The sequence below is a fragment of the Pinus tabuliformis genome, chromosome 2_2, assembly GCF_031772625.1.
Source record: "Pinus tabuliformis cultivar Carrire ecotype Pingquan chromosome 2_2, CPIR1, whole genome shotgun sequence".
In the NCBI taxonomy this organism is placed as follows: Eukaryota; Viridiplantae; Streptophyta; class Pinopsida; order Pinales; family Pinaceae; genus Pinus; species Pinus tabuliformis.
The window spans coordinates 1,123,757,873-1,123,829,961 of NC_142300.1; the positions used below are offsets into that span (position 1 = coordinate 1,123,757,873).

At 36.4% G+C, this 72,089-nt stretch overlaps 1 protein-coding gene across 1 annotated transcript; it reads left to right on the plus strand.

The window, feature by feature from the left end:
- Positions 1-34,694: 34,694 nt before the first annotated feature.
- LOC149197346 (calmodulin-like protein 4) lies at positions 34,695-35,505 on the plus strand. The gene has a single exon (XM_089403893.1). It carries the CDS (start codon positions 34,957-34,959, stop codon positions 35,365-35,367), a length of 411 nt encoding a protein of 136 aa, XP_089260019.1. The 5' UTR covers positions 34,695-34,956; the 3' UTR covers positions 35,368-35,505.
- Positions 35,506-72,089: the final 36,584 nt, after the last annotated feature.

Consider the following 72,089-nt stretch of genomic DNA (forward strand, 5'->3'; position numbering starts at 1 on the left):
AATCTAAGGTGGTCTTCTAAAATCTTTTCAGCTTCTTGCCATGCATCCCTAGAATTGATGACAAAAGGGCCTAACTGGTTCTTGATTCTTAGCTGAGCCTTTTTCTTTGTGCTACAAAAATGGACTAAGTCTGCATTTATGATCTGTCTGAAATATTCTAGTGCAAATAATCTCATGGGCACATATTTAGGTAACTTGAAAGGGCAAAGTTCACACCCATACATTCTGATTTCTGTGTGATTTTGGTACAGGTACCAGTCACCTATCCTGTATTGTTTAGAGAGCTGCAGAATCTTCTTCATGTCACCAGTGATCCTAGGAGGGGAAAATCCTATCAATAAAGTGGTTGCTGGATGTACAAACCAGTCAATGAACTCATTATAGTTGTAAGGGGACTCATGGGTATCATGAAAGATTGAACTCCAAAAAATCACAGACCTTCGATTTCCTTTTGAGTCCAATTTCCTGATGGGGAAAGGAAAGTTGTCTGGCTGATGATACAACAAAAGATGGTATATAAAAGATGTATATTTGAAGACTCCTTCCCTATCCAAATTCATGAATTGATCATGGATTTTGTTGGCAATGAAAGTGGCATAGTCATATCTGACAGCAGGGGGCTGTCCTGGAGTAAAAATTGATAGTAAAACTAAGGTGATCTCATCAACATATTCACTGGAGTTAAATCCCATGATCAGGGATATCATGTCAACAATGAGTCTGCCAGTGTTAGTGAAAAAGGTTAGTAGATAAGGAGGTGGGCCTTTAGGCTGGTATTCTGGTAGCATGAAGGTCTGAGCAATATGACTTATCTCTGATGTGGACAATTGAGATGCTTTTTCAAGTAGATACCCCATGGAAAGAGGAGCAAGGGGTTGAGTGGAGTGGAACTGTATCATTTCATTAATGGACTTAGCAGTTATGGGAAAAAGAACAGTTTGGGATGGGGACATAACTGCTCTATGGACAGGGTCATAGTTGGCACAACACTGATGAATGATGTTTGGGAAAACATGGACTGAGGGGAGGAAATACATGGGAAGGTTAGATTCCCACAGTCCAAAAATGTCAGACTTGTTTAGATAGCTATCCCTGATTTGGCAGAAGGCCTGAAGATGGTTCCTATCACCAGATAAATCCTTTATTTGAAAATCTTTGTCAGCCAGAGGTAGATAATCTAAGTCTTTATGAGGTGCGTTCATGGGCGTGACATTCAGGGCTATATGAGTTTCCATATTTGGTTCTTGTGTATTCAAACTGGAATTTGAGCTTTTTGTCGAAAAATGGATTTAGCAGCAGGTTTAGGGTCTTTTTATGGTGGCTACAGACTGTTTTTACCTTGAATTTGGATTTATCTGGTAGAATTCTCAGTGGAAAACTGAAATTGCAAAGTCGCAGGGCGAATTGAATAAATACCTGTGTTAAAGAGGAAAATTGTACAATGGAAAGTTGGTTGACAGGCTGCAAAGCTCGTGCTGTAGTTTCTTGGCCGGGTGGTGGGTTGAATGCTCGAACAATTGACTGGATATTATTTTGCATGAGATCACGGTTTGTAGAGAATAATAGTGAAAATGACGTTTAGTTAGTTTTATTTAACAAAACTAAGGTTGGTGGATCTTTTTGGCTTTATTGGGTGGATGACGTAAGCTGGATGTGACGTCTTGTCATTACTCGAAGGGTGGTAAGTGGTTTGCATCGCGCCACTTTTGAGGCTGGGCAGTTTTGGGCCGGGGGCGAGTGAACATATGGAGCGGGCGACGCGTGGCGGAGGTACGGCGGAAAACCGCCTGGTGATCGCGAGTTAAAGCGCGGTCACCAAGGGGGTCGCAATATCGCCGTCAACCATTGGATGAAAAGGTGATGATCGGACGACTAACAGGCGTGGGACATGGTGGGGATTTAACGCAGCGGGCCCGACATAATTAACTATATCGGGGCGAAAGTGATTGGTTGATGGGTAGGTTATTAATTAACTAAGAGAGTTAACTAATCCCTTTGTGCAGCAGGGAGTTAGAGTTCTTAATGAATTACGGGTTAATTCATTAATCCCCTTTTAAACATTGGTTATGGTTGTATTCAACCGAGGTGGGATATATTAAAAATTTGGGGTTTTATGTATAATTAAATAATACGGGAAGGGTTTTATGGTGTGGGAGTTATATAATACTAGTTAGGAATTAATATGAAAAATGTAATGGAAAGCGCTAAGCAAAACATTGAAGTATATATTCAAACTTAGGCTAAAGTGGAAAAAGGGGTCTTTTTAGTGATATTGTGCATTATTTCTAAGTAAAATAGGATTTTACTTAGAAAAACTTTATGAAATGAAATGAATAGTTTATGGATGATATTAAGTACTTAGGCTTTTAAATCATTGGGCCAAGGGTCCGGTCCCTCCAAAAGTCAGAGAAATGCTTTGAGCCCCTTTGATTTTCAAAGTCCTTAATACTTTAGGGGGAATTAGTGAAATCTTTAGGGAAAAATGTGAATGGAAATTAGTTATTTGACCTTGTCTTGCTTGAAATGCATCAATTGCACTGGTGATAAAAGTAAAGATCAACACATTTAGAAGCATTTTTCATCACAAGTATCATTCTGCAACGTCATCTACCTACCCTACCTACTTGTATCAATCTGCAACGTCATCTACCTACCCTACCTACTTTAGCTTGACATTTTTCTTCTTTATTAGGGTGCACTTAGACTGGCAAACCCTCATCAATCTTCTTTTTCTTTTACATGGCAAGCCTACCTAAGTCTACACGTATTACATCCAAGGGCTTAGATTACACTGTTGAACTCCTTTTGATTTACTCTACCTATCTACTTATCTGCCAAGATTACACTGTTTGGCCAGATATTATTCTCTATCTCTACAACATGAAATTGAAAAATGAATGAGCCAAGTTTAAATAGTTTGACTCTTCATGAATTGTGGCATAAATGACAAGCTGCACACAATTGTTTGTTATAGAAAATGAAAAAGTAGTGGCATTTAGACTTGACACTTTCTTGGTCTATTTTTGTTTGGGGTTCATTTCTTCTCATTTTTTGACCATTTTATTCTTTTCACCCTTTGATTTTTCTTTTAGGGTATACCCTCTTTACATTTTTTAAATTTTTTATTTTTTTGAAATTATGGAAAACCTTTGCAACAAGAAAAGGTATGAAAATATTACAGAGTTTATCAAGTCAATCATGAAATATGACACCTATTAGTATAGAATCATAACAGGAACGAAACAGACACCAACAAGAAGTGCCCCTAGCATAATTAAACTACAATCAACTCTATCAACAACAAAGAAAGGCCATGTCCTTCAGATATCACCAAGAGTGATGACATTTCCAACAGAAGTGATGTAGAAGCAAGAGCAAGAGCTAAGTCATCTAGAATTGATTCAGTGACAGCTGACACATGACAACCTACATCAGATATAAATAGTATTGTCCAAAACATAAAGCTCCATGTCATGATGACAATTATGGAACTGACACAGTTGAACACCGTGCACGACATGCTAAAGGTAGAAAAAATGTAGCTAATGGTTGATACGGAGCAAGTGGAACAGAGAGAACAAACACTCAGGAAATCAATAGAGGAGATCTACGATGAGATCCAGCAGGAACCCATGGAGATAGATACATCGATAGAAGGGAAACTCACAAATATTTGAAATAACATAAAATACTAAAGGAAAATATTGTAGTGATGGAGTCACAAACAAAACCCACCACCACACCAGATGAGCATGAGTGCTGAGAAAAGGAGCAAATGGTCACAACACTTGCTGAGCAATTGAAAAAATTTAATGAAAAATGTTGCGAGTTGACTGTGAAGGGACAATAAATATGGATAACATCATTGAAAACTATAGAAATTAACGACATAGAACAAAAAACACAAATTGCACAAGAAATTTTCCAGAAGCTCCAAAATACGATAACCACTTTGCAATCTGATGAACATTGGGATGCCATGAAGGAAAACATACAACTAGTAAAACACATGAATCATATAAGGATCGAACAACAACAATTATCACAACAGTTTATAGGAAGATGCATTCACACTCACCGAGGAAATTGGTAGAAGCCATCAAACAATTAAGCAAGCAATCTAGGGCAATGAAGAAAAGTTGAGGACCCCCATGACAACAGAATTAGTAGACAAGATCTGTCAAAAAACAAAGGACATCCAAAGAAATGAAACTACAAAAACCCAATGATTGGAGGCACTCATTTCCAAGGCAAAGAAAGCAGTGCCCTCAATAACTCGACAAGTAGATTGAGTGGCTCAGGACGAACCACGAGTGACTTTTGGGGGCCTATTGGAGAAAGGTTTTGAGGATGATTTTTGGGATCTATACAAAGGAGCATTGCATAGAAGGATTACAGACAATTTTTGGCTAAAGTTCAATGCACAAAATGCAGGAAAGGATTTAGATATTTTTTGGGTTTTTACCCATAGTAATAGGAATTTCCCATGGTAAAAGTAGGTTGTTTATCAACGGTGCCATAATGTAAAAATATAAATAAATAAAGTCGTGATGTAATAAGGGGTCATGTTTTATGCATATATGAAGGTAGACTTAGAGATCGAATGTATGTACCACATTGTAACTTGATGGATTAGGTTAATGATCCATGACAGTTGCAATGTAATGAGGGATTTTATTAAGAAATACAAATCTTTGTTTGGTTCATTGGTTATTGTTGCACATTATGTTGTGAATGATTCGATCTATTTGTTGTCTCTATGTTGTTCTTTGTTAATGATTAACTCACTGAATGAAGTAGGGGTAATTTTTTTTTCTATATTGAGAATGATAGTGATAGTACAGGCTCCATGTCTCCTCCATTGTTGCAGAACTGTCTAGGCCCATGCAGTTCCTGATAATATGCATCGGGTGAGACTTCACTTGCTCTTGGGTGATGCCGAAAGGATTGGTGTTGGAGGGGTTTTATCGGTTGTTTCACTTTAAACTTGGGTCTTCCCTCTATGCACCAACACAACTCATATAGAAATGGTTTTGGTTTCTAGTACTTTGATTTAGCTTTACAATAGATCAATTGAAGTTGATTTATCTTTGTTTTGCAATATGTTTTTTCAACCTTACATCACAATAGCTTAATTAGACTTACTTTGGATTTGCATGACTTTATTTTATCTCTAGTTCATGAAAAGCTAATTAGGATTAGTCTCTTAATTATTAGGTGTTTTCAGTGCTATTTCATAGTCCTTCACTTTAACCATTCTATAGCATGTCAGCTTAACTTTCATTTGATTCTTATTCTTTACATTTTAACGTTTGTATTAATTAATTATCCATTACATTCATAAAGTTAAACCTGTATCATAAATCTTTATTTAATTTGTAAACATAATGATAATATCTCATAAAAACCCAACCTTATTACATTTGAGAAGCCCAACATTCTTGTTAATTCTTTGGTTCACCACTACCAAAAACACTTCCATAATAACATACAAATATGAAAATAGCGACAATCCATACCTAACACTTCTTGATTTCAAGAACAATTGGATGGGACACCTATTAAAAAATGCAAGCATCACTTTTGGTTAAAGAAAATCCAATTTTTTTTATGATAATTTAGATAAGAAAAAATAAACAAAATTATTATGTTAAATTTGAAATCTTATTTTTGTCCTATTCATTTGAGTTAAAGAAAATCCATTTTTTTGTGTGATAACTTAGATAAGAAAAAGTAAATAAAATTATTATATACACATGTGAGGTCAAATTTGAAATCTTATCTTTGCCCTATTCATTTGAGTCAAAGAAAATCCGATTTTTTTTTATGATAACTTAGGTAAAAGATAAAATAAATAAAAGTATTATATATACGCGTGATGCCGAATTTGAAATCTTATCTTTCCTTCATGTCATTTTACTAGAATGCATTATTTTGTGGATCAATATTATATTCTTAAGGATTGATACGTTAAACATCAAATCACATTGTTACTTTTTAAAGTAAGATTATATTCTTAAAACATTTATATTTCAAACATGAAATCGCTTTCTTTTTTCAGCTACCAATGTGTATTAATTTGGTTAAACCTTATTGTGATTAATTTGGAGTAGATTTTAGAGATTAGGTTTAGGTCGAATATGATCAAGTTCCTTAGATTTTTGGCTTTTGGAATAAGGAAGAGAGGTGGAGTTTTTTCCTCCACCCATTTTATGTGTATCTCAACTTGTCAATGTATTTCAATAAATATTCTAATTTTATAATATTCCATGCTATTTGGAAAAACTTAACATTAAAATCATCCTTTCCTAATACTTTATTAAAACTATTAGAAAAAAAAAAAATGTTTTTAAATTATTCCCTCGGAGTAACTTTAATGGTTCCTTAGCAACAAGTTTAATGACACTAGCATTGACCACTAGGTGTATGTGATTTAACATTTTGTCTCGAAGATTTGTGTTCCATTTGCATTCGATTTAAAAAGTAGTCCTTTAAAATGTTCACACGTTGCTATGTTTACTTCTAGAAAAATCTATGATTTGTTATCATTTGGAAATGTTTTTTTTTCTTGTGTTCCTCGCAATTGTTCTCGTGGTTGGGATGAGGTGCTATCATACTTATGAACCACGCCCAATCTTTGATGGGCGTAAAGTTAGGAATAAAATTTGGGTGGGTTTGACATGATTGATATGTAATTTTAATTTAACGAAAAACTATTAGTTTTATAGTATTGTTATTGAAAATGAAGTATTTTGTATTTTTTTATTTTAATATTAATTTTTGGATTTTTTATTTTTATTTTTTTAAGATGATATTTTGTTAAAGTCTTGCTTTAATTCTCTAAATAAATAGATATGTTTTTATGTATGGAAGTTATATTTGGTAAATAAAGTTTATATGTAGTAGAAGGCTTTTTTTTTGTTCGTTTGTGATATATGATTATTGATTTCTATTGATATTCGATATAAAACAAAATTACTAGTGACGTTTTTTGGAGCATAGTGTTGATTGGGTCAATAAACCAAAAAACTATTGACATCACAAACCAAAAAGCTATTGATATCACAAACCAAAAACTACTGACCTCATAACAAAAGAGTGACCACCCTATTGCGAACATATATATGTGATGATTGCCCACTCATGCCAAAAAAACCAGAGATGCTTACAATTAGTGTTTCACCCATTACGCAGCTGACACCATATAAGGAGAAATTTGATAACACAAGGATAGAAGAATAGTTACCAACTAAAATACGAAAAGAACATAAGAACAACTCTTGGGATAAGAGAATCAAGGATGGATTCATTCATCCAAAATGATAACCGGTTGATCTAGAGAGGAATTTTCACTGACCATGTTGATTGGGGTAGCATTGATAACCACTTCTCCATTTTGAGGTGCAATTGAGTCAGTGTCTGAATTTGAGTTGATGTAGTGTTCTATTTTGTTAAAACAAACCATTATGTCATCCATATCATAGTGGATATCACTCAATATCCTCTTCAAGTCCTCCTCACTAGCAAAGAGTGTAATTATCCACATGTTTATCTCGTAGAACCATGTGAAGAAGAGTGTCCATCTGTCAATTGTAGTAGAAGGCTTTACCTATTAGAAAGTTCCTTCTTTAAAATATTTCTAGGATGTAAATAGAACTTGATAAAGAATTAGAAGCATTGTATTTGGAACTTTTCTAATTGAATTTTTCACTTTGGAAGAGGCAAGTGAGCATTTCTCTCACCAATAAAGATATAATATCTTGTGGTATTTTAGTTCTTTTATTTCCTAGTATTGTTGTAATCCACCATTTCTACAATTAATTTTGGTAAATTCTATTATCTTTTCTCTACATCTTCCAAATTACTAATAAAGAACACCATAAGTGGAATCAAAGCACTTTCTTAAGCCAATATTCTAGAATATTTTTTTAGGCTAAATACGTATTCTAATGTCTATAAATAACATAGTTAAAGAGTTCATCCTTGCTTTTGAGCAGCTTACCATCCACACTAAAGGCATGTTTGTGTAGAAAATCCTTGTAGATTCAAATGGCTAATTGCAATATGTTAAAACAATAGAATTGAATCTACTATAGTCATCAATAGAAACAATAAATGATCGATGAAATCATGAAGCATATAAGAGAAAGAATTCAATCACACACAGCACAATGGTTTTCTGGGGAAAGCCACAGCTAAAAAGCCCTACTATCTGTATATTGCATTAATACAAAAATATGAGAAGATTACAATGCTTTGCTCAATCTCGAGCAACCTCTACACTATGTATATCTGTCTCACTGCTTCCTAGGAAAGCCTTGGATGAATACAATATGCTTTGCTCAACCATGAGCTCAACCTGCACAAGTATTTTCTATCCTCTACCTGGCTGACCACCTTTGGCCAATACTTATCTAAATTCCTAGCCTTCCAAGCTCCTACTTCCTTGCCCTGTTCAATGAGGAATTAGGACCTTATTTAATAGGAATTTTCCTCCATTGGATTGCACAGTTCCTTTAGGCTCTTCCTCTGAATGCATGCACCATCTATACAATTCAGATAATTATACAAATGATAGTACACTATCCCTGAACTCAAATCTCAACTAGGTCTTTCTCAGATCTGACATGCATGAGTTAATTATGAGTGAATATTCAGTTTATTAGTTGATCACTACAAGCAATGCCACACTCCACTATAGGCAACACCACTCTGCACTTCAGGCAACACCACATTGTACTCCAGGCAACACCACATTGCACTTCAGGCAACACCACATTGTACTTTAGGCAGCACCACACTACACTTCAAGAAGCACCACGATGTAATTAAAGCCACATCCCATTGGATTGTAGGCAACACCATACTACTAGACCTCCCACTAATTCCTCCATTAGTTGGAACTGGTTTAACTCACTTTAACTCAATTATACTGAATTAATTTATCACAACTCAAAATAAACTCAACCAAGGCTCCTATAATGTAGGAGACACTCTACATGACTCTAATTAGACCCTCAACTCGAATTAACTAAGCTAACTAAGTCAAATTAACTTAGTTAACTAATACAAGTTGTCATGAGATGTGGAATTATAATTTTATTCCCAATTTAATTCAAGGACAAATTAAATCAAGATCTTTCTTGATGTTATTTTTAACATTTCTTGTTGCTATTTTCAACACTCCCTCTCAACAAGAAATGGATTCACATCTATCCCAATCCAATACCTTTATAATGTTCTGCATGCAACTCTTTTCACTGTTGTTGTTGCTACTACAACATCTGCAACTAAAAAAAATCCAAAAAATAAATAAAAAGTAATCACTGAATCAAGCTGCAACTGTCTACAGGCAAAATTTTGTTGTTGCTGACTCTACTACTGAGCATATTGCTCTACTATCAAATCTGCTTTACATTCCTTAGTACCTGACTGACATCGATCCTCCTACTACTAAATATTGTGGGACCTCATAGAAAGGTAATGATCCATGAGGCAAAAAACACCTCAATGGACCCTGCCCAATTTTTTTCTCTCTTGGGACTATTCGTTCACATCGCCCCACCTCTCACATGGAGGTATGGATACATGTTCTCCCTCTGATCACTTGCCTTGAAATTTCCCACTACTAGAGGTCTCTGCTTGAGTGGATGTATCCACTCGGTCTCCTCTCTGCTTCTCCAATTGTGGTTTCTCCACAACTTGTTGAGGCTACATGTTGAGAGGTAATTTATGCTCCCTCTCAACCACCAAGTCTCTAACTTTTTCCTTGCTCCTTAAGGCTTTACATGCATGAGCTAAATATGATCTACTGATATTGTTGTTGTTACTACTCTGTTGTTTCTTCCACATTTCTAATGCAAATACTGCAATAATGAGTCTGATCTCCCCAGATCTTGAAGTAATAGTGATCAAGTGCTCAAAATTATGCTCAAAAATCAATGTGTCAGCATTTTGTTAAACTTAGCTTCAAATTGAATATCTCATCACTCTGAATCCAACGGTGCGAATGACACTCAAATCCAAGATCATATGCAGAAGTTAGAGCAAGTCAAAGTTCAGGTTTGACTTGGACACGTGGCAGGATTGGATGACATGGCAAAGGTCCTTTAGCGAATGAGGAGGTGCCAAGTGGCAAGACACCATTGGCCCCTGCATATCGCAAATTGCAGTCGTAGGCGAAAAGGTGTTTGGAATCAGCATCGGCACAGACAGGTTGTGATGCAATTTAATCACAATCGCATATAGCAAGTGGATAAGAATTGGCCCCCGGCGAAGCCCGATTGCGATGCGATTTATTGCATATTACAATTGCAGAAAATGGTTGGTGTTTGCGATACGGTTCTGACAGTAATCTCCGAATTTCAATTTGAGATAGACTGCCTGGACGCGATATTTTTATTTGTTGCATGTTATATGTCCGTCAGGTCCACCGATACTGCAATGTATGGGTTTTGGTCCTTGCCGATTGTGATTTCCAAACCCACCGAAGGTATGGCTCTGGTGGCCGAAATGTGGCGAATTTGGCGGATTTTAGGACGAATTTGATGGTTAGTGGCCGGAAAAGGGGAATTTGTTGAGGAAATTGTTGGAGAACTGGGAGAGGTCATAACTTCTTCAGGTCTGATCCAAATTAGGTGTAAAAAGAGTCAATTCTAGCAGTTTTGGCTATTCTTAACTCGTTGAGATAGGTTTGAGAGGAATTTGAGCATTGTAAACACACTTTTGTTGTAATTTTGAGCATAATAGAGAGGCCCAAGCATTGGAAGCTAGACCAAGGAAACGTAGCCTAGGAGGGGTGAAATCCTCATCAAATCTATGTGTTGTGTGTTGTATTTTGATGTTCTTTGTTGTTATTTTGTTGTTGTTCAGCATATGTTTTATGTTAAATTGTTTATAACATTTACATAAGAAACTCTAAGGGGAATCAATTAATTAAGTAAACATGGTGAATCTTTAAGCACTTGATAAGCATCTTGGGTTTTATCTGAATGGGGAATTAGCATAGCATTACCAATCTGCTCCATTTTAGATCAAGTTGGTATCAGAGTACTGTTTTTTGCTTATTAGAATTTCTTGTGCAAATAATGAGTATTGTTTGCTAGTTTTGTGTCATTCTAACAAGTTTAAAACTCAAAAGAGGAGAAGGGAAGCTGGTTGAAAGCCCTATAGTTGGCTCAAGGGGAAGAAGAGAAAGGTTTCCAAAGTCCTCTACACTAGTACATCCTCAAGCTGCAGAAGTTGCAGTTGAGTCTTCAGAGACCATGTATCATGAAGGAGAACCTATCATGACAAAAGATGAGAAGACCTTCAGAAAGGCTTTCTTTGATATGAAAGAGTGGTGAAGGTCCTCTATGAATAGAGGAACAGAAGATTGCAAGGAGAAAGTTTCAAACCTCCCAAAGGAGAAGGCTGTTCAGGAGGAGGTAATGGGAATGGAGACAAGCCTCCACCCTCTCAACCATCTTCTTCATCTTCTACTTCACAAGAATCTTCACACTCTTCCACTAAAACAATCCTTACTCATACTCATCATCATTCTGCAAAACGAATTGGTAAATCACCTTTTCTAAATCTTGATTTTAAATTCAAGTTGCCTATGTACAATGGAGAAGTTAATGCAGAAAAGTTGGATAACTGGATTCGTCAGTTGGAGGTGTATTGTATAATTTAGAATTTTCAAGAGGATGATATCAAAATTCAGTTGGCTTCATTGAGAATGGAGGGTGAAACACTCATTTGGTGGGAATCAAGGACTCAAGATGAGATCAAAAAACATGGTAAGATCTGTATTACTTGGTTTGATTTCATTGCTGCTATAAAAAGACAATTCTACCCTTTAGCCCATATGCAAAAAGCTATCATGAATTGGCAAAATTTTAGACAGTTAAAAGGTCAAAATGTGCAATAGTATACTCAAGAGTTTAGGATAAGTGCTCTTATGCTAGGAGTAGACTTGCAGTCACAAGATACTTTGCTGAAATATATAGGAGGTTTTCATAGCTATCTTCGACACACCATTCTTATGTTTAATCCCACAAATCTTGATGAGGTCTGTGTTCAAGCTACACACATCAAAGCAAGAGGGAAAAATGTACAAGAAGAAGGTAAGAAGAAGTCATTCCAGAGTGGTGAAAAAGAAAAGAAATCTGAAGGAAAGCTGAAGAAAAATGCTTCTGTTAAGAAAAACAGGGAGAAACCCGTGTGCATGAATTGTTCCAAATAGGGCCATGATGAAGCACATTGTTGGAAGCTTCATCCTGAATTAAGGCCGAAGAAACTTTAACAATAAAGGTAAACATAAAACAAATGTTGTTGTACCACAAGACTTGGGTTCTGACTTAGGTGATGAAACAAAGATTGTAGCTACAGTCACTAAAGGAAAAGTCGTGGCAAAAGAAAACAAAGAGGAAGCCATGGCAAGCACTAGCACAACAAATAACTCCAACAACATTTCAAATGAGGAAAACAGAATTGAGTTGTTCCAAATCTGAGTTATTTCCAAACATACCAAGATTGATACAATCTTTCATAGTGGATCCCAGACAAATTAAATTTCTGCATATTTGGTCAAGAAATTGAATCTGGAAACCGTGCCTTATCATAAACCGTATTTGTTGGGTTGGATAACCAAGGATGCAAATATTCAGGTCACAATGAAATGCATTTTTAGGTTTTCTATTACTTCCAATTTCGTTAATGAAGTTGAATTAAATGTAGTGCTGCTGGATATTTCTGGAATTGTGTTGGGAAGCCCATATTTGTATGACCAGAAAGCCGTTTTCCATAAATTTGAGAACAAATATCATTTGTTCAAAGATGGAGAGGATTATATTGTGAGAGCCCATCGTAGAAAGCTTAATATGTCTTTAGCAAGCACAGGGCAAATGAAGCAACTGGTCAATTCCATCAAGAATCTCGTGATCCTTATGATGAAGCAGAAGAATGACATGGAGCATGAATCCTTTGCAGGTTGTGATGTGAAGCTGAAAGCTAAATTGGTAAATGTGGTCAATCAATATGGGGACATGTTTCAAGAACCAAAGGGATTTCCACCAAAAAGGGGAATTCAACATGAAATTCAGCTACAACAAGACTGTCCACTCCCAAACATTGGTATGTATCGAATGTCAATTCTGGAAAGTTTAGAAATTAAGAAACAAGTCCAGGAATTGTTAGATAAAGGTGTAATTCGTCCCTCTACTTCGCCATGTGGTTCACCATTTTTTTTTGTACCCAAGAAAGATGGAACCTTTCGCATGTGTGTATATTATCGAGCTTTGAACAAAATTACCATAAAGAATCGATACCCACTGCCTATAATAGATGATTTTCTAGATCAGTTGAAAAATGAACATTATTTCACTAAATTAGACTTGAGAAGTGGATATCATCAAATTAAAATAGATGAGGAGGATATTTGGAAGACTTCTTTTAAAACCAAACAGGGATTGTTTGAGTGGTTGGTTATGCCTTTCGGTCTTTGCAACGATCCAACTACATTCATGAGAGTTATGAATGATGTTTTAAGATCCTTTCTTGATGAGTTTGCAATTATCTATTTAGATGAGATTTTGATATTCAACAAATCATGAGAAGAGCATGTCAAGCATGTGAGGAAATTTTTGGATGTCTTGAGAAAAGAACAATAATTTATGAAGATGTCTAAATGTGAATTCAGGAAAACTTCCTTAGTGTATTTGGGCCACATAGTTGGAGGAGGTGAACTGAAAATTGACCCCTCTCAAGTTTCAGTCATTTTGAATTGGACAATACCCAAATCAGTCACAGAAGTAAGGAGTTTTCTGGGAGCAACGCAGTATTAGAGGAAGTTCATTTCCAATTTCTCTTCCATAACAACTCCACTACATGATTTGACCAGCATGAAGGTTGTCTTCCAGTAGGGAGGCAAACAACAAAAAGCATTTGATGCTTTAAAACAAAATATCAGTTCAACCCGAGTTTTAACATTGCTAGATTTGAAACAACCATTTGAAATAAAAACAGATGCAAGTGACTACGCCATGGGTGAAATTCTTTTACAACATGGTAAGCCCATTTCATTTCATTATGAGATTTTTAATCGTGTTGTTATTAACTATCCTACATATGATAGAGAGATTTACGCAATGGTGAAAAGTGTGAAGAAATGGAAGAATTACTTAATGGGAAAAGAAACCATTATCCACACCGATCATCAACCTTTGTAATATCTGCAATATCAAACAAAATTGCAGCAATCAAGGCACTTTCATTGGATGGGATTCTTACAATAGTTCCACTTGGTAATTAGGTACAAGAAAGGTATTTATAATAGAGTTGTTGATATGCTTTCTAGACTGGTTATTAATAGTCATGCCACTTCGCCTCATGGACTCTTTAGACTTTCTCTTGCGGAGCTAGGAAATATGTAGCCATTTTTCTCAAGAATCATTTTGTTTTGCCTGAAAGCACATGATGCTGACTTTTAAGAGGTATATTCAAACTTGAGTCAAGGCCATCTGTTATAGACATTTTTGTGCCTTACAGCATTGAGCATGAAATGTCCATAATCTATGGGATCCAAAGTCCCTAAACATGTTGTTCCTACCCCTAGAGGAACAAGGCTAACAAACCACAGCAATTCATAGAAGTTCTCCACCAGAAACTGCTAAAAAACAAGTCAATTCAGGATCATTTCAGTGGCTACACTAGCTGTTTGCGCTGAATGTCAAAGCCAACACTGGCTACCTGCGTTGAATGTCAACTGGAACACTGGCTACCTGCGATGAACGAGAATGGACAAGTGGCAAGCTCATTTCTCAAGGTGTCAAAACCCAGGAAGCTTCCAAAATGACACTTGCCTCAGGGAATTCGACTGGTGATGAGTAAGAGGTTCCAAATCTCCAAGTGGAAGCAAGAACCTCCAAGTGGACTCAAGAACTGACAGAGGGAGAGGACACTAGTCAGATCTCAAGCTGACTCATCCTCTCTCCAAACATCTATATATGGATCTCTCCTCCATGAGATCTAGAGGCTGGAATTTTGTTATAGCAAAGAATTGCTGTTGGTTTGAGATTGGAATCATTGGGTGCTTAATGCTTTGAAGGGGGTGAAAATAGGAATTCCATTTGCTGGGAAGGAGATGCTAGATTGGAGCCCTATGGGTTGTATCTCTTCCTGAACCTTGTTATTCATCAATAAAGCTATCTTGGTTTTTCCTATATGCTGATGTATTTTTGATGTATGAATGCATTAGTATGTTTAGTTTATTTCTAATCCTAAACTAGTTATGAATGTGAATATCTGTCTTTGTGTAGTGTTCTTCTCTTGTCGCAAGTAGCTGTTCTCTTGTGATCTTGAAGGAAGTTGAAGTTGGACAAGCAAGAAGGCAAGTAGCTGTGAACTCCCAAAGAGAAGAGAGACCGGATCGAGGGACAAATGGAAGACACCGGTAAGTCTATTGATCTCTCTTCTTTCACATTTCATAAAGGAAGATACCAGAATAGCTGTCTCTGTTTGTTGCTAAGGCACTATCACACCTTAGGTGGATAGGATCGTCCTGCATAGGCATTTTTCCCCACAACAAATTGGCGACTTCGCTGGGGAGATCTGTTTAGTCATTTTATTTGTGTTTCTATCATTGTTTATTTCATAGACTTGACAGCAACAATCGAACTGCATCTGCTTTTCCCGGATGCAAAGTAGACAGTTGCTACCTTGATCCAATCATTGGACTTGTCTATGATCTGAACAATGGATTCACAAATGATTTGATGATCCTTTGTGATAGATCTTAGTACCCTTCAAAGCATCCCTTTGATTATACCTTGCTTGTTGCTTTTATTTGGCCTGAAACAGTTGATTAAATAGCAATATGTGACCCAGAACCTGAGGGAAACGAGAGTTTCTCCTTCAGCGCAGACCTAGTGAAGGGATTCTGCATTTCAACGCAGGTCCCGTGAAGGTTACCTGCGCTGAATGTCAAAACCCCTGTGTTGAGGTTGCGCTGAACCAGTTTGCCCTTGTGCAGCTGGGGTTCTCTGCTCTGTTTTGCCTTGTTTTGATCTCTGATTTTTGCAGCCTGTAACCAGCATAGGTACCAGTCCGATAACTCCTTTTCTCTGCTTACATTGCGCCTCCTTTTGTACAAAAATACTGTGAGTGTTTTTATGTGTTTGTGGCGTCATTTACAGTTTTCCTTTGCATGAGTGAAATAGTCATCCTGTAGCCCTTGATTCAGATCTGTTGATTGTGATCTTAGAAGAGACTTCATTGGCTGTTTGCAGATTGATTATACATTTACTTTTGCTTATTGGTTTGAATTTGTCTCGTTTAAGTGTCAAAACAAGTCTTCATTTCGAAAATCGTTAAGTGTTGTAATCTCTTCTACCCTCTCTGATTTCAAAAAAGTAAACTTGTTTGTATTGATCATTTAAAAGCAAATTCAAAGTTGTACAAAAAGCTTTCTTTGTAGGCATCAATACTAAGAAAGCGGAAAACAAACACCTGCATTGTGCATTTGCATTTGATAGTTTGCATGTTGGATTTAGGAAAAGTGCATTAGAGTGTGCTGATTTCTCTTTGAGAAAAGATGGTGTCTTTCTTTTCCCTTAGTAGCTAGGATTTTCAAAGTTGAAAAGATATAAAGCTTGCTTATCATCTTTAGACTGCATTTAGGAATTTGTATCATACATCTCGTGGTGAACCTTGAAAGGCAAACTTTAAAAAGATCAACCTAAAATAAATTGAATGAACTTAACAACGCTTTGCAACATAACGCACAACATAGAGGTCTAGGCGAGAGACGTGTTCCGGCGTCGTTAAGCCTGGTTACTGTCGATCTCGTGGATGGTGGGTGATTCCTCCTGAGGGACGATAGCGCCAGTACGGATTGTGCTCCCACGTACCGTCGCGTATATATTGAGAGACCCCTATAGGCATAAAACCTTTATCCTTAGGAAGCCGTGTCGGCCGCCCTACTGATCGCAATGCACTGAACACAGCATTCAGGAAGATCGACCGCCCGTACCCTAAAAAGTATTCTGCGGTTTTGCGAAAAGTTTGGCACACCCTCTGCTAAGAACTCTAGAGCAGTTCCTTTTGGCCTTTTTCAGACTCTATAACGGAAAAATTCCACCCGAGCATTTGTCACTTCGGGCTCGTTAAAACATCGAAGGAGACTAGAGTCATCTTTAGCTTTTTCTCGACTCTTTAAAATTGAAAAAGCAAGTTGTGTCTAAAGCATCGTTAAAATTTATTTTAAACAGAACAATCACCCCTATTCCTGCGTTGATCTTTAGGTTGAAAAAATGGAGCACACCAACCAAGGAATTCCCCTTGGTGGAAATCCTAGTCCCTTCTCCTCTTGGGGAGATGTTGGTGCGCCCCACATGGCCACATTGTCGCTTCCAGGACGAACAATTGGCCTGCCAGTCTAGCTCTTTTCAACCAATGTCGTTCAGAACACCACCATTCCTGAACAGTCAAGTCAACAGTTAGACCAGACCAGAGTTTCCCACCAGCCTTCTACTTCATCTTCCTCTCGTCCTTCCTCTTCGCTTGACGGAACTGGTAAAACAAAAAACCAAGTTCCTAAGGAGAAGAAGGAAAAGAAGAAGAAAGAGAAGAAGAAGAAGGAGCCAAAGGCGACTGGGGCAAACAAGTGTCATCTGACAAAAATCCACACACAGCACTGACCAGGCCTAAATCGCCATGTGTCATATGCAAGGGAGACCACTTCCACAGAGATTGTCCCTGCATCCCTCGGATACTAAGGGACTGGTCTCCCCGTTTGCACAATTCGGTAGCATCAACCTCTGATAGCCATGTTGACTGCTCACCGTCAACTAGTGAAAGTGAAGCCATAGGACAGAGAGGGAAAGCTAGATTTCCCTGCAAACTGTGTGAAGGCGACCATGCCATCCACCGTTGTCCCTTCTTATACGAGGCTAAAAGAGTTTTGGAAGATCGCTCGGTTTTACCAGTGCAACTTCCTCCTGGATATCAAAAACTCCTGCCAATTCCTTCACTAGTTGAGAATCCGGCTGGCCCGCCCAGGTGGTTAGCCGAAGCACCTATCATTGAAGATGAACCGTCTGGATCCATGCCTGATGAAAGTCAAAAGGTTGATATGGCAGTTGACCCGGTTTTGCCTTCAGAGGCTCTATCTTCGAATGATACCATCACAGAGGAGAATAAAGACGACACCGTCCAAATTCTCTTCATCAACACTGACTCTGATGAACAAGGGGGCAATGCCCCCATTCCTTTATCGCAGGAAGGAAGTTCGTCAGAGCGATATCCGGCCGTTTATTCGGTCCCACCACCAAGCAACCTGGTTGTGTCCTTTGACTGGAACCAACTAGGCAGACCCCGGTTGCCAGCAAGCATACCATTCAGGATTATCGTTCAAATATACAGAATGGTAATGGCTGGCACTATCGTTGATGAAGGGGCATCTGTGAGTATCCTTTCCTCTATTGCTTGGAAAGCACTTGGTTCGCCAGCGCTTTTACCTGAAATGAGAAATCTATCAGGCTTTGATAAAGGAACCAGTCGACCTTTAGGGATCCTCCCCAATGTGCCGATAACATTGAAAGGAAAGATCGTTCAAATGAACGTGATGGTCGTTCAAGGACCCTTAGATTATAACCTACTCCTTGAACGAGACTATATATATTGCATGGGAGCTATAGTCTCCTCACTCTTTAGAGTAATGTGTTTTTCGCATGAAGGAAGAGTGGTCAAGCTCGTAGACCAACTTTCATTTCCCGGATCACGCATCGCGAATAGTCATATACCATCCCTAAATGGTCTATTCACGCAAGAAGTGTCTCAACCCATGGTCCGTCCTCCTGATGAGCGCGAGTAATCCGGGAGGATATGACTGGAACCCAGGGGGCATGCGTCCTGGTCTGCTTCGGCATGAAAACTTTGGGTATAGGGTAGGTTTCCGCGGGAGAATATGACTAGTCCGTACCCCGTCCGTGGTTGGAAGAGGGGTTGTTCTGGAATAAGATTCTCTTGTCAAAGTTATGTGTTTGGTGCTCGTTGTCACTCACCTTTGTCTATTTCGGTAGACACCGCCGAAGAAGTGTTTTGTTGAAAGAATAACAGAACTATCTTTGGGTAACCAGAAAGAGGTGAAGTCTCTCCCTTTAAAACAATTGTTTTGAAGGAAGAGAAGTAGAGGTAACCTTGAAATCGTACTTTATACCTGGGGGCATGCAAACCTTTTGGAGTGCAAGCAAAGAGCGGTTATTTATCTGTCTTTTGGGTTAGCCGTTTCCTAACTTGCATAAAGAAAGGATTTGGAGCAAAGCTTTGTGAGATGAAGCTCCATAAAAATAGAATCTCAATGAGACACTCTTATATTATGACTAGGTAATCGAGCAGTTTTAGCACAAAGTTCATGCTCGTTAAAAAATAAACGCAAGATCCAAGCAGTTTTAGCACATAGTTCATGCTCGTTAAAAAATAAACATAAGATCGAGCAAATAAGCTCGTTAAAAAATGAACTATCCCGGTAAATAACCACTGTGAATGTAATATCATCAGCCATTAAAGCCTTGGTCGTGTTTGCACCGTCACCTCCACTTTTCATTTGGCCGATCGTTCACCTCCATATGATTGTTTACCCATTTTGAGGAACAGCTGCGAAGAGTGATTTCACCTAGCCATCCTTGTGACACTGCCGTGATTGGAAAATTCCAACCTGTACCTGGAATCAGCTGCTAACCCTGTTTATCACTCGTTCCTCAAAAGACGACTCTTTTTTAAGCTCTTTTCAACTGACTCGTAAAATATGAAAATATTGTCGAGTTTTGGCCTTCCAGCTCGATAAAGTGACCGGAAGAGCTATCCCTCCTCTAGATTTTAATCTTTTTGGACCTTAGGGATTATTGCACAAAAAGATCGAGCGCTTGTTTTATTCGGCTCGTTAAAACTATCGAAAACTCATCCCTTCTGTATTGTTTTATACTTTTTCGGACTTAAGGGATTAGATGACGAAAAAGGACTTTTGGAGTTAACTTTATGTACCTTTTCAGACTCTCTAAAAATGAAAAGGACCGAGTTATCCTTGTCGTTAGACTCGTTAAAATCATTAAATAGCGACAAACTTGTCTTTAGACGAGAACGAGTTTCACTATCGCTAGGCTCGTTAAAACATAGCGATGGGCTTGCCTGAAGGGCAGGTTATAGAAAAAGCATATGTTATCCTCCTCAAGCTTGACAAAAATAAAGAGGTACTGGTCAGCAATGACTGGGGAAAAATTGGGAGAAACTAAAGAAAACTTTGATGGTAGCAAGTCGCTCTTGAACATGACACTTTTCCTTCGTACCACAATCGGGTTGGGTTGTTTCATTCACCGGTCACATCCATGGTCTCGCCATACCATCCATATTTGGGGTAATGCTACCGATCCATCACATCAGTGTCGCCATATGTTCAAGAGAAGTCGTTCAGAAAAAGTCAACCGTGTCCCATCCACTGCCATACATTATCCTTCAACCTTTCATGACCGCCACCCTGAATCATATGTCATAGATCGTTTTCACCTCCATTAAAATCATTAGCTCTGTTCCGTGTCACTGATGTGGGATTCATTAAGGCCCTCCTTTGACGGATCGCTTCTTGTCGACATCAGCTCATTATCCAAGAAGTTGATCTAGGAACAACCCCTTCAGTACTTTGAAGCTTGCATGCCACAATGGCAAGTTTCTCACTTCCGGCGACAGGTATACATCAATGACCTTCGACCGAAAGATTTTGCATGGTGTTCGACGCCAAGTCCTTTATTCACACCACGTGAATTGTACTGCAGTACCTTGAGGGTCATTATCATTATCGGTGATTCCTCTCGCGCTTGTTAACGGTTTACATCATTGACCGGTAATCAAGCGATTTCTTTCCATGTTCGACTTCAGAACAATTCTCACATGGATCGACTTGTACTTAGAGTGAAGATCGAATGAGTTTGAAGACCCCAGATCTAGTTTTATCCATCCGGGCTGCGTTATATATTCAGGAAATATAAAGACATTGACATGTACATCACTGCAACAGATAATCAGCCTACTCAAAGGATGATAATTTCATCAAAATTATCAGTCTACCATCAGACGGTTGTCTGTTTTATGTACAGAAAAATAAATTTATAAAGCTGAGCATGGGAATGCCCGACTCAGCTAGATCATGAAAGCAGTATGAAAAATAATGTATTGTATTGTATCTTATTACAGGTCTCCTCTCAGCATTGGATGAACTTCGGATCCCCCTGATAAAGCATTTCACCCGATAAACAGCCTCATACTTTAGGGGGAAACTGTTATAGACATTTTTGTGCCTTACAGCATTGAGCATGAAATGTCCATAATCTAAGGGATCCAAAGTCCCTAAACATGTTTTTCCTACCCCTAGAGGAACAAGGCTAACAAACCACAGCAATTCACAGAAGTTCTCCACCAGAAACTGCGCAAAAACAAGTCAATTCAGGATCATTTCAGTGGCTACACTAGCTGTTTGCGCTGAATGTCAAAGCCAACACTAGCTACCTGCGTTGAATGTCAACTGGAACACTGGCTACCTGCGTTGAACGAGAATGGACAAGTGGCAAGCTCATTTCTCAAGGTGTCAAAACCCAGGAAGCTTCCAAAATGACACTTGCCTCAGGGAATTCGACTGGTGATGAGTAAGAGGTTCCAAATATCCAAGTGGAAGCAAGAACCTCCAAGTGGACTCAAGAACTGACAGAGGGAGAGGACACTAGTCAGATCTCAAGCTGACTCATCCTCTCTCCAAACATCTATATATGGATCTCTCCTCCATGAGATCTAGAGGCTGGAATTTTGTTATTGCAAAGAATTGCTGTTGGTTTGAGATTGGAATCATTGGGTGCTTAATGCTTTGAAGGGGGTGAAGATAGGAATTCCATTTGTTGGGAAGGAGATGCTGGATTGGAGCCCTCTGGGTTGTATCTCTTCCTGAACCTTGTTATTCATCAATAAAGCTATCTTGGTTTCTCCTATATGCTGATGTATTTTTGATGTATGAATGCATTAGTATGTTTAGTTTATTTCTAATCCTAAACTAGTTATGAATGTGAATATCTGTCTTTGTGTAGTGTTCTTCTCTTGTCGCAAGTAGCTGTTCTCTTGTCGCAAGTAGCTGTTCTCTTGTGATCTTGCAGGAAGTTGAAGCTGGACAAGCAAGAAGGCAAGTAGCTGTGAACTCCCAAAGAGAAGAGAGACCGGATCGAGGGACAAACGGAAGACACCGGTAAGTCTATTGATCTCTCTTCTTTCACATTTCATAAAGGAAGAAACCAGAATAGCTGTCTCTGTTTGTTGCTAAGGCACTGTCACACCTTAGGTGGATAGGATCGTCCTGCATAAGCATTTTTCCCCACAACACCATCAAGTTGAGGAATTAGACTACCATGTACATGATATTCTGTTGTATCATTTGGGAAAATTTTGTGTTCCACAGGGAGAGAGAGTAAATGTCACAAGGGAAGCACACACTTCTCTTGTTGGACATTTCGATGTAAGTAAAACAATGGCAAATCTTCAGAGATATTTTACTAGCCTCATATGCTTGAAAGTGTGTCACATTTTATCAAAGGTTATTCATTGTGTGCAGCTAGTAAGCCTAGTAATAGGAAACTAGGACTGTACACACCACTTCTAGTACCTTCACGTCCATGGGATAGTGTTTCTATAGATTTTTTAGGAGGTCTTCCTTTATCAAGAAAAGGTCATGATTATTTGTACATAGTTGTGGATAGGTCTAGCAAGATGTGCATATTAATGCCTTGTAAAAAACAAATTACAGCTGAACAAACAACTCAACTTTTCTTTCAAAATGTATTGGTACATTTTGGATTACCCATTTCTATTGTAAGTGATCGTGATTCCCGATTTGTTGGGAGTTTTTGGTCAAATTTATGGAACTTGATGGACACCAAGTTGAATAAAAGTACAACCTTCCATCCACAAACAAATGGTCAAACTAAAGTGGTTAATAGGAAAGTTATTCATTTGCTAAGAGGATATTGCAGCATACATCCTAAGTTGTGGGATGAACAGTTGCATTATATTTAGCATGCTTACAACTGAGCAAAACACTCTTCTACTCTAACTTCGCCTTTTGAGGCATGCTTGGTTATTTGCCTAAATCGCCTTTAGATTTCATCATTGAGAAAGATGTAGTTGTAGATAGACATAGTGACATAGACAGAGCAAAGAAATTCATTGAGAAAATTAAGTTGATTCACTAAACAGTTCAAGTAAAACTAGAAAATAGTCAAGGCAAGTATAAGGCAAGGCATGATAAGCATCGTGTGGATCATCAATTTCAAGTAGGTGATGAAGTTTTTCTTTACATTAGCAAGGAAAGGCTTCAAGGTGAAGGTAAAAAGTTGAAACCAATCCGTTATGGTCCATTTAAAATTCTGGAAAAGATTGTTAATAATGCTTTCAAGCTTGATTTGCCTTCATATATGCAAATTTATTTCATTGTTAATGTTGAAAATTTGAGATTGTATGAGCCTCCTTTGATTGAAGATCAAGGAGAAAGTGTACAGATTCCATCAATTGAAGATTTTTCTCCAGAATTTCTTGATGAGCTTCAACAAGACACCATACTTAACAAAAGAACGAGGTCATCAAAGAGGGGAAATATTGATTATCTTCAAGTGGGTCTCAAAGGTAAAAATCCATCAAATTCCAAATGGATTGAATAAGGGAATGTGAGGGAACAATACCCTCATTTGTTCAATAACTGAATATAATCTTTTGGGGTCCAAAAGGCTTCCAGTGGGGAGGAGTGATTAGGTGCTCAAAATTATGCTAAAAAATCAAAGTGTCAGAATTTTGTTAAACTTAGCTTCAAATCGAAGACTTCGTCATTATGAATCCAACTGCGTGAATGGAACTCAAATCCGAGCTCATATGCATAAGGTAGAGCCAGTCAAAGTTTAGGTTTGACTTGGACACATGGTAGGAATGATGACATGGCAAAGGTCCTTCAGTGAATGAGGAGGCGCCAAGTGGCAAGCCACCATTAGCCCTCGCATATCGCAAAATTGCAGTCACAGGTGGAAAGGTGTTTGGAATCGGTCTCGGTGAAGATAGGTTGCGATGTGATCTAATCACAATCGCATATCACAAGTGGATAAGAATTAGCCCCTGACGAAGCCCAATTGCGATGCGATTTATCGCATATCACAATCACAAAAAATGGTTGGTGTTTGTGATATGGTTCTGGCAGTAATCGTCGAATTGCGATTTGCGATAGACTGCCCAGACATGATATTTTTATATGTTGCAATTTATATCCCCGTCGGGTCCGCCGATATCGCAGTGTATGGGTTTTGGTCCTTGCCGATTGCGATTTCCAAACTGGCCGGAAGTATGGCTCTGGTGGCCGAAATGTGGCAAATTTGGCGGATTTTAGGCTGAATTTGATGGTTAGTAGCCAGAAAAGGGGAATTTGTCGGGCAAATTGGGAGAGATCATAACTTCTTCAGTTCTTATCCAAATTAGGTGCAAAAAGAGTCAATTCTAGCAGTTTTGACTATTCTGAACTCATTGAGACAGGTTTGAGATGCATTTGAGCATTGTAAACACACTATTGTTGTAATTTTTAGCATAATAGAGAGGCCCAAGCATTGGAAGTTGGTCCAAAGAGATGTAGCCCAGGAGGGGTGAACTCCTTATCAAATCTCTGTGTTGTGTGTTGTATTTTGATGTTCTTTGTTGTTATTTTGCTATTATTCAGCATATGTTTTATGTTCAATTGTTTATAACATTTACATAAGAAACCCTCATGGGAATCAGTTAATTAAGCAAACATAGTGAATCCTTAAGCACTTGATAAGAAAATGATAAACATATTGGGTTTTATTCTGAATGGGGAATTAGCACAACATTACTAATATGCTCCATTTCATATCAACTAGCTTCCATAGGGCTACTCCCTCTGAAACTAAGCTCCCTCCGAGTCTCGATCTCCTCGTGGGAAATCTCTCTGCTACTCATTTTGCTAATGTCAATGATCACAACTTCTTTTTGTGTCACTAAACAGTGGCTCATTGATCTGCCTGCTAGCAACCTTCTAGCTCCATTAAGAAGTCTGCACATACGGTCTTTTGGATCTGCCCTGAACTAGAGCTCCATCATATCTTCAAGGACAACTTCAAATTCTTCTCTTCTAGTGTGATTTTAGCTTTGATACCATGTAGAAATATCTATAAATCTAGCTCTGGTACCATGTCAAAATTTCTACAAATCTAGCTATGATACCAAGTAGAAAATCCTCGTAATTCAAACTACTAATTGTAATATGTTAAAACAATAGACTTGAATCTACTCTACTCATCAGTGGAAATAATAAATAATCGATGAAATCACGAAGCGTATAAGAGAAATAATTCAATCACACATAACACAATGATTTCGTAGGGAAAGCCACAACTAAATTCCCCTGTTATCTGTATATTTCATTAATCGGAAAATATGAGAAGATTACAATGCTTTGCTCAAGGCCGAGCAACCTCTGCACTATCTCTATCTGTCTCACTACTTCCTAGGCAAGCCTTAGGTGAATACAATATGTTATGCTCAACCTTGACCTCAACTTGCACAAGTATTTTCTATCCTCTGCCTAACTTGCTGCCTTTGGCCAATACTTAGCCAAATTCCTATCATTCCAAGATCCTATTTCCTTGCCCTGTTCAATGAGGAATTAGGCCTTTATTTAATAGGAATTTTCCTCCATTAGATTACGCAGTTCCTTTAGGCTCTTCCTCTGAATGCATGCACCATCTGTACAATTCAAATAATTATACAACTAATAATACATTGTCCCTGAACTCCAATCTCAATTGGGTCTTTCTTAGATCTGACATGCATGAGTTAATTATGAGTGAATCTTCAATTTATTGGTTGATCACTATAAGCAACACCACACTCCACTATAGGCAGCACCACACTACAATTTAGGCATCACCACATTGTACTTTAGGAAACACCACTTTAGGCAACACCACATTGTACTTCACAATGCACCATGTTGTACTTCAAGAAACACCCCATTGGACTGCAGGAAGCACCACACTACTAGACCTCCCACTAATTCCTCCATCAATTAGAACTAGTTTAACTGACTTTAAATCAGTTATGTAGGAATTTACAGGGTAAGTTCCTCAGAAAGAATACCAAAAGGACACCGCTCACAACCAGATCGCAGATCAATACACCAGTATTTTTGACGTGGTTAAAACCCTCAAAGTGCAAGGAGGGAAACAGTCCACGGCCTGTCCCAACGTGGGTACTACAGGCAATTTATTAATCAAAGAATGAAAATTTACATAAGCTTCTCTCATGCACGGATTACCCAAACAATGACCCTCCATGCGCTTTAAATAGAACTCATGGACCAATCGGGTGTCAAGCCACGGATCAAGTGTCGGTAATACCGAGGAGAGAATGAACCGTCGGATCACTACATATCGTGACCGTCAGATTGTAAGTTACAAAATGTACAACGGTAAAGAAACACACTTTACCTAACTCTAACCTAACTCTATACTAGACCAAGTTGAACTTAACTATATCCTATGTGTCGGAATATCCTAACATCCCCCCTTAAGAACAACTTGGGATAGGATTGAAGGATTTACAAATATGACACAATAGGAGAAGGAAGGAGGCACTAGAGCCTATCCCCCCTTAGTGACAACTTCCTGAACTCCAAGCATATATCGAAGTTTAGTGAACTTCGCCTCTGTGAGAGCCTTTGTGAAGATGTCTGCAACCTGATCATCTGTTGGACAATATTGCACTTCAAGAACATGGTCATGAATGAGCTTTCTGATGAAGTGCATGTGTAGTTCAATGTGTTTGCTGCGCTGATGCTGGACTGGATCTTTGCATAGCTGAATGGCACTTTGATTATCACACCAAAGTGTGGTTGGATGCTGCTGCTCAAAGCCAAACTCTGATAGGATCTGACGAAGCCACAAGGCTTCCTTACTAGCTTCCACGGCACCACGATACTCTGCTTCTGCTGACGAAAGAGAAATGGCAGCCTGTTTCTTACAAGCCCATGTAATAGGTCCTGAACCAAGAGTGAAGACATAACCGGCAGTAGACTTCCGATCATCAGGGTCACCAGCCCAATCAGAATCAGTGAAACCAACTAACAGAGGAGCTGCTTTGGCACTGTAATGAATCCCAAACTGTACTGTACCTCGAACATAACGAAGTATTCTTTTAGCTGCTTTCCAATGACTTTCACGGGGTTTTTGCATAAAACGAGCAACAAGGCCAACAACAAAGGAAAGATCAGGACGAGTATGGGTTAAATACAAGAGTTTTCCTACAAGTTGACGGTATAAGGTAGCATCAACTTCAGGAGAAGTACAAGAGACTGAAAGTTTGACTCCAGACTGAAAGGGAGAAGGGGCTGGCTTACAGTCTTCCATGTGAAAATGACGAAGAATATCACAAGCATACTTGGACTGGGAAAGGAAAATACCCTCCTGGGATTGCAAGACTTGAAGACCGAGAAAATAGTGTAAGTGTCCTAAGTCTGTCATTTCAAATTTCTTTTTAAGGCTGGACTTCACATGGTTTATAAGGTTGGGATCACTACCAGTAAGAATAAGATCATCAACATAAAGAACAAGGATGATAAGAGAGTTGCCCACTTTCTTGGTGTAGACAGTATTGTCAGAATGACACCTAGAAAAGCCAGATTCTAAAAGAAAGCTATCCATTTTGGCATACCAAGCCCGAGGAGCTTGCTTGAGGCCATAAAGGGATTTCTTAAGTCGACAAACAAGGCTGGAGTCTGTTTGTATGAAGCCAATGGGTTGTTCCATATAGATTTCTTCCTGCAAGTCCCCATGCAAGAAGGCAGATTTAACATCCATCTGATGGACTTCCCATTTTAAAGAGGCAGCAAGGGAAAGAACAAGGCGGATAGAGTTCATTTTGGCAACAGGGGAGAAGGTTTCAGTGTAGTCAATGCCTTCAACCTGTGAAAAGCCCTTAGCAACGAGACGAGCTTTATGTTTATCAACTTTCCCATCTGGTCCATACTTGGTTCTGTAAACCCATTTACATCTAACAAGTTTGCGTCCCTTTGGTAGAGGAACAAGATCCCATGTATCATTTGTCATCAATGAATGATATTCTTCATTCATAGCTGCTTCCCAATGTGGATGGCCTGAAGCTTCTGCAAAAGTGTCAGGATCATGATTTACTGGAGCTTGAGCCAGTAAAGAAGAGGCTCTTTCAAACTGAGAACGTGTACGTCGCTGATCTGTAGGATCACCGGCAAGATCACCTGCTGCATCCCGAGTAGCACGGACCCATCTTGGAAGTTGAGGATCCTGAGAAGGTGGGGGAGGATTATCATCCTCGCTTTCATCATCTGAAGAAGAAATGTTTTCAAAAGTAGAAGAGATAGGAAGAGGTGGCACATCCGCCGGACTAGGCTCGCAGGCCGATTTATTTTCATCAAATTTTACATCTCTTCTAATGATAACATTTTTGGACTTAAATGGAATAAGTCTATAACCTTTTACATCTTCAGAATATCCAACAAAAGTACATTTCTCACTCTTAGGTTCTAAAGCTTTATGCTTTTCATCTGGAATATGGGCCCATGCTTCACTTCCAAACACACGAAAGTGACTTACATCTGGTTTAATGGAACTCCAAGCTTCTTCTGGAGTGATATTCTCTAGAACCTTAGTAGGAGTGCGATTGATTATATAATTTGCACAATTAATTGCTTCGGCCCAAAAACTAAGACTGAGTCCTTTAGATTGCAGCATACAATTAGCCATTTCCTTTAAGGTGCGATTTTTCCTTTCAGCTACACCATTTTGTTGTGGAGTGTATGGAACAGTATGTTGCATTTGAATTCCATTTTCGGTGCAAAAGTTGATGAATGTGTTTTTAACATATTCTCCACCATTATCAGTTCTTAGCTTAAGAATTTGATGTCCAGATTGTTTTTCAACAAAGGCTTTGAAGGCCAAAAAGGTGTTAAATACTTCGCTCTTGAGTTTTAAGAAGTATACCCAAGTGCGTCTGGAGAAATCATCAATGAAAGTTAAGAAGTACTTGCAGCCAGAGAATGAAGCAACAGGAAGAGGACCACATAAATCACTGTGCACAAGCTGTAAAGGGGCTGAGGCGTGCCAAGAGGCACGTTTGTCAAAACTGTCCCGATGATGTTTTCCGAGTACACATCCGGAACAAACACCATCTCTGCAAGATACCATAGGAAGACCTGTCACCATATTTTCTTTACATAGATGCTGAAGGGAGCGATAGTTTAAGTGACCAAATCGCTCATGCCAAAGTTTGCTCACTTCATCATTATGAGCAACAAATACTGAGGGAAGATTTGATGACCCAAAGTTGTGAAACTTATACAACCTTTTGGAATCATCAGCAAGACCAGTAGCTAGAATCTGTTTAGGATCTTTTAGATCCTTGATTACAACATCATGAGGTGAAAATTCAACAATTTTACCTTCACCTGAATGAGTTATCTGATAGACAGATAGAAGGTTGCAGGATAAGGTTGGAACACATAATACATCATTAAACTGACCATTGTCTAGATGAACAGTTCCAGTCCCTACAACATTAAGAGATCTATCATCACCAACATATATATTTTTGGTGTTACAATCATTTAAAGAAGAAAACATGGCTTGGTTTTTGGCCATGTGACAAGAGGCTCCAGAATCAATGAGCCACTCATGAGAATGAGAAGAAGAAGAAGATACATTTAATGCATAACCAGACTGAGATGATTGACAATGACATGCAGAAAGTGCCATTCCGGAAGTTGAAGTTGAAGTAGGCTCCACATGGATGTTATGTTTCTTCATTGCGGCTTCCAAGGCTTCCATCTTCTTAAAGCATTTAGATTCTAAGTGGCCATCTCGATTACAAAAGTTACAATGTCTATCAGTCTTCTTCCATTTGTTTTTATTGGTCTTATCATTTTGCTGAAATGATCTTTCATTTTGAGGCTGAGATGGTTTAGGACCATTCTTTTGAGGATATGACTTCTTAGGATTCTTTGAATTTGGTTGCTGCTGGGCGGCTAACGCTTTCGTGGAAGAGTTTCCAAGATTAAGAAGACCAAGGTGTAAGAGTTTTTCTTGTTCTCTTATTAAGGAATCACAAAAGGAGTCAAAGGAAGGGGCCTTGTAGTCTTTTCCTTGACAAATGAAAGCTTCCCTTGTAGAATGGAAAGTGGAAACAAATACAGAGTAGGCTGGTCCCAACTTAGTAAGGATGGAATAAATAAGGTTACCATCTTCTTTCTTAACTTTAACACCTTCCAAGAGATATCTAAGGGTCTTGAATTTGGACAAGAAATCTTCAATGCAAGAAAAATTATTAGGATCCAAAGTAAGCAACTCATTTTCAAGTTGATGGGCTCTAATTTCATTTTTAATCCCAAAAACTTTAGCGAGTTTTTCTAATGCTTCATGAGGAGTCTCAAGTTCTGCAATGTGGAATCTAAGATCAGGAGAAATAGACATCCCTATCAAACCACGTGCTTGATCTTGTCTATTTTCCCATTTTGCAGCCTTGTCTTCATCTTTTGGTTTCTTCTCTTGGTCTGTGGCTATTCTGAAGAGACCTTTACTTCTAAGTAAATCTTCCATGTAGGCTACCCATTGGAAGTAGTTAGTGCTGTCAAGAATGACTTGGCATGGACTTTCCATTTAAAAAAAAACTGAAGCTGAAGATGCTGAAAGTAAGTGTTCCAATGGATAGATCTCGAAAAAATAGGCGGTTTTAAAAAAAACGGCTCTGAAAAAGGCTTCCGGATGAAGAAGTTATGGCTTTTTGAAAAAAATTGTTGAAGTTGCCGGCAAAGTGCGCGAATGTGCGGGAATGAAAAAATCCGCCCCCACAAAATGGAGACTTGAACCCAAGACCTCTACTCTCTTAAAATAGCTTTGAACCAATTGATCTATACAAAAAATTTGAGAGAGAGAGAGAGAGAGAGAGAGAGGGGGGGGGGGCTTGGTTTGCGTGCTTGCCTTGAGAAAGCTCTTTTTCCCTACAAAACACAAAACACAAAACCCAACACGAATATGCAAAGAAAAACGAACCTTGCGGCTCGAAGTTAGCTTTAGCCAAAAAACTAAAATTAAAAAAAAAAATCTCAAAGTTAGCTTTAGCCGAAAAACTAAATATTTTTCTCAATGTTTCTGATTTTCCGAGATCACACTAAGGTGCAGGGAAAAGAGCATACGCATGAGAAAAATCCTTCCTTTCTGTTTCTGATTTGCCCAGATCGCACAGAGTCGCAGGGCAAAGAGCATACGCAGAAATGAAAGGTATAGATCCGGTTAAAAAAAAGGCTAAATAAACTGAGACCGAAATAAGCAGAGAGAAAATAACAGTAAACTGCAAAAAAACACTGTATACCTCCCGATCTGAAAAATGACGCAGCTAGGGCTACCGGAAACCTTTTCGCGTGAAACGAAAGGGGTTCCTCACTGGAACAGATGCTCCGAACGCAACAGAGCAGTCCTCTCGGCCCGAAAGCAGTCAGAAACAACAGATCTAGGAAACGACAGCCGCATGCAGTTCTACCGGCTTCAGATTTGGATCACCAACGGACGCGGCCCTCAAATAGCTCTGATACCATGTAGGAATTTACAGGGTAAGTTCCTCAGAAAGAATACCAAAAGGACACCGCTCACAACCAGATCGCAGATCAATACACCAGTATTTTTGACGTGGTTAAAACCCTCAAAGTGCAAGGAGGGAAACAGTCCACGGCCTGTCCCAACGTGGGTACTACAGGCAATTTATTAATCAAAGAATGAAAATTTACATAAGCTTCTCTCATGCACGGATTACCCGAACAATGACCCTCCATGCGCTTTAAATAGAACTCATGGACCAATCGGGTGTCAAGCCACGGATCAAGTGTCGGTAATACCGAGGAGAGAATGAACCGTCGGATCACTACATATCGTGACCGTCAGATTGTAAGTTACAAAATGTACAACGGTAAAGAAACACACTTTACCTAACTCTAACCTAACTCTATACTAGACCAAGTTGAACTTAACTATATCCTATGTGTCGGAATATCCTAACAAGTTATACTGAATTAATTAATTACAACTCAAAATAAACTCAACCAGGGCTCCTATAATGTAGGAGACACTCTACATGACTTTTAGGCCCTCAACTCGAATTAACCGAGCCAACTAAGTCAAATTAACTTAGTTAAGCAATAAAAGTTTTCATGAGATGTGGAATTGAAATTTTATTCCCAATTTAATTCAAGGACAAATTAAATCAGGATCTTTTTTTATGCTAATTTTAACATTTTTTGTTGCTATTTTCAATATTTTGATACCTTTTTCTAGGAATAGTTTATTAGTGGTATGAAAAAAGAGATATGTGCACATAGAAGGTTGTCTTAATACTTGGTTGGAAGCCTCCCAAAGAGTAAGGAAGCAAAAAAGGTGGGAAATGATCAAATTAAAAAGATATAACCCCAAGGGGGTGCAACGGGGGGGTGAGTGCCATATATGGGGTTAAATGAACATGTGATGGTAAAATGTATATGCCATGGGACAACCTAATAATAAAGGGGAAACATGCTTAATGCATGAATAGGCAGATATAGAGATCACATAGTGATTATTAAGGGCATATGGTTTGGATGTATAGATGTATTAGGGTATTTGGAGGAGTTACTCATATTTTTAAGGACTTATTGTGTAAATTATCTCTCGTATCTATCTTGGAGTTGTCCTTCACACTCTCATTGGTTTACATGGTGTATATTTATGGTTTATTATGATATAGTATGTGTTTGGTTTATAATAGTCAGGGTATATTTTAGGGGGGATTTTCACCAATTGGCTTTGGCCTTTTTGTTAAAAAATAAATTCACAATTGGCCATTTCCACTATAAAAAAATCAACATTTTAAAAGTAAATATGCTTATTTTCCTACTATTTGCTAAAATTTACAAGTTTTAATAGTAAATTGTATGTTTCTTATTGAATATTCACAGACATATCTATATGTATGATTTTTGCAATATGAAATAATCACCTAGAATAATGTACTTTGATATGCTATTTGAATCCTTAAAAAATTGCATAGGAGTAAGCGACTCTCAATTTTGTAGCTCTTTCTTTGTAATCAAGTATGCAAGCAGGTATCCTACAATGATAAAAATTAGCAAAGACAACAAAATGTCATTGGCCAATTGTCGATCCAAGGCTCTTAAAGCGAGTTCTATTGATTAGATTACCAAAGAGATAGAATTTTCTTAATCTAAATGCAAATGGATGTCAATTGCTTCCCCTATGTCTAAAACTAAAGTCACAAGATCGTCCAATCAATCAACCATGACCACTATTCTTTCTCCTTGTTATTCATTACTTCTTATCATATCAGTGAGACAATTTTATCTGAATGAGCTATTCTGCATCCAACATTGTGTTGTTTCTTCTGTTCTTTGAGTGAACTAAAAATGATGATAACCCTCTCATCTACCCAGTAATTCCATTCACAACCTTAAAATTGGCATGTGTATCATGCCTCAAATACTTAATTATAGTACCACCCTTTCCTTCGACACATGGAATCTTGTCTTTGAGACATAGAAAGTGGTGGATTGTATCATCTATACCATACATTGTCTCCTTATTTGACCACCAGTATTTCGTAATTTCCTTTCATTATTTCTTTCAATATCTAAACCTAGATGAAAGCGTGAATATTTGCCACGGGTCACGATTGACCACACACTTATGCTTGCATCCAATCCTCACTCTTCTCACCAAATACTCTCTACATCTATGAGAATAACCTCTTTACAAACAACAAACCTAGGAGCACAACACTCTCCTACACTAATCTTCTATGACTACAACACTTTGGAAAGATCAACTTCTTCTCATTCCTCATTTGTGGCGGTATTTTTGGACAATAACCTAACTCGTGACGCAAGGCTCTCACTTCAAGAGCTTCATTGACTCTAATACCATACCCAAAAATTAGTTGAGAGAATATTCCGTAATCTAGCTCTCATACAACGCCTCCTAAAGCATTAACCACGATACAGACTTTTTGTAAGAAGTCCCCGCCATGGATGTCTGTTATATGACAGATAAGATTAGATCAACTAAAACCCTAGTTCACTAGAGTCCAACGCAGCTGTCATGCACAATTTACAAAGATACGAATGGTGACTTTTCAGAGAACGAACAGAAAAAAGCAATATGCAGCCCAACATCTTCCACAAGACTCGGAAGAGAACCCAACGTACGATCCAACAATTCTTTTCAGGAATTGCGGGACCCACCTTTTGCCGCGGTTTCTACTTTTGTTTTAATTGCAGTTTCCGCGTTGATGGTGACATTTTAACGCGTCTTGGCCATCTCCTGTGGCGTCGGACTGATGGGTCATCCATCCACTCACTCCAAGAATTCTGGGCAGCTGTGTGAATGAGGAAAGAGTTAACCAGTCATATATTGGGTATTTAATGTTTTTAGAGCAGCACGCAACTTAACGCGATAATAGGGAGCGGTCAAATTTAGCATTAAATAATATTTAGCCGCTCCCGTATTATCGAGCTAAATAACGTGCTGGTCTAAAAACATTAAATACCTAATATATGGATATGGCTGGTTAGCTCCAGCGGTGTGAATGAATTCAACCTCATGGGCAGCCGAGGCTCGAAATCATGGCCGAGAATAGCAGTGAACATTGAAGTTCGGCGGCCACGAGTCAACTCCAACATTAGGTTATGTGCTGTAGTCAATTAGTTCGTTATGTCCGTATTATATAGAGGGCTCTTTGAATAGTGTGAATTTTGACCATGGGTTCGGCGATTCAGATTTGATTTCGAAAATCCAAGGATTTTTCGGCTCTCCGGTGGATCATGGCATGGTGGGCTTAGTTCTGAGAACACTCTTTCTGTACGGGCTTTTCATTTCGCTGTTCAGATATTTTTCAGCCAAAAAATTTAAGCTCTGGTTCGACGCCAAGCCCTCTGTGAAAGTAACGGAGAATTCTGCCGCCGAGAAGGAAATTTCCGGCAACGCTGTCGGGCGGGAGGATTTGAGGGTTTTCTCGACCTTTGATAAAAACGGCGACGGGCTGATCAGCAAACAGGAGATGCGAGAGTCCTTCGATAAGCTCAGGCTGTGCATTGGCGAAGAGGAGTTGCTCCACACGATTCGAACTGTGGACGTCAACGGCGACGGGTACGTGGATTTCCAGGAGTTCATGACGTTATATGAATCGATGAACTGTAAAGGAGGTGAAGAAAAAAAAAGAAACGAAGGCGGGTCATGAGGACGCGGATCTGGTTGAGGCCTCCGGCGTTTTTGACGAGAATCGCGACGGTTTAATAACTGCGGAAGAACTCCAGCGTGTGCTACTAGCTCGTGATTTATATGGAGTTGAGCTAGTATTGATTGTTATATTTAATAGAGGTGATTAATAGGAAGTTAGGTTAATATTATACAATATGAGGTTAAAATTTAAATTAAAACTAATCACAGTTTTACTAAAAATAGCTAGTAGCACAGACTGCTCTTTCAAAAACGGTTGCATTATTGATTTTCAACAACAACTAACCAATCCGTGGGAGAAATTTCAAATAGAGAAGATGTAAAACATCGACATCAAAGGTTGTTGGAGGGTAAATAGATCCTTGAAGGAGTTGGCTAAATCAAATAAGAGTGGCAAACCAAACTAAGAGAGGTGAAATTACGGAGGCACTAAGAGAGGTGAAATTACGGAGGCATTTCTCACCAATATGGCAGAATGGGCAAAGAGATGTGTAAATGTAGGAAACCAGCTAAGATCTATGCCATATTCCTAATCGCATGAGTTTGAAGTTAGCAGGTTGGCAAAATAGCTTCCCTATAAGGTGTATACCCCTAGGGAATCTATATACACATTCCGAGAGTAACGAAGGGGAAAGGGGCCACCTTATTGAATTTCACTTACACAAATTTTTTTACCACACCCCTACCAATGTTCCCCTGATCCATATATACGGGAAGTTGAGTGAAGAGTCGTGTGCTCTTGAATATGATATGATATGAGATGGTAAGGGAAACTAAAATGCATAAGTGTAAACAAGAACAAGTAAAATCCACCTATGGATTAGGTAAAGGACCTTATCCCTAATGAGCTTAGTAGCTGTTATGTGGCCCTCACTTCTTACTTATATGGCCTTTACCTTATCCCTAATGAGCTTAGTAGCTGTTATGTGGCCCTCACTTCTTACTTATATGGCCCTCACTTCTCACTTATAGTTCATTCCTATCTTAGTAGAAAAGTAGATAGGGTAAGGGTAAATTGTGCATTTTGAAAGCACAACGGGGAATTTGCATTCGATTTAAGTACTTTAAAATGTTCATATGTTGCTATGTTTATTTTTAGAAATAATTTGTTATTATTTAGAAAAACAAATTAGCTCCAGTGTGTGTTACTAGCTCGTGATTTATATGGAGTTGAGCTAGTATTGATTGTTATATTTAATTGATAGGATGCAAAACCTAATTCATGAGCTGTGCCGTAATATTATATTTGAATATATAGAAGTGATTAATAGGAAGTTAGGATAATATTATACAATATGAGGTTAAAATTTAAATTAAAACCACCTATGGATTAGGTAAAGGACCTTATCCCTAATGAAAGCACAACGGGGAATTTGCATTGGATTTAAGTACTTTAAAATGTTCATATGTTGCTATGTTTATTTTTAGAAATAATTTGTTATTATTTAGAAAAAAAAAATTAGCTCCTAGTAAAGGAGGGTTTATGACTTGTCCTTTACCCATGGGATTTGAACCTTGGATTTTTGACTTTTATCAGGACTCACATTACTTCAATCACCATTTGAGTTGTCCCCTGGGACCAACACGTCTTTGAGGAGATTTGAACATTGGTGGGGGAATAAAAACACACCCACCTTACCAACCAAAGAAACCCTCTTTGCATTTTGTATTTTAAAAATGAATTATTTTGTATTTTTTTAATATTTTAATAATAATTTTTGGATTTCAAATTTTTGTAGGATTTATTTTCGAGATGATATTTTGTTAAAGTCTTACCTTAATCTGCCTCCATACATAGTAAATAAAGTCTATGTGGTAGAAGTTTTTATCTAGTAGAAAGTTCCTTCTTTAGAATATTTCTAGGATGTAGATAGAACTTTATAAAGAATTATAAGTATTGTAACTGGAGCTTTGTTAATTGAAGTTTCCTCTTTAGAGGAAGGCGAACATTTCTCTCACCAATAAAGGTATAATATTTTGTGGTATTATAGTTCTTTTATTTTCTATTATTGTTGTGATCCACCAATTCTATAATTAATTTTGGTAAATTCTATTATTTTTTCTCTACTTCTTCGAAAAAGAATACCATAAGTGCAATCAAAGCACTTTCCTAAGCCAATATTCTAGAAAAAAAATTAGGCTAGAGACATATTCCAATGTCTATAAATAGCATAGTGATATGTTATTTAGCAAGTTAGTATACAGTAGGGGAAGAACACACACAAGAAATACAAGTAGTTTCACATAGTTCGACACTATTGTAACTCTAGTTGACACCACTTTATGTAGTATTTCATTGGGAAATCTATATGTTGAATTTCACTTATGCATGCCCTATGGTATATCAAAAGTCCTTAGGTCACTTGAAACCAACTTTATTTAAGTCGATCCACTATCTTGTTGATATATTGCGCTAAGAATAAAACTTACAAAGATTACTCTACAATACATCGATGATTCATTGGTATGGCTAAGGATATGACCAAACCTCCTTAATTGATTCCCTATGAAATTGGGCCTACTTCTACTATTGGACCCTACACATATATTAGAGAGCTATAGTACCTAACACTCCCTTTCCCTCAAGACCCTCAAAACTATACTCCCCGTTACTAATCCACAAAATCTTACATAAATAGAGGTATTGAGAATTTGTGAATTTTGTTACTAAAAACCCTATTCCTTCTTGCTAATCCATTAAATTCCTACATAAATTATAGTATTGGGAATTTGAGAATTTTGTTAGTACATTAATATTCAAGCAGGAACATAACTTCACAAGAGTAGGAAAAAATGGAGTCTAAGTCTTACTTGCACCTTTATATGAGACCTATCTTTATAGAATCCTTGTGTCAAGATGATTGTTATAGCACTACTCTCTAGTAATTCTTTTTGTTGACTTGCTCACCCTATTATTAGGAAACTATTTCAATATACCTAAAACGTGGTGTTGATAATCTTAGTACCACTCTCCAGTAACCTTTTTCTTATGGACCCACATCTCTATACCCACCCAAGGTGTAATGTTAACCACCAAAATATACTCCTTGAAGACTTATTTGATGAACTACAATAAAAGATACACTACCACCACTCCTCTACCTAACAAATTCTTGATGCAATTAGTGACAAGCACATAGAAATGGAGCTATCCCAAACTAATAATCCAAATTCATGGCATTCCAAACTCAATACATAATCATCCCCAAAGGAAGGAAATTAATCATCCAATCCTATGGGGCCTCACTCTACCCCACTTATTTGTGATCTTAGGACTCAAATGTGGCATTGATTCCCTAAAGTGGATCTCAACAATCTGATGGATCCGACCCCACAAGACTGGTCGCTCAAATGGAATAATATTTTTTCGTACATATCATCATAGATGGCTTAAAGAAACTTTGTGTGAGTGTCTTATATTTAGATCATGAAGTTGAAAATGATGACAATGGCATAAAAACTCCCACCAAGGTTATATTTCTTAGAAACAATTCGTCTCAAACCTCTATGAATGCTTTGACAAAAACACTCATTATTTGGGATGACTCATTAAGCTTAAATAATCTAGTATAGTAAAAAACATAGTTATCGATCAAACGAGAAAATTACCTAGTACCCATTTTTTGAGGTAGCAAAAAATCACTTGATTTTGAAAAATGGTGATTCATAATACGTCTTTTTTTAATCATATTTTTGGCACTTTAAATTTTTTTATGTATCAAGTATGAACATTTTTTTTTTAAATATTAGTGATTTTCATACTGATTTTGAAAAGTAGTGAAGGAGCATCAACACATTTTTTAGAGGGCTTATTTTTGACACTTTAATTTATTTTTATGTATGAAGTATGAATATTTTTCTTTGTTAGTGATTTTCATCTTGATTTTGAAAAGTGTTGATGAGCATCAACCCTTTTTTTTTAGAGGGCTTATTTTTTACACTTTAAATTTTCTAATATATTAAGTGTGGATATTTTTTTTTAAATGTTGGTGATTTTTGTGTTTGTAGTAAAACATAAAAAAGAAGAAGTAAAAAACCATGACAAAAAAAATCAAATATAAAAAAAATTATATAAAAAATAAGAGAAAAACCAAAATTAACTTCTTAAAAAAAATGAATATATATATATATATATATATATATATATATATACACACACAAAATTTAAGGAAAAAAAAATTAAACCAAAAAAAAAAAAATCTGAAACCAATTTTTTAGGTTAAAAAAAAAAAAAAAAAAAACTCATAAAAAAAATTAAATAATTACCAAAAAATATATTAAAACAAAAAAAGTTAAAAAAAATAAAAGATTAAAATTAAAATTAAAAAAAAAAAAAAAAAAAAGCCATTAAAATTTAAAAATTTAAATTTAAATGAAAAATTAAAAATAAAAATTAATAAATAAATAAATAAATAATCAATCCACACTACCCTGCCCCCATCTCCACCCACTCAACCCATCCCACCTCGCCCTCCCTCCCACTCCTTGCCATCCCTCCCTCCCTCCTACCGCATCTTGCCCTCCCTCCCCACCCACCCTACAGCCCAATCGACCCAGGGTGGCAAGGGGCCGATTCCTCCCACTGATCCCTTCCTGCCCAACCCGTGGCCCAACCGACCTAGCGTGGTGAGGGAATCGGCCCCTCGTCACACTGGGTCACGGGGCGGGTGTGGAGGGAGGGCAGGCTGGGCTGGGTGGGGAAGGAAAGTGAGGGCGGGTTGAGTTGAGATTTATATATATATATATATATATTATATATATATATATATATATATATATTTTCCTTTTTTCTTTCTTGCTAATTATTTTAATGTTTTTTTATTATGAGGATCTTTTTTAATTATTTTTTTTAACTTAAAAAAAAAAAAAATTATTTAGATTTTTTTTTTTTCCCTAAAATTATATGTTTTTTTGAAATATTTTCTTTTATTTATTTTTTGATATTTTTTATTTATTTATTTTATTTAAATTTTTTTGTTTTACGAGTTAATTTTGGTGTTGTTGTTGTTGTTTTTGGTATTTTTTGTTTTGTTTCTTTTTTATATATTTTCTTATATTTGATTTATTTTTTGTCGTGAATCGACCCCTCGCCACTCGTGGCTGACTGAGCCTCGGGGTGGACGGGGAATTTTTTTTTTAAATTTATTAATTTACTATTTTTAAATTTAAATTATTTGTTTTATTTTATTTTTTTATTTGGTTTTTATTTTATTTTATTAAAAAAAATTGTTTTGATTTTTTTCGTTAATCTTTAACTTTGTTTTCTTAAATATTTTTTTTTTGTTTAAATTTTAAAAATTTCAAGTTAATTTTGTTTTTTTCCTTTCTATATATTTTTTATATTTGATTTTTTGTCACTTTTTATGTTTTAATATTTTTTATTATCTTTTATTTTTTATGTTTTATTTTTTACTGTTTTAATTTTTTTTTCTTTTGTATTATTGTTTGTGTTTTTTATTGTTTTTATTTTTTCAATATTTGAATTTTTGTTTTCTTTTGTATTTTTCATTTTTATTTATTTATTTATTTTTATTTTTATTTTTTCCCTGTAGGGTCCGTGTTGATACTCGTCTAGCAACACGATCCCATTATGTTCAATTTGATAGTTGATTTTAAATTTTCCGTTATAATGAATCGAGTCTACCCCCACAACGTGTCAATTTGATGGTTGGTCTTTAAGTTTTCATTACAATGGGTCGAGTTCACCTACACTGCGTGTCAATTTGATGGTTGATATTTAATTTGTTTTCAATGTATCAAGTTGTATTAGGCTAACATTTTAAAAGTGCTATACATTTAGCATTTAAAAAAAATACTCTTGGTATAAAAACTCTTTCATTCAGGTGTTCATTTTTTAAGTTTTTTTAGTCATAAACTTTTTCCATAATGTCATCTTTGAAATATTTTGAAAACTTAAGATTGTTTTGTAGTCATGAATTTTTGTTTTAATTCCATGGTTGAAAAATTGTCAAGATTTTAATGTTTTTCTAAGTCGTGATATTTTTTCTTTAATGCTATGGTTGAAAATTAAAAGTATTTTTTCTTAAGCACCATCCCTAAAAATTGTGAATTTTAAAGTTTTTCAAATACGTGATATTTTAAATTTAATGTCATGCCTAAAAATCGTTGGAATTTTAAGGCTTTTCATAGACGAGATATTTTATCTTTAATGTCATGCTTGAAAATTGTTGGAAATTTAAAATTTTTCAGAGTCATGATATTTTATTTTTAACGTCACTATTAAAAAATGTACCCTGAAGAAAAGAAAAAGAAAAAAAAAAGAAAAAGAAAAAGAAAAAAGAAAAAACAACAACAACAACAACAATTTTTCGTTTTCAAGGTGTTTTTTACACAAAAAAATTTGTTTGTTTCTGTCATTTTTAGAAAATGTTGAAAATGGACCCCGAAAAAAAAAAATGTTATTCCAACATTAACACTTCTTGTTTTCAACTTGTTTTTTCATGTTTTTTCAGGGGTTTTTGGGCTAGAGTACCCGTTTTGAGGTAATAGTTCCCGTTTGATTGGTAACTATGTTCAAAGAGTTCATCTTTTCTTTTGAGCAACTTACCATCCAACTAAACGCATGTTTGATACCTTTTTCAAGGCATACTTTATTAGTGGTCTGAAAGAATAGATACATGCACATCGAAGGTTGTCTTAATACTTGGTTGAAAGCCTCCCAAAGGGTAAGGAGGCCAAAAATGGTGGGAAATGCTTAAATTAAAAAGATATAACCCCAATGGGGGGCGGAATGTGTGGGGTGCCATATATGGGGTTAAATGAAAATGGGATGGTAAAATGCATATGCCATGGGACAACCTAATAATAAAGGGGTTACATGTGTAATGTGTGAATAGGCATATATAGATATCACATAGTAATTACTAAGGACATGCGATTTGGATGTATCAATGAATTGGGGTATTTGGAGGAGTTAATCCTATTTTTAAGGAGTTATTGTGTAAATTATCTCTCTTATCTATTTCAGTTTTGTCCTTCACTCTCATATTGGTTTACATGGTGTGTATTTCCAGTTTATTATGATATATTATGCATTTGGTTCATAACAATAAGGGTATTCTTTTTTGTGGGGCGGGGTGGGGGTTCACCAATTGGCTTCTTTGGTCTTTTTGTCAAAAAATAAATTCACCAATTGGTCATTTTCACTCTAAAAAAAATCAAGATACTTTTAAGTACATATGCTTATTTTCCTAATATTTGTTAAAATTTACATGTTTTAATAGTAAATTGTATGTTTCTTATTGAATATTCACCTACATATCTATATGTATGATTTTTGCAATATGAAATAATCACCTAGAATAATATACTTTTATATGCTATTTGAATCCTTAAAAATTTCATAGGAGTAGGAAACTCTTAATTTTGTAGAACTTTTCTTCCTTTGTAATTGAATATGCAAGCTCAAGTCCTACAACGATAAAAATTAGCAAAGACAACAAAATGTCATTGGCTAATTGTTGATCCAAGGATTTTAAAGCAAGTTCTATTGACTAGATCACCAAGGATATGGAATTTTGTTAACCTAAATGCATATGGATGCTAATTGCTTCCCCTAGGCCTAAAACTAAAGTCACAAGATTGTCAAATAAATCAGCCATGTCCATTGTTCTTTCTTCTTGTTATTTATTACTTCTTATCACATCAATGAGATAGTTTCATTCAAATGAACTATTTTGTGTCCAACTTTGTGTTGTTTCTTCTATTCTTTGAGTGACCTAAAAATGATGATAACCCTCTCATCTACCTAGGAATTCCATTCACGAACTTAAAATTGGCTTGTGTGTCATGCCTAAAATACTTAATAATGCTACCACCATTTCCTACAATGCATCCAATCTTGTCTTTGAGCCATAGGAAGTGTTAGATTATATCATTTATACCTTGTATTGTATATTTTCTTGACCACCAAGGTTTCAACATTTCCTTTCATTATTTATTTTAGGATCAGATCTTAGATGAAAGTGTGAACATTTGCCACCACTCGCTATTGACCACACACCTTTGCTTGTATCCAATCTTCACTCCTCTTACAAAACGCTCTCTACATTCTATGATGATAGTCTCTTTGCAAAAAAAAAAGCACGTGATTGCAACACTCTCCTACGCCAATTTTATATCACTAAAACACTCAAACATTAGCTTCCCATCATTCTTCAATTGTGGAGGAGTTTTTAGAAAATACCTCCTCACACAAGCCTCTTACCTCAAGAGCTTCATTGCCTCTAATACCATATCAAAAAATTAGAGAAAAGAGATGCACCAAAATGTTGTTTATCATTATCTATATCAATGCCATTGTAAACATATAAATATATGAAGAGTATGTCTCAAGTTAGGCACACTATCTTATCATAAACATAATTAGTTAAGAGAATATGTGAATCACCCACTAAACTAGGAGCTAATCTAGCTCTCATCCAACAACATACTAAAACCATTCAAAAAATCTTATTTACATAGAGACATTCAATAGCCAATACAACTAGTGCATCCATATAAATTAAATGTTTGGTAAATGCCTATAAGTATTAGTCCATAACAAGTGTTGTAGGGAAGCGAAATCCTTGCCACTCAAGTTGGAAGTTATGCTTTGGGAAAAATTTGGAAATTTTGCATAAAAAATTATAACCTATATTGTTCATTGCTAAATTAAAAGTGGTCAATAGGATACAATTGTAATCTAGGGAAAAGTGTACATGGTTACCATAGCATAGACATCAAGTATTCACATAGAAAAGCACATAACAAAAAGAAAGAAAAGATATACAAGTAGTGGAGAACCAGCAGAAGGACACTTAATATTATGTCTCTTAAAATCCAAGTCGAGCTGATACATTGATACATAGGTAGATATTTATACCATGTCAGGACAGTGACAACAATATAACTATCTAACTAGACTCTTAACTAATTTGACTTATGTTATCTTAATAGTGATCTTTACATTATATTCTTATCCAAATCGAATGGGCTAGTTGACTAGCGCCTCCAACATCTCCCCCACCCTCAGATCCTTGTTCATCCTAAAGAAGGGGAGATTTGGAGTGATACAAAAATACAAAAAATGACTTATACATTCAATGTTGACTCTATACGAGATGAAAACTTTACAAAAAAATTAGTACAAAATACATTAAAAATTAAATCAATTCAGAATTTTTGTTGTTTCTTCGATAGTTGTGTTTGAAGGCTCAATCAGATTTTCATGAACTAGTTCTGCATACTAGTACACTACTTGATCCACTTCAACTTCGTGTGATTGTTGTTATGAAGTTGGAGAACATGTCGAGATACTTGGTGCGTAGAACTGATGGGTGGGACATAGCGGTTGTGGTGACGAAGGATGAACTAGAGGTGGTGGCATGTTCAGGGTGGCCATCTGATAAATAACTTGTGCAAAAATTGTAAGTGTTCATAAAAAATGGAACGTTCAAGAATTTATAACCTTTCCCGAGAACTCGATTCCTTGAGATTTTCTAAAAGCTAAAATTTTTCTTCTAATGAGGTCACCTCTAATGTTGTTTGGTCAAAAGGCTTGATTTTCTTTATTTGTTGAAACTGGTTAAGTATACCCTGCAAGAAGCTGGAAGCATGATTTTCTTCGAGTTGTGCTTTGTTTCCTTCTCTAAGCCACTGATACTCATGTTGCATTTGAGTTGGGCCTAGATCTCCCTTTCTTAATATATATTTTTCTCCAATGTGTGTTTAGCTCTTGCTTCAATCGCTTACCTTGTAGCCAGATCACGAATGATTGTTTCTTGCGCCTTGATGCGAGGTAGGTGGGAAGTTTTTTTAGTGTAGTCATTAAAGAAACTCCTCTGTCAAGTGTCTGATCCTATATATGCTTGGATGCTAGGAGATCCTAATGATTTGTTCAAATTATCTCTGTGAATTTCTCATTTCCTGCCACCATTGGTCTGGTTTGTAAGTCTGTTATTTATGTTGTAAGGTTCTCATTTTTGTCGATCAATTGATACACCAACTGTTGGAAGGCGATCAGATGATCATCAACTTCGACTGGAATGTTGATATCGTATTTTTCTATTGCTCGAAACTGACAGTCCAACCAAATATCCCTTTCTCGTTCCATCCTCTGTTGAATATTAGTGGTGTCTTTATTTCTCTTTAATCGCAACTTGGCCGCTTTTACAGTATGCTCCAAGACTTTAAATATTTTCTTATCACTAGAAAGCTTTAGGTCGAAATACTTAGTGCAGATATCAATAAGTTCTTTCTTGATTCGAGTGCCCTATGTGCTTTTTGATGTTGGCTCAAATGACATTGTGTCAACCAAATAAGGTTGAGTGAATGATGGATTGCTGGATGGATTGGTCGATGGATTGGTCAATGGATTTGTCAATGGATTGGTTGATGGAAGATCAATAGGTATTGTTTTTTTTGTTTTGATGGAAAAATCGTTTTTTGCTGAGTATATGCATTGTGAGTTCTAACGGTGTCATCTAAATGAGTGTGTTCTAATGAATTGTCCTGGGAGCTTTGTTGTTCTAACACATCTTCATTTGACTGGTCTTGCTGCTACTCTTTCATATGTGTCGGGGAGGTAGGTGGAGTATCCTTAGTTAAATCAATTTTAGTCACTTGAGTCTTGATCTGTGAGGTTGCAACCTGCTCTAACTAGTCCTCATGCTGGCCGAAATTAACATTGCGTTCCTAAGTAAAATTTCGATTTTGACTCTTGGTAGTGGTGCCATTTTGTACAAGATTATGTCTTAATGAAGCTTAAAAAATTTCTCGCATTTTTTGTTGAATATTCTCCACAAAAGCATCCTTAGCATTTCCTACTGCTTGTTGTATGTCTGCTTACAAGGCCTTTTTAATACTTTGCCTTTTGATTTGGTAAAATCAACCACTTGTCAAACACCTTCATCAAATTGTTGTTGTTTATGAGGGTTATGTAGCCAAATTTATGATAACAGCTTCGCCCATCGAATTCCTTCAAAAGAAGTTGCAGTGGTTTTAAGACTCTAGGACTCTTTCCAACTAGACTTATATGATGATATATCCAAAGAGGCTAATGAGTCAACCTTAAAGGGATGCAAATACAATGTAGCTTTTGTCTGCTCTTCTTGATTTGCGTCGAAGAGCGTGGTAATAATGTCCTCATCTACTTCTAGGACTCTAGGAGGAATACAGAAATTTGTATTACACTGTCAGTGTAATTCATCAAATATTTGCTTGACAGTGAGATGATAAGGAAATTCTTGAGGGTCCACCTCTACAGTATTATTATACCAGAATTTGGTAACATCCAGACATAACTGGATGTGGAAACAGGGTGGCAATGCCCAACAGATATGTTGTGGAACCCTCCACTTATTAGAGGACGAATTGATATTCAAAAACCAACTTCTAAATAGCTCAAGGGGCCATAGAGACTGTAGCTTCCCTGACCGGCCATGTGAAAAAATCTTGAAATTATGCATGAGTGTCATATCCTTCCTAATGAAGTCTGTCTCCCCAACCGACAGACTAGATTTCATTGCTAACCAAATAAGAAAATAAGGGGAAAAATGTGCTTACTGGAGTTCTGGAAGTTTTAGCGGTTGGTATTTATGAGGCCCATAATGTATTCCTCCCAATTATACGTCTTATTGGAGGTAACAATCTCACCATTTTATTCTAACATATTTAACTTGACATCAGAAGCTCGACCAGCGGGTGTGAGACAGAGTGAAACAATCGTGCAATTCCATCTTACTAGAGGGTCTTGAACTTGGATAATTACTAACCCTCGTGAACTCTTACTAGACATTCCACCAAAAAAATTTGTAATTTATTTATTAGAACCAGTTGTATTGGATACCTTCTCTCCTTTATATGGAAATCTTGTAATCAAATGGATGGAAGCCCCATAAATTGACTACGACTGGGAAAGCTAGAGCTTCCCATTATGATATCTTCTTACCAAATATTTGGGAGCTTCTCCCTTCATGTCATTCGTATCTTCCATGAGAGAGGCACCAAGAATGTCGTGGATTACAACCTTCTCTTAAACTACTCAGAGACTGAGTTCCACTATTATCCATCTTAGCCCAACAAAGAAATGATTGATAGTGCTTCTCCCAGGAAGGTTCTTCTACCTTCACGTACTTTAGGTAATGTATGCATACTTGGAGCTTTGTTTTCCCCGCAAGATCAAACCTTGATTTTATTCATGAATCAACTGTAACATCTTCCTTGAAGCGTACTTTTCTTTTCACCATTGCGAAATCACTCAATAATTCTACAATCCTAAAAAATTCTATCAACTTGGAATAAAAAATCAGAGGGCTCAAGATGTCTTGAATGTTGTCAAGGAGATAATTAACAGTTAATGGAATTTCTAGCTAAATTCTAAGCGCACCCGAGACATTGTCAACTTTTATGGATTCATATTTTAATGCACCATCATTTTTACTTGATTCCTCTTTTGTGAGTTGTCGCGTCGAATTTTCAATTGATCCACCAATGACACGTAGCGTGTGCATGCCACATGATCGCCACCTTCTTCACGAAGTGGTCGATAATTTTGAAATTATTTGAAATTATTTTTGGCATACATCTGACAATGATGAGACTTGTGGAGTATGTGATGTGTCATGATTGGAATAATGTGTTCGAATATTTTTATTTTTTTATTCTGGTTTATGTCTCTTGTGTCTTGTGTTGTTAGACTTGGGTGCTTGGATTTTATTTTTGAGAATTCTATCTTACACGTGGTCAAAGCCTTTATACTTGTTATCTATCTTGTCAAAATTTTCTTTACGTCCATGATATGTTAAAGTGTTCTTTTCTTCTTTAAGTCAATTTCTTGATTTTCCTGCTGAGTCAGATTCTTTATAGTGTTCTCTGAATTTCAGTCTACATTTTTTTTGTCTGTCGTGCTTGGAATGGTGTCGATCCATGTTCTGTTTGATCCTGTTGTTTAAGGGATTGCACAAATCCTTTTCTTGCTCCATATTTGTATCACTTTTGTTTGCTTGATTGTGCTTTTCTCTTTTTATTGGATCTCTAACTACTATGTTAGTTAATTTATTCCTAATATTTAGTTTCTTTTTGTAATAACTTGCTAAATTCTAATGAAGAAAGAAAACTACTAATTTTAAAAATTTGATTGGTTATCTCACCACATGGTGGTTTTCAATCTAACCCATGTTCCTGATGCCTCAGAGAGGTTTTCACCCAGAACAAACCATTGTTATTAGGAGACATACATTCTAAGTTGGGTAACATTGACAAGTGACTTGAGCAGATGCACCTATAGTGTCTTCAACTGAATTGCTCCTAATGGTCGTAGGTCTTTAATCATGAAGGGTCCCAGCTATGCAATTTATAATTTCCTTGGTTTACCCTTCACTTGACTGTCATATAGCAGAACTAGGTCACCGACTTTAAAATTCTTCATTTGCAAGTTTCTATCGTGCTACACCTTTTGTTGATCTTTACTAATTTGTTGGTGGCAGAGTGCATGCAATCAATCTTCCTCATTTTTTTGTAACTGTTGGAGTCATTCCTTCTACAACTTTGTATTATACTTCGGTATAGTCAAAACACTTACTACATTCAACAAGCACTAGAATGGAACGACTGCTTCTTGACCATAGACAAGTTTGAAAGGTGTCGATCCTACCGACTGCTTATATGTTGTGCGGTATGCTTAGAGGATGGTTGGTACCTTGTCATCCCAGTCATATTTGTCTAGATTGCAAAATTTTGTTAATCCTTTGTGCAATGTTTTATTGAACTATTTGATGGTTCCACTTGCTTGTGGGTGATAAGTAGTGGTATTTCTGTGTTCAATCATAAAGTTCTTCATTAGTGTTTGGATTGTAGCATTCACGAAGTGATTTCCTCTATCACTAGTGATGACCATAAGACAACTGAACTGTGTTACTATGTTTTCATATATGAATTTTATTGCTACTTCTTTGGTACATGATTCGACCAACTCTGCCTCCATCCACTTCATCAGATATTCTACTATTGTTATGATGTATTTTGCTTTTGTTCGTCTAGCTCTTTTGGGAAATGGTTTGACAAATTTGATTTCCCAAATCTCAAAGGGTAGCAATGGGACAACAAAATGCAACGACATTTGATGTTTGGGTAATGGACACCCAGATTATTGCCATCTATCACATTTTTGTACATGTAATCGACAATATCAAAATATTGTTTGCCACCATAACCCTTATTGCAGTATATTTCTTGCAGTTGTGTCATCCTGGTAATGACCTCCTACTCCCCCTTTATGTGCCTCATCGATGATATCATTCCTTTCATGTTCCAAGACACATCTATGCACTACTGCAACAATACTTTGTATAATTGTCCATTTATCAAAGTAAATGGCGTTGCTTTGATTGCAAGAGTCTTTTTCTTCTTTTCAGAGTCCCTCACGTGCTTTTCCCGTATGCAAAAACTTCTCTATTCAGCCAACTCTATAGGGACTGCTTCGATTCTAAAAAGGTGCACATCTAGGAGGTCATATTCTATATATGTCAGCTCTTCTTTGGATTCCAGTTGGGATAAATGACCATGATTGACGTTCTTCTTTCATGGTCGAACAATTACTTCAAATTCAAATTATTAAAACAATAATAACCAATGATAGATGTGTCCTTGATATACTAATTTTTTCCCGAGGTACTTTAGTGCCCAATGATTAATATAAAATATAAACGAGTTTGCCAGAAGGTAATGTCAAAACTTCTGTAGAACAAAGATCATGGCAAGAGATTCCCTTTTAGTCATTGAGTAATTTCTCTCAGCTTTATTGAGTTTCCAGACTAGCGTAGGCATTCAGATGGTTAATCGCTTCATCATCGGGCTAGCAAAAACTGCTACGACTGTTATGTTTGATGTGCCAACATGCACATGGAACCATTTTGACTAGTCGGGAAACTTGAGGATAACTGCTTCAACTAACTTCTTTTTTAGTAATTGGAATGAATTGTCACACTCTTTTGACCAAATGAATGACACATATTTCTTTAAAATTTCATCTATGGGGAATGTTATATCTGAGTAATGCTTGATGAACCATTTGTAATAACCAGTGTGTCCCAAAAATATTTTAATTTTCTTTTGGTTTACAAGGGGTTTCAAGTCTAGAATCACTTTAATCTTTGCCATATCAACTTTGATTCCATCCTTTGAAACCACATGGCCTAACAATATTCCAATAAGTGTTGCAAAGATACATTTTTTTATATTTAATGATAAGCGAATCTATCTGCACCTTTCCAACATTAATCTTAGCCATTGTATGTGCTCTTTGAGCAATGTATAAATAGTCCAATTATTAAAGTAGACTGCCATTGTCGAGGAGAAACTTATGAGGGTGGGAATAGAGAAAAATAATTTGTCATGTAAATCATCGAAGAATCTAGCTTTGACCTGGTCGATAGAGGTTCATTCTTCTATTGCTCATTCTTCAAAAAATCATCCAAAATCGACTCAACCCGTTTGTGCAGATTTGTTTGATCACCATTTGAGAGCTTTAGTAAAAGTCACGAATCAAATTCACTTTCTGGATTTTTTATGAGTGACTTGATCGAGGAATTTCTTTATTTTTGTTATGGTGCCTTCGATGAACTGCTCATGCGCTTCAATAAAGAAATTGGCTTTGGCTTCTGCTAATTAAGATAGTTGATTTCTTCACGCATAGTTCTTTAGGTAGTTATTTATTTTCGTTTCCCACCACAATTGTATCTCTTTCAATGTTAACATTTATGCTTTGTGTATTTTTTATGGCTCCAGTCCAAACTACTGACAACATAACCAATGTTGTAATCTAGGGAAAAGTGTATATAATTACTAGTAGCATAGATATCATGTATTCACATAGCAAAGCACATAACAGAAAGAGAGAAGATATACAAGTAGTGGAAAAAAGAGAGAAGAGATACAAGTAGTGAAGAACCAACAGAAGCACACTTAATATTATGTCTCTTAAAAGCGAAGTCAAACCGATACATTGATACATAGGAAGATACTTATACCATGTTGGGATAGTTATAATAGTCTAACTGTCCAATTAGACTCTTAACTAATCTGACTTAAGTTATCTTAATAGTCGTCTTTACATTATATGCTTATCTGACTCTACTTCGCTGGTTGACTAGCCCTTCCAATAGATACCTATAGTCTTTCTTTGGTTATAAACTAATAAATTGAGATGAGAAATGGATAAATTAATTTCTTTCTCATGTACAAGAACTTGCATATTTTTTGGTGGATTGCAACAACCAGTAAGTCTACACATTTACAATTTTACTCTTGCATAAGTGTTGAGGAAAACATAAATAATGGTGGGATATAACTCTAGGTAAGTATAATTATTTACATCTTATTCATCTCCATTTTGTATGCAAAGACTTATTCTTGGTAAGTATATTTATTTACATCTTATTCATATCCATTTTTTATGCAAAAACTTATTTAAATTATGGTGGAAATTAATTTATTGTAAATATGTTATTTACCTTATGAACTATTTTCAAGGATTTATTGCAACAATATCCATACGACATAAATATGTGAGGTTATCATCCACATGTCATTGTGTTATGCAAAGACTAATAAAATTGAAAAATATATATTTATTAGTTGCATTTCTCAATGCTAAACTAATAGTGGTCAACAAGAAAATCAATTATAGAGTCTTGCCTTGGTAGGGACTAATGAGAATCAAAACACTTCATCTAAATTATAACTTTATTTAAAATTATTATTATTATTATTAATATTAATGATAAAAAAATTAATATATAAATTAAAAAATATTTACATTTAAAAAATAACATGTAACAAGATTTTTAACCATGGATATTCACCTCCATTTTATCATGGAGATTCTTAATCTCTAAATGGGTTTTGTTACAATATCATGGGTTAATACGACTTATCAAAAGCACTAGCCTAAAAATCATAACTCGTTTTATATCACACTTGTTAAAATGACATTTTTTTATTGATAAATTTAATTAAAAGGGCAAAAAAAACATAACTACTTTGGAAATAAATCTTATTCTTTAATTTGTGTATATTATTAGGAATATTCCAAAATATTCTACGGAGGTCAAATCCCTACCACCCACTTAATAATTATTGATTATTAAATTGAAATTCTAAAATCCAATTCCAAAATAAACATACATATCGATATAATATACATTAACTATGATATAAACATTTTGTAAAACACATTCAAATAACCTTAACTTTTTAAGTATTTATGTGATTATGAATGAATAAACATTAACCATAATAGAAAACAACTCTAGTAACTTTTTGAGTGACTATAATTGTCAAGAGGTGCTCTCCATCTTCATATAGAAAAGATGTTGATATTGTCATGTACTACTGTCATGTCCTATTATGTTATATAAATATTTTGACTCAATTAAATTACATAAAAATAAAAATTTAATTAATTAATAATAATAATAAAATATTTTCACTTATCAAATTAAAAAAAAAAAAAAATTAACTAGACTATAATTACTTCAACTCAAAATTTACTAAACAATATTTTAAAATAAAATAAGATTTGATAAAATCATTATAACCCAAAATTTAATAAAAAATATTTTAAAATAAAATGAGATTTGATAAATCTTATGGATAAACCAACGTTAACCACGATACAAACTTTTTGTTAAAACGACACTTTTCAATAACTATATGGTGATTAAGAGTCGCCACCATGGGTGTCTGTTATATGACATACAAAGCCCTAACTCGATAAAGTCCAACGCAGTTGTCTTGAACAAATTACAAAGATACGCAAGATGAATTTTGAGGGAAGGAAAGTAAAAAAAGTAATATGCTTTCCAACATCTTCCACAGGACTGGGAAGAGAACCCAATGACCGGTTTTATAACTAGTATGATGAATGTTGTTGAACCTTCTAGTTATAAGGAAGAAAATGAATGTAGTGAATGGCAAATAGCTACGGAACAAGAATATGAATCTATAATCAGAAACAACACTTGGGAGCTGGTTGAACTTCCTAAAGGGAAACAAACCATAGGCTGTAAATGGTTGTATAAACCCAAGATGAATGCAGATGGAACCATAGATCAATTAAAAGCTAGATTGGTAGCAAAGGGGTATTACAAAAAGAAGGCATTGACTATGAAGAAATCTTTGCCCCTATAGCTAAACTAAATACTATCAGAATGTTGATTTCTTTAGCTACTAAGAAACATTGGATGATTCACCAACTAGATGTGAAATCTGCATTTTTAAATGGGGAATTGAAAGAGGATGTTTATTTAGAGCAACCTGAGGGGTTTGTCCCAAAAGGGAAAGAACATTTAGTCTGTAGATTAAAGAAAGCTTTATATGGACTAAAACAAGCACCCAAGTCCTGGTATGAAAAGATTGATTCATTTTTTCTGCAACTTGGTTACAATAGAAGTAAAAACGACCCTAATATGTATACCATGAAAGATGAAAAGGGGTGCATAGTGTTGATTTATTTGTATGTAGATGATTTAATTATTATAGGGGATGTTATTGCTCTAATCAAAGAAATCAAGAAACAAATGTCATAGGTGTTTGAAATGAAAGAACTTGGTGAATTAAGATACTGTTTGGGTCTTCAAATCTAGAGAGATTCGGAACAAACTTTTATGTCCTAGGGTAAGTATGTCATAGGTCTATTGGAAAGATTTAGGATGGATCAGTGTAAGGCTGCATTAGTACCACTATAGCAGAACATTAAACTTCAGAGTGAGGACGGCTCTAAAGAGGCAGATGCGACACTTTATAGACAGCTGGTTGGGAGCTTAATCTACCTGACCACTGCTAGACCAGATTTGGCTTATGCAGTCAGTGTGCTAAGTCAATACATATCCAAACCACTTGAGAGTCATTGGAATGCAACAAAAGGTGTCTTAAGGTACCTACAAGGAACTATAAACTATGGTAATATTTATATTGATTCTTCTAATGTTAGATTGACAGGATTTACAGATTCCGACTGGGCTGGAAATCTAGATGACCGCAAATCCATAATAGGCTATGCATTCAACATTGGATCCGGGGTGATTACATGGAGCAGTAAGAAACAGAACACAATTTCCTTGTCTTCAGCGGAAGCAGAGTATCAAGCTATGTGTGTAGCAACATATGAGGCAATTTGGTTGCGAAGAATTCTCTAGGATGTCGGGACTTCTATGTGTGCATCAACTTGTTCACCTCATCGTTGTTCACAATCATCCATGCATTTTGTCCCTCAAGCAGGGTTTGCAGTCTGAATTTCCAACCAAAGTAATTGGATCCATACCTATTAGTTTCTATTTCTTAGGGTATGGTTCTAACTTCCCTATAGCTATGTGTGCTATATAATGTTTGATGTTTATTGAGAATGTAGAGTGTTCTGCAGAGCTAGACTCTCCTGGTTCAGACTCTCCTTTGTAGAGCTGACCAATGAGTTTTATTTATAAATTCAAGAATCTCATTTTGACATGGTATCAGAGCTTCAGGTTGAGGAAGCATGTACCTGAGTGGAGAGAGGCTGGCATGACTAAGGTGGAATCAACACGGATTTTAAGGAGAAAATCGCGCTGATTCAATGTTAAGACTTACGTGCTTTTTTATTTGCGGATTGCCGCGAGGGCTAAGGAGAAAATCGCTCCGACCCTATGAGCTACAAGCATATGCAAAATGACTGCGTTGTTTTTTGCATGCTGCGTGAAATTGCTGTCGTCTAAGAAGGCTGCATTGTATGCCTAGAGGTGTGCATCGAGGAGAGGCAACGTGTTGGATTTCAATCCGGGGAGTACGTTCTTGATCTATGGAAGAGACCTGCGCAGCGGAAGAGGAGTCCTGCTGTAGTGGTAGAGGTGGCAGGATCGAACCAAGGAGGGATCGATTCAGGCTGCGCATCGGAGGGCGTGTTCTGTTTGCCAGTCTCTTCAGGAGGCGATCCACATACTACGCTGAAGGCTGTTGAAGCTAGATCTGCTCCTGAGGCCGAGGTTGCAGCAGTCTGCCGAGAAGAAAGGAGACCGTGATTGAGGTGTGGGGGTCGTGAAATAAGAAAACTACGTGGAGGCAGCGTGGCCAGTAGATGCGTGTTGGAAGGTGTGAGCTGCGTGGAGGCAGCGTGTTGACAGACATTATAAGGCTGGTGATTGAGGCGTGGAGGTTGTGGAACAAGAAGAATTGCATTCAATGATTAGCTGCGGGAGTTTTGCATTTTGAGGACTGCGTTTTGAATTCATGCATCGTGGAGAATTGTTTTTTAAGTCTTTTTGAAATTAAAGTTTTTTAATTAAAAAAAGGGGGTGATTGTTTTAAGAGGAAAGAATTTAAGTAATGTTTTTATAAAGGAAAGAGGAAAAAGGAAAGGGGCCATTAAAAAAGAGGGTTTTTTTCATTTAAGTTTTTTTTATTCGTTTTTTTTTTTATTAAAGAATTGAAAGGAGTTTATTCTTTAATTAAAAAGAAAAGGAGGGGCTGTGTATCATTTTTGGGGAGCGATTAAAAAAAAAATTGGATCTGGCCTTGTTTTGGTTGTGGATCTGGCACTTGGCAATGTATTTTTTTTTAAGAGATTCAGGTTTGTTTTTTTTAATTATTGAGGTTGAATTTTTTATTCATTCAAGATGAATAATCAAGTAGCAGAAGCTTACCTCAATGAAAACAACAAGATGGATGGATCCAATTACTTTGGTTGGAAATTTAGACTACAAGCCCTGCTTGAGGGACACAATGCATGGATGATTGTGAACAATGATGACGATTGTAAACAACAAAATGTGATCTTAGGACTCCAATGTGGCACTCATTTTCCTAAAGTGGATCTCGACAATTTGATGGATCTAACCCCACAAGTCTGGTCGCTCAAATGGAATAATATTTTTTTGTACAGATCATCATAGATGGCTTAAAGAAACTTTGTGTGAGTGTCTTATATTTAGATCATGAAGTTGAAAATGATGACAATGGCATAAAAACTCCCACCAAGGTTATATTGCTTAGAAACAATTCGTCTCAAACCTCTATGAATGCTTTGACAAAAACACTCATTATTAAGCTTAAATAATCTTGTATAGTCAAAAGCATAGTTAACGATCAAACGAGAAAATTACCTAGTACCCATTTTTTTGAGGTAGCAAAAAATGACTCGATTTTGAAAAATGGTGATTCATAATACACCTTTTTTTAAGCATATTTTTGACACTTCAAATTTTTTTATGTATCAAGTATGAACATTTTTTTTAAATGTTAGTGATTTCCATACTGATTTTGAAAAGTATTGAAGGAGCATCAACACATTTTTTTACAGGGCTTATTTTTGACATTTCAAATTTTTTTTTATGTATCAAGTATGAATATGTTTTTTTTGTTAGTGATTTTCATCTTGATTTTGAAAAGTGTTGATGAGAATCAACCCTTTTTGTTTAAAGGGCTTATTTTTTACACTTTAAATTTTCTAATATATTAAGTGTGGATAATGTTTTTTAAATGTTGGTGATTTTTTGTGTTGGTAGTAAAACAAAACAAAAAATAAAAAAACATGACAAAAAAAATCAAATATAAATTAATATATAAAAAAGAAAAGAAAAACCAAAGTTATTTTCTTAAAAAAAAAGAAATGAAAAAAACCATATATATATAATTTAAGGGAAAAAAAATTAAACAAAAAAAAAAATAAAACAAATTTTTTAGGTTAAAAAAAAATTAAAAAAAGAACCTCATAAAAAAATTAAATAATTACCAAAAAATAATTAAAAAAAAAAAATTGGCCCACTCTACGTTGCCCCCCTTCCCATGCACTCAACCCATCCCACCTTGCCCTCCCTCCCACTCATTTCCACCCCTCCCTCCCTCCTACCACACCCCACCCTCCCTCCCCACCCACCTCGCAGCCCAATCGACCCGGGGTGTCACGCCCCTACACTGGCAGTACTCTTCCAACCGCACTATAGCGAGGTGCAGCACTACCAACCGTTTTCTTTTCACCAATACTTACAATTGTAGACTACGCCTAACATTCCATACTTAGTTTATTTTTCATTACCAAGTATTATCTTTGTCCTTTATACAGTGAAAGCCCATAACATTCACATAAACAACATTATACAAGAGAAATGCACAACAGTATAAAGGGAGGGGCAACTCCCTGCAATATGAGTTTGCCTGAATCAATATATATAATCTTCTTTATAAGTACAAGTTAAATCTTGGGAAACCCCAAATTTACACTTAGCCAAATTTCCAACTTCGGCAAACTCGGTTGCCCAGCTCGTCGGTGCCTCTGCACGGTCGCCGCACGACTCACCAACCCTTCGTTCACCTCGTCGCACATCTTCACCCGACTCGCTCTTCGTTTGGTCAGCAAACATCCAAATCGTGCTATCCTACCCGACCTCCGTTCGGTGGACCACACGCAGTCCTGCCTGCCCGACTCTTCGTTCACGACCTCCAGTTCCAACCTTCGTTTCGGCATGCACGGCGCGCCCTCACCTGGCCGCCTGTCCGCACATTCACCCGTGCCTTCGCACGACTCACCTGATTCGCCTTCACACGACTCACCCGAGTCCGCCCGAATGCCTTCACCTGAACTACTTCACCCGAGTCGCCACACGACTTCACCCGGGTCGCCACACAACTTCAACCGACTCGCCCAAATGACTTCACCCGGGGTGCTCGACGACCTCACCCGGCTCGCTCGAACGACTTCACCTGAGTCGCCCGATGACCTTACTTGAGTTTTCTGCTTGACGACCTCGCCCGAGTTCTGCCTGAACGACCTCGTCCGAGTTCTGCCTGAACGACCTCACCCGAGTTCTGCCTGAACGACCTCGCCCGAGTTCTGCCTGAACGACCTCTCCCGAGTTTTCTGCATGAGTTTCCTACACGAGTTTTTCGCCTGAGTTTCTCACCCGACTTTCCTACATGAGTTTTTCACCCGATTTCTACCCATCGTGCGGGCTCATCCACACACTGCAGAACTCCTCAATCGAACTCGTGTTGGCTGAATGATGATGGCTCGTCTCCTCAAACACTCCACCAATATATATGGGTGGGTGGTGGGTTATGTCACCCGGCCGACCCACGCCCAACGCCCAAGCCAACTCGTTCAACATGTTGCCTTCGCCCGAGTGGAGGGTCGGCCCGCCCAACTCGTGGGACCGCCCTCTCAACTCGCCCAACATCATATAAACTCGCCTCTTGGTTGTTTTACTTCACATTTCACACGAGCTCCTCGCCCGTCCTTCGCACGGTGAAGGTGACCCGGACCGCAGGTCCTTACACAGGGTGACGAGGGTCCAATTCTTCCCACTCCTTTGTCCTTGCCCAACCTGCGGCTCAACTGACCTGGTGTGGCAAGGGAATCGACCCCTCTCCACACTGGGCCGGTTGGGCCGCAGGGCGGGCGTGGAAGGAGAGTGAGGGTGGGATGGGTTGAGATTTTTATTTTTTTATTTTTTTACATTTTTTCTTTTTTAATTTTTTGCTAATTATTTTATATGTTTTTTTATTATGAGGATCATTTTTAATTATTTTTTTTAACTTAAAAAATTGATTTAGATTTTTTCTTTTCCCTAAAATTATATGTTTTTTTGAAATATTTTCCTTTTTTTATTTATTTTTTGATATTTTTATTTATTTATTTTTATTTAAATTTTTTGTTTTACAAATTAATTTTGTTTGTTTTTTTTTTTAACATTTTTATGGTCTTTTTTGTTTTGTTTCTTTTTTATATATTTTCGTATATTTGATTTATTTTTTGTCATGAATCGACCCCTTGCCACCCCTGGCCAGTTGGGCCTCGGGGTGGAAGGGGAAATTTATTTGTTTATTTTTAAATTTAAATTATTTATTTTATTTTATTTTTGTAGCTTTATTTATTTATTTTTATTTTGTTTATTTTGTTTTTTGTTTTGTTTTTAACTTTAAAAAAATGTTTTTGATTTTTTTCGTTAATCTTTAACTTTTTTTCTTAAATAATTAAAAATTATAAAATTTTACAAGTTAATTTTGTTTTTTTTCCTTTCTATATATTTTTTATATTTAATTTTTTGTCATGTTTTTTATGTTTTAATATTTGTTATTATTTTTTAATTTTTTTTGCGTTTTACTTTTCACTGTTTTTATTTGTTTTCAATATTTTAATTTTTGTTTTCTTTTGTATTATTTTTTGTGTTTTTTTATTGTTTTTATTTTTTTCAATATTTGAATTTTTGTTTTCTTTTGTATTTTTCATTTTTATTTTTATTTTTTCCCTGTAGGGTTCGTGTCGATGCTCGTCTAGCAACTCGATCCCATTATGTTCAATTTGATAGTTGATTTTAAAATTTCCGTTATAATGAATCGAGTCTGCCCCCACAACGTCTCAATTTCATGGTTGGTCTTTAAGTTTTCATTACAATGGGTCGAGTTCACCTACACTACGTGTCAATTTAATGGTTGATATTTAATTTTTTTTCAATGTATCAAGTTGTCTTAGGCTAACATTTTAAAATCGCTATACATTTAACATTTAAAAAAAATTACTCTTGGTATAATAACTCTTTCATTCAGGTGTTCATTTTTAAAGTTTTTTTAGTCATAAAATTTTTCCATATCTTTGAAACATTTTGAAAACTTAAGATTGTTTGGTAGTCATAATTTTTTGTTTTAATTCCATGGTTGAAAAATTGTCAAGATTTTAATGTTTTTCTAAGTCGTGATATTTTATCTTTAATGTTATGGTTGAAAATTATAAGTATTTTTTCTTAGCACCATGACTGAAAATTGTTAGAATTTTAAGGTTTTCAAATAAGTCATATTTTAAATTTAATGTCATGCCTAAAAATCGTTGAAATTTTAAGTCTTTTCATAGAAGAGATATTTTATTTTTAATGTCATGCTTGAAAATCGTTGGAAATTTAAAGTTTTTCAGAGTCATGATATTTTATTTTTAATGTCACTATTAAAAAATGTACTGTGAAAAAAAAAATAATAATAATAAAAAAATACAAAAAAATCAACGTTATTCCAACATCAACACGTTTTCGTTTTCAAGGTGTTTTTTACACAAAAAAATTGGTTCTTACTTTCATTTTTAAAAAATGTTGAAAATGTACCCTGAAAAAAAAAATGTTATTCCAACATCAACACTCCTCGTTTTCAACTTGTTCTTTGGGGTTTTTTGGGCTAGAGTATCCGTTTTGAGGTAATAGTTCCCATTTGATCGGTAACTATGTTCAAAGAGTTCATCTTTGCTTTTGAGAAACTTACCATCCAACTAAAGGCATGTTTGATACCTTTTTCAAGGCATACTTTATTAGTGGTCTGAAAGAAGAGATACATGCACATCGAAGGTTGTCTTAATACTTGGTTGAAAGCCTCCCAAAGGGTAGGAGGCCAAAATGGTGGGAAATGATCAAATTAAAAAGAGATAACTGCAATGGGGGGCACAATGTGTGGGGTGCCATATATGGGGTTAAATGAACATGGGATGGTAAAATGCATATGCCATGGGACAACCTAATAATAAAGGGGTTGCATGTGTGATGTGTGAATAGGCATACATAGAGATCACATAGTAATTACTAAGGACATATGATTTGGATGTATCAATGAATTGGGGTATTCGGAGGAGTTACTCCTATTTTTATGGAGTTATTATGTAAATTATCTCTATTATCTATTTCAGTTTTGTCCTTCACTCTCATATTGGTTTACATGGTGTGTATTTCCAGTTTATTATGATATATTATGCATTTGGTTCATAACAATCAGGGTAATTTTTTTTTTTTGGGAGCGGGGGGTGGTTCACCAATTGGCTTCTTTGGTCTTTTTGTCAAAAAATAAATTCACCAATTGACCATTTTCACTCTAAAAAAAATCAAGATATTTTTAAGTACATATGCTTATTTTCCTAATATTTGTTAAAATTTACATGTTTTAATAGTAAATTGTATGTTTCTTATTGAATATTCACTTACATATCTATATGTATGATTTTTGCAATATGAAATAATCACCTAGAATAATATACTTCTATATGCTATTTGAATCCTTAAAAATTGCATAGGAGTAAGCAACTCTTAATTTTTTTGTTTCTTCCTTTGTAATTGAATATGCAAGCTCAAATCCTACAATGATAAAAATTAGCAAAGACAACAAAATTCCATTGGCTAATTGTTGATCCAAGGATTTTAGAGCAAGTTCTATTGATTAGATCGACAAGGATATTGAATTTTGTTAATCTAAATGCAAATGGATGCCAATTTCTTCCCCTAGGCCTAAAATTAAAGTCGCAAGATTGTCCAATAAAGCAGCCATGTCCATTGTTCTTTCTTATTGTTATTTATTACTTCTTATCACATCAATGAGATAGTTTCATTCAAATGAGCTACTTTGTGTCCAACTTTGTGTTGTTTCTTTTATTCTTTGAGTGACCTAAAAATGATGATAACCCTCTCATCTACATAGGAATTCCATTCATGAACTTAAAATTGGCTTGTGTGTCATGCCTAAAATACTTAATAATGCTACCACCATTTCCGACAACGCATCCAATCTTGTCTTTGAGCCATAGGAAGTGTTAGATTATATCATTTATACCTTGCATTGTATATTTTCTTGACCACCAAGATTTCAACATTTCCTTTCATTATTTATTTTAGGATCAGATCTTAGATGAAAGTGTGAACATTTGCCACCACTCGCTATTGACCACACACCTTTGCTTCTATCCTATCTGGGCTCCTCTTACAAAACGCTCTCTACATCTATGGTGATAGGCTCTTTGCAAAAAAAAGCACATGATTGCAACACTCTCCTACGCTACATTTATATCACTAAAACACTCAAAAATTAGCTTCCCATCATTCTTCAATTGTGGAGGAGTTTTTAGAAAATACCTCCTCACACAAGCCTCTTACCTCAAGAGCTTCATTGGCTCTAATACCATATTAAAAAATAAGAGAAAAGAGATACACCAAAATGTTGTTTATCATTATCTATATCAATGTCATTGTAAACATATAGATATATGAAGAGTATGTCTCAAGTTAGGCACACTATCTTATCATAAACATAATTAGTTGGGAGAATATGTGAACCACCCACTAAACTAGGAGCTAATCTAACTCTCATCCAACAACCTACTAAAACCATTCAAAAAATCTTATTTACATAGAGACATTCAATAACCAATACAACTAGTGCATCCATATAAATTAAATGGTTGGTAAATGCCTATAAGTATTAGTCCATAACAATTGTTGTAGCGAAGCTTAATCCCTGACACTCAAGTTGGAAATTATGCTTTGGGAAAAATTTGGAAATTTTGCATAAAAAATTATAACTTATATTGCTCATTGCTAAATTAAAAGTGGTCAATAGGATATAGTTGTAATCTAGGGAAAAGTGTACATGGTTATTGTAGCATAGACATCAAGTATTCACATAGAAAAGCACGTAACAGAAAGAAATAAAAGAGATACAAGTAATGGAGAACCAACAGAAGAACACTTAATATTATGTCTCTTAAAATCCAAGTCGAACTGATACATTGATACATAGGTAGATATTTATACCATGTCAGGATAGTAACGACAATCTAACTATCTGATTAGACTCTTAACTAATTTGACTTAAGTTATCTTAACAATCGTCTTTACATTATATTCTTATCCGACTTGACTAGGCTAGTCGACTAAGTTGACTAGCACCTCCAACATCTCCCCCACCCTCAAATCCTTGTTCGTCCTAATGAAGGGGAGATTTGGAGTGATACAAAAATACAAAAAATGACTTATACATTCAATGTTGGCTCTATACGAGATGAAAAATTTACAAAAAAATTAGTACAAAATACATTAAAAAGTAAATCAAGGCAGAATTTTTGTTGTTTCTTCAACAGGTGCATCTAAAGGCTCGATCAAATTTTCATGAACTAGTTTTGCGTACTAGTGCACTGCTTGATCCTCTTCAACTTTGTGTGATTGTTGCTATGAAGTTAGAGAACATGTCGAGATACTTTGTGCGTAGAAATGATGGGTGGGACATGGCGGTTGTGGCGACGAAGGATGAACTAGAGGTGGTGGCATATTCAGGTTGGCCATCTGATAAATGACTCGTGCAAAAAATGGTAAGTGTTCATAAAAAATAGAACGTTTTAGAACTGCCAACCTTTCACGAGAACTCGATTCCTTGAGATTTTCTAAAATCTAAACTTTTTCTTCTAGTCTCCTCTAATGTTGTTTGGTCAAAAGGCTTGATTTTCTTTATTTGTTGAAATGGGTTAAGTATACCCCGCAAGAAGCTGGAAGCATGATTTTCTTCGAGTTGTGCTTTGTTTCCTTCTCTAAGCCACTGATACTCATATTGCATTTTATTTGGGCCTGGATCTCCCTTTCTTAATATATATTTTTCTCTAATGCGTGTTTAGCTCTTGCATCAGTCACTTACCTTGCAGCTAGATCATGAATGATTGTTTCCTGCGCCCTAATCCGACTATGAGTTGATGCTAGGTAGGTGGAATTTTTTTTTAGTGTAGTCATTAAAGAAACTCCTTTGTCAAGTGTTTGCTCCTATATATGCTTGGATGCTAGGAACTCCTAATGAGTTGTTCAAAGTATCTTTGTGAATTTCTCACTTCGTGCCACCATTGGTCTGGTTTGCAAGTCTCTTATTTATGTTGTAAGGTTCTCATTTTTGTCAATCAATTGATACACCAATTGTTGGAAGGCGATGAGATGATCATCAACTTCGACTGGAATGTTGATATCATATTTTTCTACTACTCGACACTGACAGTCCAGCCAAATATCCATTTCTTATTCCTGCCTCCGTTGAAGATGAGTGATGTCTTTATTTCTCTTTAATCACAACTTGGCCACTTTTACAGTATGCTCCAAGACTTCAAATATTTTCTTATCACTCGAAATATTTAGGTCGAGATACTTAGTGCATATATCAATAAGTTCTTTCTTGATTCGAGTGCCCTATGTGCTTTTTGATGTTGGCTCAAATGACATTGTGTCAGCCAAAGAAGGTTCAGTGACTGATGGATTGCTGGATGGATTGTTCGATAGATTGGTCAATGGATTTGTCAATGGATTGGTCGATGGATTTGTTGATGGATTGGTCGATGGATTTGTCGATGGATTGGTTGATGGAAGATCAATAGGTATTGTTTGTTTTTGTTTTGATGGAAAAATTGTCTTTTGTTGAGTATGTGCATTGTGAGTTCTAATAGTGTCATCTAAATGAGTGTGTTCTAATGAATTGTCCTAGGAGTTTTGTTGTTCTAACACATCTTCATTTGAGTGGTCTTGTTCCTACTCTTCCATATGCGTTGGGGAGGTAGGTGGAGTATCCTTAGTTAAATCAATTTTAGTCACTTGAGTCTTGATATCTGAGGTTGCAGCCTGCTCCAACTAGTCCTGATGCTGGCCGGAACTAACATTGCGTTCCTAAGTAAAATTTCGATTTTGACTCTTGGTAGTGGTGCCATTTTGTACAAGATTATGTATTAATGAAACTTCAAAAATTTCTTGCATTTTCTGTTTAATATTCTCCAAAAAAGCATCCTTAGCATTTCCTACTGCTTGTTGTATGTCTGCTTCGACATATGAAACTATTGTTTTTTCTTACAAGGACTTTTTACTACTTTGCCTTTTGATTTGGTAAAATAAACCACTTGTCAAACACCTTCATCAAACTGTTGTTGTTTATGAGGGTTATGTAGCCAAATTTATGATAACACCTTCTCCCATCGAATTCCTTCAGAAGAAGTCGCAATGGTTTTAAGACTCTGGGACTCTTTCCAACTATACTTCTATGATGATTCATCCAACGAGGCTGATAATTCGACCTTAAAGGGATGCAAATACAATGTAGATTTTGTCCGCTCTTCTGGATCTGCATCAGAGAGCATGGTAATAATGTCCTCGGCTACTTCTAGGACTCCAGGAGGAATACACAAATTTGTATTATATTTTCAGTGTAATTCGTCAAATATTTGCTCGATAGTGGGATGATTAGGAAATTCTTGAGGGTCCACCTCTAAAGTATTATTATACCAGACTTTGGTAACATCCAAACATAACTGAATGTGGAAACAAGGTGGTAATGCCCAACAGATATGTTGTGGAACCCTCCACTTATTAGAGGACGACTTGATATTCAAAAACCAACTTCTAAATAGCTCAAGGGGCCCTAGAGACTGTGGCTTCCCTGACCAGCCATGTGAAAAATATTGAAATTATGCATGAGCGGCATATCCTTCGTAATGAAGTGTGTCTCCCCAGCTGACACACTAGATTTCATTGCTAACCAAATAAGAAAAGAAGGGAAAGAAATGTGCTTACTGGAGTTCTGGAAGTTTTTGCAGTTGGTCTTTATGAGGCCCACAATATATTCCTCCCAATTATACTTCTTCTTGGAGGTCACAATCTCACCATTTTATTCTAACATATTTAACTTGACATCAGAAGCTCGACCAACGGGTGTGAGACAGAGTGCAATAATCATGCAATTCCATCTTATGAGAGGGTCTTGAACTTGCCTAATTACTAACCCTCGTGAACTCTTACTGGACATTCCACCAACAAAATTTGTAATTTATTTATTACAACCAGTTGTATTGGTTACCTTCTCTCCTTTATATGGAAATCCTGTAATCAAATGGATGGAAGCCCCATAAATTGACTATGACTGGGAAAGCTAGAGCTTCCCATTATGATATCTTCTTACCAAATATTTGGGAGCTTCTCCCTTCATGTCATTCATATCTGCCATGAGAGACGCACCAAGAATGTCATGGATTACAACCTTCTCTTAACTACTTAGAGTCCGAGTTCCACTAATTATCCAGCTTAACCCGACAAAGAAATGATTGATAGTGCTTCTCCCAGGAAGGCTCTTCTACCTTCACGTACTTTAGGTAATGTATGCATACTTGGAGCTTTGTTTTCCCTACATGATAAAACCTTGCTTTTACTCATGGCTCAACTATAACGACGTCTTCCTCGAAGCATACTTTTCTTTTCACCATTGCGAAATCGCTCAAGAATTCTGCAATCCTAAAAAAATCTAACAACTTGGAATAAAAAATCACAGGGCTAGGATGTCTTGAATGTTGTCAAGGAGATAATTAACAGTTGATGGAATTTCCAGCTAAATTCTAAGCACACCTAAGACATTGTCAACTTTTATGGATTCATATTTTAATGCATCATCATTTTTACTTGCTTCCTCTTTCGTGAGTTTTCGCGTCAAATTTTCAGTTGATCCATGAACGTCACATAGCGTGTGCATGCCACATGATCGCTACCTTCTTCACGAAGTGGTCGATAATTTTGGAATGATTTGAAATTATTTTTGGCATACATCTGGCAATGATGAGACTTGAGGAGTATGTGATGTGTAATGATTGGATTAATGTGTTCGAATATTTTGATTTTTTAATTCTGGTTTTTGTCTCTTGTGTATTGCGTTGTCAAACTCAGGTGCTTGGAATTTATTTTTGATAATTCTATTTGACACGTGGTCAAAGCCTTTATACTTGTTATCTATCTTGTTGAAATGTTCTTTACGTCCATAATATGTTAAAGTATTCTTTTCTTCTTTGAGTCGATTTCTTGATTTTCCCGCTGAGTCAGATTCTTTATAGTGTTCTCTGAATTTCAGTCTGCATTTTTGTTGTCTTTCGTGCTTGGAATGTTGTCGATCCATGTCCTGTTTGATCCCGTTGTTTAAGAGATTGCACAAATCCTTTTCTTGCTCCATATTTGTATCACTTTTGTCTGCTTGATTGTGCTTTTCTCTTTTTATTGGATCTCTAACTACTCTGTTAGTTACTTTATTCCTAATATTTAGTTGCTTTTTGTAATAACTTGCTAAATTCTACTGAAGAAAGAAAACTACTAATTTTAAAAAATTTGATTGGTTATCTCACCACATGGTGGTTTTCAATCTAAGCCATGTTCCTGATGCCTCAGGCAGGTTTTTACCCAAAAAAAACCATTGTTATTAGGAGACATACATTCTCAGTCGGGTACCGTTGACAAGTGACTTGAGCAGATGCACCTATAGTGTCCTCAATTGAATTGCTCCTAATGGTCGTAGGTATTTAATCATGAAGGGTCCCAACTATGCAATTTCTAATTTCCTTGGTTTACCCTTCACTCAATTGTCATATACTAGAACTAGGTCACTGACTTTAAAATTCTTCATTTGCAAGTTTCTATCATGCTACACCTTTTGTTGATGTTTACTAATTTGTTGGTTGTAGAATGCATGCAATCAATCTTCCTCAATTTGTTGTCAATGTTGTTGTATTATACTTCGGTATAGTCAACACAATTACTGCATTCGACAAGCACTGGAATGGAACGGCTGCTTCTTGACCATAGACAAGTTTGAAAGGTGTCAATCTTGCCGACTGCTTATATGTTGTGCGGTATGCTTAGAGGATTGTTGGTACCTTGTCATCCTAGTCATATTTGTCTAGATTGAAAAATTGTGTTAATCCTTTGTGTAATGTTTTATTGAAAGATTTGATGGTGCCATTTGCTTGTGGGTGATAAGTAGTGGTATTTCTGTGTTCAATCATAAAGTTCTTCATTAGTGTTTGGATTGTAGCATTCACGAAGTGATTTCCTCTATCACTAGTGATGACCATAGAATAACTGAACCGTGTTACTATGTTTTCATATATGAATTTTGCTACTACTTCTTTGGTACACGATTCAACCGACTCTGCCTCCATCCGCTTCACTAGATATTCCACTGTTGTTATGATGTATTTTTCTTCTGTTCGTCTAGCTCTTTTGGGAAATGGTCTGACAAAGTTGATTTCCCATATTTTAAAGGGTAGCAATGGGACAACAGAATGCAATGACATTTGATGTTTGGGTAATGGACACCCATATCGTTGCCATCTATCACATTTTTGTACATGCAATTGATAATATCAGAATATTGTTGGCCACATAACCCTTATTGCAGTATATTTCTTGCAGTTGTGTCATCCTAGTAATGACCTCCTACTACCCCTTTATGTGCCTCGTCAATGATATCATTCCTTTCAAGTTCCAAGGCACATCTATGCACTACCTCAACAATACTTTGTATAATTGTCCATTTATCAAAGTAAATGGAGTTTCTTTGATTACAAGAGTCTTTTTCTTCTTTTCAGAGTCCCTCACGTGATTTTCCCATATGAAAAAACTTCGCTATTTCAGCCAACCCTATAGGGATTGCTTCGATTCTAAAAAGGTGCACATCTGGGAGGTCATATTCTATATATGTCTGCTCTTCTTTGGATTCCAGTTGGGATAAATGACCATGACTGACGTTCTTCTTTCCTGGTCGAACAATTACTTCAAATTCAAATTCTTAAAACAATAATAACCAATGACTAATGTGTCCTTGATATACTAGTTTGTTCGCAAGGTAGTTTAGTGCCTAATGATTAATATAAAATATAAACGAGTTTGCCAGAAGGTAATGTCAAAACTTCTGCAGAGCGAATATCGTGGCAAGAGATTCCCTTTCAGTCGTTGAGTAATTTCTCTCAGCTTTATTGAGTTTCTAGACTAACGTAGGCATTCAGATGGTCGATCGCTTCATCACCAGGCTGAGAAAAAACTGCTACGATTGTTATGCTTGATGCGTCAACATGCACATGGAGAGGATAACTGCTTCAACTAACTTCTTTTTTAGTAATTGGAATGACTCGTCACACTCTTTTGACCAAATTAATTCTTTAAAATTTCATATATGGGGAACATTATATCCGAGTAATGCTTTATGAACCATCTATAATAACTATTGTGTCCCAAAAATATTTTTATTTTCTTTTGGTTTATAGGGGGTTTCAAGTCTAGAATCACTTTAATCTTTGCCAACTTTGATTCCATCCTTTGAAACCACATGGCCTAACAATATTCTAATAAGTGTTTCAAAGATACATTTTTTTATATTTAATGATAAGCAAATTTATCTGCACCTTTCCAACATTAATCTTAGCCATTGTATGTGCTCTTTGAGTAATGTATAAATGGTCCAATTGTTAAAGTAGACTGCCATTGTCGAGGAGAAACTTATGAGGGTGGGAATAGAGCAAAAGAAATAGTCATGCAAATCGTCAAAGAATCTAGCTTTGACACGGTTGATAGAGGTTCATTCTTCTATTTCTCGTTCTTCAAAAAATCATCTAAAATCGACTCGACCCGCTTGTGCAGATTTGTTTGATCACCATTTGAGAGCTTTAGTAAAATTCACGCATCAAATTCACTTTTTGGAATTTTCATGAGTGACTTGATCGAGGAACTTCTTTATTTTTATTATGGCACCTTCGATGAACTGCTCATGCGCTTCAATAAAGAAATTGGCTTTGGCTTCTGCTAATTAATATAGTTGATTTCTTCATTCATAGTTCTTTAGGTAGTTATTTATTTTCGTTTCCCACCACAATTGTATCTCTTTCAATGTTAACATTTATGCTTTGTGTATTTTTATGACTTGAGTCCAAACTACTGACAACATAACTATTGGACACCTAATCCTCATTTGGTTAGTGTGGAAGCCGAATAGACAAAAGGAGTCCAAGAGATCTTGGGATGTGAAACCCAATGGTCACAACATGTACTATAAATGTAAATAATTTGTTAATAAAAATGTACTCTCATGTTTTATCCTTCAGATTCCTTTGTTGCCCATGTGTGTTTAACATGGTATCAGAGCGGTCGATTACTGGTCCTGCTCCAATGTGAGCCACTTGTTTTGTGGTCTCTATATACATGTCAGTTCTGCCTTTCTCCTAATCAAAGTTGATTAGAATTTCCACCTTATAAAGCGTTTTACTGTGTGCATTAAAACTGCTCCTTGCTCATACTTGCCATTTCTTCCCATTACCTGTAATGCTCCATTAATTCATTGTCTGCCAGAAATCCGCTACCTCTCCTGACTGACATCTCTGTCACTGTGTACGTTTTTGCTACTAACGCTACTCCTGACTGACATCTCTACCCAATGCCCCTGTGCGCTTGTCTGCCATAATTAATTCTGAATCCTCTGGACCACGCTGGAAAGTTTACTGCGCAGCTGCATGAGGATTCGAAATAACAGTCAATTGGTTTCTGGTAGAGCCTCGCCTCCGGACCACGCTGGAGAGTTTACTGCGTAGCTGCATTGTGAGATTGTTCACTGGTTTATGAAGTTAAATGCGTTGAATATTAAACCATTTTGAACGCTGGTCCGCTTGGTCGAATCACATGGTATGTATTGAACCGTTTTGAATGCTAGTCTGTTTTGAACGCTGGTTCGTTGAACTGTTTTGAAGGGCGTTGAATATTGAACTGTTCATGGCATATTGTAAAATGGTATGGGTTGAATATTGAACTGTTTTAAATGTTGTAAGTTAACGTTGTCTCCATCACATGAATTGCGTCTTCCTCCATCGAATGAACCTCTGTTGCGTTGGTAAAGCTTTGTAATGGTGAACCTCTGCTGCGTTGTAATGGTGAACCTCTGCTGCATTGGTAAAGCTTTGTAATGGTGTGGAGTAAGGTTGTTCAGAGCTTTTCATTGGTTTTTTTTTGTATTGAAACATCGAAGCTGAAAGTCTTGATTATTTTAATGTACGGTGATGATAAGATTTTCTGGAACATAATATGATGCTGAGAGTGCAGCATCAGACAAGGAGTCATCATTGGGAGCATTTTCTAGGCCTTTTGGTATCAAAAAGATTGCGTTGTTTCTCTCTACATCTTCGATTTGATTTGCGTTGTTTCTTTCTACGACTTTGATTTGCTTCACGTTGTTGGCTTGGTTAACGCTGTGGTATTATTTTAAATCAATAACGCTCCACACCTCCTTGTAGCATTTCTACAACAGATTCACTGTGTATAATGCGTGAAATCTCTGAGTTTGTAGATTTGATTGAATTACTATGCAATGTATATTTTGATTGGGTTAGATGCAAGGAAAACCCATCATTTTCTACCCCATAAGGAAGACTCCGGAATGGCAATCTGGACTTTCTTCATTACATTGGTGTTTTGTTATTAATTTCTCTGGTAAGAATATTATTCTTCACATGAAATTTGGACATATATGCCCATGGTGATTCTGAAGCCTGGCAGACATATGAGAATGCGTGTGAAAGTTTGTAAATTACTTGTGCCGTAGAGCATCGAATATACACGCCTGTTGTGATTTTGAAACCGCGGCATATGGTGAAGTATATTCTTGGACTTTGATTGGGGTCATTTCCAATAAAAAAAGGGTTGAGATTGTTGGGTTTATTATTAAAGGGAGGTCTCACGGCTGAGATTACGCCAGCACCTCCTATCACTAGAACGCCCTTGTTGAAGCGTTGAGCCTGCCTTGAGTGCAACGTTCAGTTCTAGAGTGATTATTCTTTGTGCATTGAAGTAGTAAGTGCATTAAAGATCCTAGCGTTATTCAAGTAAATTCAAAGTCGATCGGTTTCTTTGTGCGATTATTGAAGATTAAAAGTATTTCGTGGTAGATATATTCATTTGCATTGGTTCAAGATTGGTTTGAATATATTAACATCGTTTCATATATACATTGGCAATTGAGCATTGGTGTAGTGGTCTTGTTCGCAAAAATAGCAAGCAATTTGCAGTTATGTACATCTCTTTCTCTAGCAATCTGTTATCCCACAATTGTAGCTGTTCCACATGTTATCATCAATGTTTACAA

Excerpts from the sequence above, each read along its gene's own strand:
- LOC149197346 (XM_089403893.1), top strand. The coding sequence starts at position 34,957 with ATGGTGGGCTTAGTTCTGAGAACACTCTTTCTGTACGGGCTTTTCATT.